Below are 72,089 nucleotides of genomic sequence, written 5' to 3' on the forward strand. Positions count from 1 at the left end.
TATATGTAAAACTCAACTCATTAACTAGTTTCATGACCGAGATTTATGGCACTGAAAAATGAGAGAATGAATAGTCTTTCTTTGATATAACCGGAAGTTGGAGATTCAACTTCCGGTGGGGTCAACATTTTTTGAGAATTAGAACGAGATATAGTAAACCAAAGTAGGTTTCAATTTGAAAGAAAAAAGTTTGAAATTGATGATTTATTTGATCACTTCCGGTGACGACCGGAAGTGACGGCGACAAAAAATATTACGTGCATGCACAATAGAGAAGACAGATCTATCATCCCTGAAAGTTTCATTCGATTATCTTTAGTGGTTTTCAAGTTTACCCCCGGACAAAGTTTCTTTCAAAAACCGGAAAATCGGACGTATCTGACGAACGGAAGTGAATTTTGAAAAAATGAAAAAAATGCCTCGAGGTACCATCGTTCCCTATAACCTGTGAAAGTTTCAGGAAAATCCATCCAACGGTCTCGGAGACGAAAGGGAAAAAAAAAAAATAAATAATAATAATAACTAGACACGATCTCGTTGCGAGCAACGAGTAGGTCTTCCGTCCGATTTGTTGATGCACTCGGAGTTATAAAAAAAAAAAAAAAAAAAGACAAATGAGTCCCAATTTAGTTTCCGACTTTAAGACACTTTAGATATAATCAATTTTTCATATCATAAGCTTCTGAAGCAAAGTTGCGGTGAAATTCGTTTGAAATTCGACTCTCCAGGCGAGCCATAAGGCCCGCGGGCCTATTTCTTGATGTCATTTGTTAGCCCTCTATAGACTCAACAACTTTAGTTCTATATGTCTTTACAAAATATTTACCTGTAAAAAGTTATTGAGATCGACCGATATCGACAAAAAATCGACTCTACAGGCGAGCCATTAGGACCATAGGCCTATTTCTTGATATCAATCGATAGATCTCGATAAAGTGAACAACTTTTGTTCAATATGTCCTTACAAAATATTTACCAGTTACAAGTTTTTGAAATCGACTGATATCGACAAAAATCGACTCTACAGGCGAGCCATGAGGCCCACAGACCCATTTTTTGATATTGATCGATAGGTTAGGACACATTGAACAACTTTTGTTCAATAATGCTTTTCAAAAAATATGTCGTTTTAAAGATATGAGGCGTCAAATATTTACGATTTTGGCCCTTAAAATCTCTAATTACGTAACATATGACGTACTTTTTGATTTGATAAGATCAAGCTCGTTGAGATGAACATTTCCGCTTCTACAACTTATTATAAAATATTAATAGTTTCTGAGATATTCTCAAAAACATTTGGACCCTTCTGAACCCCTAATTTAAAGGGCCAGCCCGTTTTGCTTGATATCGTAAGAAAGGCCTTGTCATTTGAAACATTTTTTGCTCAACAAGTATTTAGAAATTCTTTACCGTTCTCGAGTTATCTCTACAAGAAATATTTAGGGGCCAAACTGTAGCTCCCTAACGGGGCCACATAGGGAAAAAACGAAATGTACATATTGTTTAGATTATCATTCTGAACAACTTTTGTTCAATAATGCTTTTCAAAATATTTGTCGTTTTCAAGATATGAGGCGTCAATTATTTATGATTTTGGCCCTTAAAATCCCTTATTACGTAACATATGACCTACTTTTTGATTTGATAAGAACAAGCTCGTTTAGATGAACATTTCCGCTTCAATGACTTATTGCAAAATATTAATAGTTTCTGAGATATTCTCATCAACCTTTGGACCCTTCTGGGCCCCTAATTTAAAGGGTCAGCCCCTTTTGCTTGATATCGTAAGAAAGGTCATGACATTTCAAACATTTTTTGTTCAACAAGTATTTAGAAATTCTTTACCGTTCTCGAGTTATTTCTAGAAGTAATTTTTAGGGGCCAAACTGTAGCTCCCTAACGGGGCCACATAGGGTAAAAACGAAATATGCATATTGTTCAGATCATCATTCTGAACAACTTTTGTTCTTTATTGCTTTTCAAAATATTTGTCGTTTTCGAGATACAAGGGGTAAAAAAATTATGGTTTTGGCCCTTAAAATCCCTTATTACGTAACATATGACCTAAATTTTTATATGAATAGATTTGGATTGTTGAGATGAACATTTTTTGTTCTTTGACTTATACCAAAATATTAACGATTTTTGAGATATTTGATGTAGACTTTGAGCCCTTCTAGATCCCTAATTGAAGGGGCTAGCCCCTAAATCTTGATATTTTCGAAAAGATCTCGTAAATGTGCACAACTTTTGTTCTACATGTCTTAACAAAATATTTGCAAGAAAAAAGATATTGGAGATCAAAGGTCAAAAATCGCCGAAATCGGCGAACAATTTTGGCATCCAGTTTTTCAGGTCCAGGCGAGCGTTTAGGCAAATCGCCTCCGGTAAAATCGAATCCCCCACAAATCTTCTAAAATGTTTACTCTATCTTGTGTAGAAATTTCAAGACTCTAGCTTCAAAACTAACGGAGGAGATGCGTGGACAACAAGGCCCTTCAAAAAGTTACTAAAAGAGAGATAACTCCTGACCGGAAGTGACGTCAACCACTAAATTTTGCAAGCAAAGTCTCGTCACCAAAAGACATCTTTCCTGAAAATTTCGTGAAAATCGATCGAGAAATGGCTGAGAAAAACGCGTGTACTACCAAGGAAAATAATAATAATAATAATGATAATAATAATAATAATAATAATGAAGAAGAACGCGAACAATAATAGTAAGGTCTTCCGCAGGAGACGGAAGACCTTAATAAACAGTAGAATCACTAGAAGGTCTTCCGTTGGAAACGGAAGACCTTAATAATAATAATAAACAGTAGAATCACTAGAAGGTCTTCCGTTGGAAACGGAAGACCTTAATAACAACTAGACACGATCTCGTTGCGAGCAACGAGTAGGTCTTCTGTCCGATTTGTTGATGCACTCGGAGTTAAAAAAAAAAAAAAAAAGACAAATGAGTCCCAATTTAGTTTCCGACTTTAAGACACTTTAGATATAATCAATTTTTCATATCATAAGCTTCTGAAGCAAAGTTGCGGTGAAATTCGTTTGAAATTCGACTCTCCAGGCGAGCCATAAGGCCCGCGGGTCTATTTCTTGATGTCATTTGTTAGCCCTCTATAGACTCAACAACTTTAGTTCTATATGTCTTTACAAAATATTTACCTGTAAAAAGTTATTGAGATCGACCGATATCGACAAAAAATCGACTCTACAGGCGAGCCATTAGGACCATAGGCCTATTTCTTGATATCAATCGATAGATCTCGATAAAGTGAACAACTTTTGTTCAATATGTCCTTACAAAATATTTACCAGTTACAAGTTTTTGAAATCGACTGATATCGACAAAAATCGACTCTACAGGCGAGCCATGAGGCCCACAGACCCATTTTTTGATATTGATCGATAGGTTAGGACACATTGAACAACTTTTGTTCAATAATGCTTTTCAAAAAATATGTCGTTTTAAAGATATGAGGCGTCAAATATTTACGATTTTGGCCCTTAAAATCTCTAATTACGTAACATGTGACGTACTTTTTGATTTGATAAGATCAAGCTCGTTGAGATGAACATTTCCGCTTCTACAACTTATTATAAAATATTAATAGTTTCTGAGATATTCTCAAAAACATTTGGACCCTTCTGAACCCCTAATTTAAAGGGCCAGCCCGTTTTGCTTGATATCGTAAGAAAGGCCTTGTCATTTGAAACATTTTTTGCTCAACAAGTATTTAGAAATTCTTTACCGTTCTCGAGTTATCTCTACAAGAAATATTTAGGGGCCAAACTGTAGCTCCCTAACGGGGCCACATAGGGAAAAAACGAAATGTACATATTGTTTAGATTATCATTCTGAACAACTTTTGTTCAATAATGCTTTTCAAAATATTTGTCGTTTTCAAGATATGAGGCGTCAATTATTTATGATTTTGGCCCTTAAAATCCCTTATTACGTAACATATGACCTACTTTTTGATTTGATAAGAACAAGCTCGTTTAGATGAACATTTCCGCTTCAATGACTTATTACAAAATATTAATAGTTTCTGAGATATTCTCATAAACCTTTGGACCCTTCTGGGCCCCTAATTTAAAGGGTCAACCCGTTTTGCTTGATATCGTAAGAAAGGTCATGTCATTTTAAACATTTTTTGCTCAACAAGTATTTAGAATTTTTTTACCGTTCTCGAGTTATCTCTACAAGAAATATTTAGGGGCCAAACTGTAGCTCCCTAACGGGGCCACATAGGGAAAAAACGAAATGTACATATTGTTTAGATTATCATTCTGAACAACTTTTGTTCAATAATGCTTTTCAAAATATTTGTCGTTTTCAAGATATGAGGCGTCAATTATTTATGATTTTGGCCCTTAAAATCCCTTATTACGTAACATATGAACTACTTTTTGATTTGATAAGAACAAGCTCGTTTAGATGAACATTTCCGCTTCAATGACTTATTACAAAATATTAATAGTTTCTGAGATATTCTCATAAACCTTTGGACCCTTCTGGGCCCCTAATTTAAAGGGTCAGCCCCTTTTGCTTGATATCGTAAGAAAGGTCATGACATTTCAAACATTTTTTGTTCAACAAGTATTTAGAAATTCTTTACCGTTCTCGAGTTATTTCTAGAAGTAATTTTTAGGGGCCAAACTGTAGCTCCCTAACGGGGCCACATAGGGTAAAAACGAAATATGCATATTGTTCAGATCATCATTCTGAACAACTTTTGTTCTTTATTGCTTTTCAAAATATTTGTCGTTTTCGAGATACAAGGGGTAAAAAGTTTATGGTTTTGGCCCTTAAAATCCCTTATTACGTAACATATGACCTAAATTTTTATATGAATAGATTTGGATTGTTGAGATGAACATTTTTTGTTCTTTGACTTATACCAAAATATTAACGATTTTTGAGATATTTGATGTAGACTTTGAGCCCTTCTAGATCCCTAATTGAAGGGGCTAGCCCCTAAATCTTGATATTTTCGAAAAGATCTCGTAAATGTGCACAACTTTTGTTCTACATGTCTTAACAAAATATTTGCAAGAAAAAAGATATTGGAGATCAAAGGTCAAAAATCGCCGAAATCGGCGAACAATTTTGGCATCCAGTTTTTCAGGTCCAGGCGAGCGTTTAGGCAAATCGCCTCCGGTAAAATCGAATCCCCCACAAATCTTCTAAAATGTTTACTCTATCTTGTGTAGAAATTTCAAGACTCTAGCTTCAAAACTAACGGAGGAGATGTGTGGACAACAAGGCCCTTCAAAAAGTCACTGAAAGAGAGATAACTCCTGACCGGAAGTGACGTCAAGCTCGAAATTCTGCAAGCAAAGTCTCGTCACCAAAAGACATCTTTCCTGAAACTTTCGTGAAAATCGATCGAGAAATGGCTGAGAAAAACGCGTGTACTACCAAGGAAAATAATAATAATAATGAAGAAGAAGAACGCGAACAATAATAGTAAGGTCTTCCGCAGGAGACGGAAGACCTTAATAATAATAATGAAGAAGAAGAACGCGAACAATAATAGTAAGGTCTTCCGCAGGAGACGGAAGACCTTAATAATAATAAGAAACAGAGTAAAAACAATATGTTCCCAAACTTTGTTTGGGGAACATAATAAGAAACAGAGTAAAAACAATATGTTCCCAAACTTTGTTTGGGGAACATAATAATAATAAGAAACAGAGTAAAAACAATATGTTCCCAAACTTTGTTTGGGGAACATAATAATAATAAGAAACAGAGTAAAAACAATATGTTCCCAAACTTTGTTTGGGGAACATAATAATATTTTGTTGTTAATAAATTTTTGAACCAATTCTCGAATTCTACACAAACACCATTAAAACAGACAGAACATATTAATCTTGCACTCGTATACGGTCATTTGTAGATCTATTTGTATTATTTTTACACTGTAAAAAATATTAGGACACAGCTCCTAATCCTTAAATCATTAAATGTAGCATAAAAATACTATTAAAAAACAAAATTAAATGCTGGTGTTTTGTTTTGGCTTTTTTTAAGAATAAAAAAATTGGGAGGTGTATTAAATATGCTAAATCCTAAGTATATCTGGTTTTAGTAGGTCCCTGATTTTATTTTTCATTTTTTTCTAAAATGATTTATTTAATATACCGGTATGTAATGCGAGATAGCTGTCCATCAGCAAGCCGTACTCATTTTTTGCCGACGAATGAAATAGCTATCGTACAGTTAGTTTGTCCTAACAGGTAAATAACGGTACTTCACACCGCGGCGGTGTAAATCTGCCCCGCGATGAAATTCCGCTGAGGGATAGTGCGGGAAGGATTAACATACCGCGGTCTAATACGGGATCCGCGATGGCCGTACTGTTTATGTATATATATATATATTTCAATGTACAACGTTATTTGAACAAACTTGAATCTTCATTATATAAGAAAGTTTCTATGGCAATTCTGGCCCAGTGGTTAATAGCGAGAGGACTTTAAACATCCCACTCAAGCTACTTTTAATTTCTTGATCATCTCCCCTTGGAAGAGGCTTAATCCTTTATTTTGACAAACTTGAAGCATTTTTATGATGCTTTGTGCTGTGCTTGGTTGGTCAAATTCTGTAGAAGTTGGAAATTTGTAAAGTTGACAGGTGAGGAACATACTTAAATTAGATTAGCTAAACAAGGCCCATGGGTCACATCGCTCACCCAAATGACAGCACTTTCCCCATGTAAAACAGTCCCTCTCTGGAGACCCCACTTTAAACCAAGGGATAATGGTGTGAAGAGTTTTAATTTAACTGTAACCTGATGGTTCTGGAGAAGATTATCTTGCTATGTAAAGCTTTATACGTGACTTGCAATCCCGCCCTGACCTCCGGAGTCGTGATATGAACAAACTTGAATTTACATTAAATGAAGATGCTTACTTGATTTACAATACATAATTCCCACGTAAAATATTAAGCCCCTATTGTGGCTCCAAGGATATTAACTGGTATTACACTTAATGAAGATGTATGCTTTTTAATTTTTGATATATTCCCACATAAAACAACCCCTATTATGGCTTAGTGGTCATGGTGTGGGAAATCTTCACTATCATCCTGAGGTCATGATGTAAGAAAACTTTACCATCTGGAGTCATGATGCGAGAAAACTATACTACCATCCGGAGTTGTTGTGTGTTAAAACTTTATACTACCATCCGGAGTCGTTGTGTGTTAAAACTTTATACTACCATCCGGAGTCGTTGTGTGTTAAAACTTTATACTACCATTCGGAGTCGTGGTGGGAGCCAGTTAAGTCTACACTCACTAAAATAAGGATACTTGCTTATAAATTTTTAGATTGTGATTCTTAGGAGAAAGAACATTTTTACAGAACTTTGGTGGGTATTCATATATATGAAACATCAAAAACCATGGAGAGTTTAACAAACTCACTGAATCTCGTCTGTATATTGTTTTAGAAAAACAGAAGTTGACAGTAATGAACACTTTTGCCAACATCCAGTTCTCGGCGTTTGTATAAAGGGTTCTCTCACTGCACCACCAGTAATTTTCAATATCTAAAATTAAAGATTTTCCTTATATATTCGCATGTAAAACTTCGATCCCTATTGTGGCCCCAACCTACCCCCAGGGGCCATGATTTGCACAAACTTGAATCTGCACTATGTCGGGAAGCTTTCATGTAAATCTAAACTTCAGCTTTGGTCCAATGGTTCTTGAGAAGAAGCTGATCTTTAAACATTTTCCCTAATATATATTTGTATGCAAAACTTAGATCCCCTATTGTGGCCCCTGGGTCATGGTTTTAACAAACTTGAATCTGCACTATGTCGGGGGAAACTTTCATGTAAATTTCAGCTCTTCTGGTCCAGTTGTTCTTGAGAAGATTTTTAAATGACCCCACCCTATTTTTATACGCCCGTCTTTAGACCGGACGTATTATGGTACAGCGATGTCGGTACGTCCATCCGTCCGTCCGTTCGGGGTTTTCTCTTTATAATTTCATTTCCCTTTCACATATCATGCTGAAACTTGCTGTGTAGCTTCTTTGTGGGTCACTCTAGATCATACTCCAATTTTGATCCATTTCGACCTTTTTTCCAGGAGTTTTACCCCTTTATTTGGAAATAATTATTATATGGAGGGTACATATTTTGTCCGCCCTACTCCTCCCACAGTTTTCAAGTGAGAGCCTTCTTATTTTGTGGAGTGTTTGTATAGGTATTGAAGATGTGCATGTGGGATGGATTTTGATTTTCTACCATTTTTGAGAAAATTACATGTTGTTGAACTTAGTCTATTTGGAAATTAATATTCTATGGAGGGTACATAATTTGTCTGCCCAACTCCTCCCACAGTTTTCAAGTGAGGACCTTCTTATTTTGTGGAGTATTTGTGTAGATACTGAAGATGTGCATGTGGGATGGATTTTGATTTTCTACCATTTTTGAGAAAATTACAGGTTGTTGAACTTAGTCTATTTGGAAATTAATATTCTATGGAGGGTACATAATTTGTCCGCCCTACTCCTCCCACAGTTTTCAAGTGAGGATCATCTTATTTTGTGAAGTGTTTGTATGGGTATTGAAGATGTGCATCTGAGGAAGGATTTTGATTTTCTTCCATTTTTGAAAAAATTACAGGTTGTTGAACTTGGTCCATTTTGAGGAAATCTCAATTTTTAAGCCAAGACCCTTTGTTCATATGAAAGTTTGTCACAGCCTCATGATGGCTGATACTACCTGAAGTAAAGTTATACAAATTATAGCACAAGAAAAACACCCTATGTATTAGCATTTCACGGGCATATTATGTACCGTTTGCCGTACTCTTGTTGTGATTATCTCTCCTTTGAGGGGGACATGGCCTTTCATTTGAACACAAACTTAAAACCCCTTCATCCAAGGATGCTTTTTGCCAAGTTAGGTTGAAATTGGCCGGTAGTTCTGGAGAAGAAGTCAAAAATATAAGTTTACGGACAGACGACGGACAACAGGTGATCAGAAAAGCTCACTTGAATTTTCAGCTCAGGTGAGAGAAGAAACCCTTTCAAGAAATCCAGACAAGTTCTGGCCAATATACACTAGTTATTAATATTACTACAATATAAATTAACCTCTTGAGAAATCATACCAGAACTTTACATATTGAGGAGATGAAAAAGGGGCAGAAATGATGTCGTTATACAGTAGCCCCAGGGTCAGATGGAGATTACATACGGAATCTTTTAAAATCCTGCAGATGTAGCAGACAAACTGGGGGCATAGTTATACCGGTGTTATGATCAAGGTGATCGACCGCTAGTGAACTTGTGACCCCGATATCTTCAATTGAAATTCAAAGAGATCTTCAAATCATAAATATACTGAACTCCAGTTAAATGCAATGTTGTGTGCATCAATTCCACAACATTAATGCACACATGCATCAATTATTGCTCTCATCAATGGAGTAATTACTTTGATGTGTACATCAATTCAAGATATCTTCAACTATTTAAGCTTATGTTAATTTGGTGCTCCATACACTTTTGATCCCAGTCTTGCCCGTTTTAAAAAAGCACAATAATAATTATCACTATAAAGGGACCTCGTCTTTGGTGTTATGACCCCTGGGTCTGAATTTCTAGAGGACAACTAAATCACTGGAGGGACATTAGAAATTCATACATGTACTAATGGCATAAAGATTGTATGTGACCAGGCAATGATGTACGGCCATGCAAGGACCCAAGTTTGAATTATTTGTCTCAAACTTAACTTTGCAATGACATCTAAAGGCATTGAACATGACCTTGAACCAAGGTCAGTGAAAAAAATTATAATTACAGGTGTTTACCCATTTAATGTAATGACCTCGACTTTTGACCACAAAAACCAACACTATACAGTTCACTCCGATTGAATATATCACGTTCATGTCCGTATCTGCCCCAAATTGTATCCAACTTCCAGGAATGGAATCTGGGTTAATTCCTTTTTCGTTTTCCAAGGAAATGTCAATGGAAGGGGGAATATAGTGTGGCTTTGCATTTGGCACCCAGCTTCAGCTACAGGAAGTTATTGTAAATATATGGCATGTGCGTGTATAAAAAAGGACATGCACATGCTATATATTTACATTAACTTCCAGTGCCCGTGGCTTCAGCAAATTATAATTCTATGATGTTTTCTCCAAGAGAATGTCCCAGGACCGTGATGAGAAGAGAGATAAAATCAACCTTGCAATTATCACCATTTCATAAGGACAGATGCTATGACTATAAATAATTCATAAAAGACTCCTGAAACATTTTTTGATTCTCAGACAATTTTGATATTTCAAAGAAAGATAGCTCAAGCTTAGGTTTTAGAAAATAAGCTTCTGAAATAAGGAAGTATGCTACACCAGAGAAATTTGATATGGATGAAAAGTGGAGGATATGTACAATAATAATTTGAAATTGAAAACTTTCAAATTTACTTTATTTATTCAAAATATGCAGTTTTAGTGGAAAGCAATCTGCAAAAAATTGAAAACCCCTGTTGGACTCCAACCCACAATCTACAGTTAAGTAGTCAACGTGCTTTACCTACTGAGTTACTCAGCTAGGCAATTAATTTTGGAATGAATAGGCAAATATTGCTGCTATTCATATTTTCATCTATGTTTTAAAGGAAGTTCGCCATTATGACGATGTAGAGTGCCTCCTTAATTTCTCTTGTGAACATAGGATGTTATCTTGTGTAATCGTACTGACTGCTAATGCACCTCCAAATGAGATACAAGTGCATCTGCCCTTAAAATATCCCTCTGTGGTGACCTTACGATATCTATCTCCCTGTGGTGATCTTATATCTCCCTGTTCTGACCTTAAGATATCTCCCTGTGGTGACCTCAAAATATCTCCCTGTGGTGACCTTAAGATATCTTCCTGCAGTGATCTTAAGATATCTCTCCCTGTGGTGATCTTAAGATATCTCCCAGTGGTGACCTTAAGTTATCTCCCTGTGGTGACCTTAAGATATCTCTCCCTGTGGTGATCTTAAGATATCTCCCTGTGGTGACCTTAAGATATCTTCCTGTGGTGATCTTAAGATATCTCTCCCTGTGGTGATCTTAAGATATCTCCCTGTGGTGACCTTAAGATATCTTCCTGTGGTGATCTTAAGATAGCTCTCCCTGTGGTGATCTTAAGATATCTCCCAGTGGTGACCTTAATTTATCTCCCTGTGGTGACCGTAAGATATCTCTCCCTGTGGTGACCTTAAGATATCTTTCTGTGGTGATCTTAAGATAACTCTTTGAGGTGATCTTGAGATTTTTCCCCGTGGAAATGGTCTTGTGTTTTTGGGATATTGATCTCGAGCATGAAGTGAAGAGGCACTAAAATGATGGACAAACTTAAATCAGAAAAGCTGAGTTGCCATAGAAAAAGGCAAGCAATCAATTTTTATAACCTGCATGGTAAAAGAGTTTGAAATGTAAAGCTTTATCGAAATAACTCAATGGCTGATGACGATTTTCGAAATGGTAAATACAAACAATAATCTTAGTTTGAACTTTAAACCAACCTACATTTTATTCATTACAATATCTATCTGCAGACAATTTGAGCAAATTATTTGTACAAAGTAACTTTTACTGAAACTTTATAGTATTAAAAAGTGATATTTTTGAAAACTTTGTAGAAATGTTCAGTCAGAAAGCACATCTCTGGAACTGGGTATAGTACATGTATTTACTTACATAACATCTTACACACAGTGTAGATCATAATCTGTAACTTGTGTGTATATTCACGATTCAAACATACACTCTAGCATGAAACAATACACATAATACTGGTATATCTAACAAATCACAATACACCGAAAGATTCGATTCAAACAAAAGTTTACAAGAAGGAAATCACGTCATAATCTCATATAAAACAGTGAGTGAGAAACAGTCATATATACATGTATATATATCACTCGTATGAAGGTCGCCGTACTATGTAAGGCCTGTTAAAGTGAATGAAAGAAGAAAATCTCAAATCCTCCAAAAATATATATGGCACCAGGGCTCTGGACTGAGCTGAAATTGGGACTAATCAAAACCTCTTGGTCAAGTAATCTTGTACATCATCAGATGAATTGATATCACATGATCTGGTCTGTTCACCGTTAATTGTCAAAAAAACCCAAAAAACACCACGTCCTTACACATTGCATATCATCATTAACTTCTAAATATATGGACAGCTCTAACAACATTCTGTCGACAGATCGGACATTCCGCCAGGCGACGACCGCATTGTGTACAGGTAACCATGTGACCACACTCCAGAAGCACACAGTTAATGGCTGCATCCATACAAATCTTACACAGCTCGTCCTCCGACGTTGTGGTGACACCAGCAGGTGCATCTATGTTATAAATATAAATACACACTGTGTTATAAATATCAATACACACGGTGTTATAAATATCAATACACACGGTGTTATAAATATAAATACACACTGTGTTATAAAATCAATACACACTGTGTTATAAATATCAATACACACTGTGTTATAAATATAAATACACACGGTGTTATAAATATAAATACACACTGTGTTATAAATATAAATACACACGGTGTTATAAATATAAATACACACTGTGTTATAAATATAAATACACACGGTGTTATAAATATCAATACACACGGTGTTATAAATATAAATACACACTGTGTTATAAATATAAATACACACTGTGTTATAAATGGATATGTACATTGTGGTAAAAGTAGATATAAATTGATATATAAAAAATATCAGTATATATTTTTTGTATTATTATACTTTCATGTAAAATACTCAAATATGATTGGTCAAGAAGCATTTGAAAAAAACATTGTTACCCTCTGAGAACAGAAAGCACGCGCTCCAGGGTGATAGTATCTAGCAATGGGTAACAGTACTTGACAACGGGTGATATTATAAAAAATTATCACATGCGTCACATTTATGCGTAAATGGTTTACTGTAGATTGTTAGACAAGGTCGTTTGAGTGTTTGTAATAAATGCGAATACCCGCATCGATATACGAAATATCGCATGACATTGATCAAATGCCAACAGACTGCTTTGCTGTTTATATAACATTCAGTATAATAAAACAAATATTGTATGTAGTTGAAGGTAGCATTGAAAATTTTTACCCCTCGAGAAACCATTGTCAACCTCGGCTATGCCTCAGTTAACAATGGTTTTCTCAAGGTGAAAATTTTCAATGTTATCCTTAACTACATGCAATATTTATATAATATAAAATAGTTTATATACACATACATCTATGTTATAAATATATACACGTACACACTTGTTTTGCTTTAAAATTATTTTCAAAAAACCCCAATAAATTCTAAATACATGTATACCATAAAAAGTATCTATATTCACAAGTTTATGCCAAATACAGAAATGGTCAGCATTATAATACATGACATCGATTCAAAATTTAAAATAGACTTTGTACAGCATGCCAAAAATGTCAAACGGACCATGTATGTCAAATGGACTTTTTTTGTCTGTATCGCTTAATGAATTAGATATGTACTTACTTTCTGATGCACTGATAATTTCTTCTGCTGCAATGGATAGAAAAAGATATCTTAATATGTGTAAAGACACAATTGTCAACATTCAAACCAACATATCCATGTTAAGACATTACAATAAGTCTTTTTAAAAACTTCGCACAAGAATGCATCTAATTTATCTCTTTGGTGATAAAAATGATTCTTGAAAGATTTGACCTTTTTCTTCATAATGACGCCTACCATGATTTACATGGAACCACCTTTGGATGCCTTCAAGACTCTTCACTTTCTGCATTTTTAGTATAAGATCCATTTAACTCCAACCTTGAGTCTGAACCTATGACCCCAGTAGTACAGATAAGTTTATTCCAATTTTGGGCCAAGAGGGCATAACAGCAAGACAACTTATAAAGAAGGAAATTTCCACAAAAAAAAAAAAGTTTACAACATTAACTACAGATTACATGAACTGCAAACTACATGTGGATGTAGCAGGTGGGGGAAACGAGTACATACATATATGAATTGCAAATCGGGTGTATACACAAGTAAATGGACAATATCAATATTATACCAACATATGAATAATCATCTTCGCAAGCCAAGTGTCCGATTCGCTTACTCTCATCTACCGGTAGATGAGAGTAAGCGAATCGGACACTTGGCTTGCGAAGATGATGAATAATAAACTATAATGGTTTTTGCAGTTTTAAAGCATCACTTCTTTTTCTGAAAGTTTTAACTAAATATTCACTCAATTTGTCACAATTACTGGTTTGTCTTTATGAATTGCACAAATCTGGTAGAGGCCCTAAAGGTCTATGATAACCCGGCAGACGTTTTGTCTGTTATTAATGTATAGCATCAATAGAGAAGACTTGTCTTTAAGGGAATTAATGAAAATTTTACTCTTGTGGTTTCATATTTTCATTGAACTCCTAATTTTGTGGTTGTGCCAGACCACGAAATCAAATGTCTAATTTCTGCAAATAATGCTTTAGCTTAGTAGAAGATAAAGTAGCTTGATTGAAATTGTATATCAACAAAATCAATAAATTTTTTACGACAACTTATAAAATGTAAAATGAGTGACTTAGCTGTCTGTAGAGACTGAGCTACCAGTCCCACTGTATAAGCTGAGCCCCCCCCCCCCCACCCACCCACCCACCCCAAGTCCCACTGTAGAAGCTGACCCCCCCCCCCCCCCCCCCCCCCCAGTCTCGCTGTCGAAGCTGAATCCCCACCAGTCTCACTGTATGGACTGAGCCCCTACCAGTCCCACTGTAGAAGCTGAGCCCCACCCCCCAAGTCTAGCTGTATGGACTGAGCCCCTACCAGTCCCACTGTAGAAGCTGAGCCACATCCCCCAAGTTTCGCTGTATGGACTAAGCCCCCACCAGTTCCACTGTAGAAGCTGAGCCCAACCCCCCAAGTTTCGCTGTATGGACTGGACCTCAACCAGTCCCACTGTAGAAGCTGAGCTCCTCCCCCAAGGTAGAAACTGAGCCCCTACCAGTCTAACTGTTGAGACTGAGTACCCCCCCCCCCCCCCCCCCCCCCCCCGCGAGTTCTGCTGTAGGGAATGAGCCTAAGATAAATCTGTGTCAGACTTACTTACTTTTTTGTTTGTTATTCTCAGACAGACTTACTTTTTTGCTTGTTATTCTCAGACAGACTTACTTTTTTGCTTGTTATTTTGGTGCTCTTTCCATAAACGAACGACCCTCTGTTGAAGTTCTGTTTTTTCCACACAGCCTTTATAATCTACAAAATTGTTGACCAATACTTCCTTCATCTGCCTAACGCTCAGGGTCTCGATGTCATCCACCGATTTAATGTCGTCCAGAGTGTATCGTTTTGTCCTCTCTTGTTGGACTTGATGCTGTGGGGGTGAAAAATTAAAAGTAGGTCGACATGTAACATATAACTTTACGTTCCCAAACTAACTGTATTCCAATGTACTAAAGTTACACAGAAAAACTTTTGTAATCCTGCTCGTTATGATAAACATTGACTGGATGCCGTGTAGACGTCTGATACCTCGTTCTCGAGCCGCCTCATCTCCTCCATCAGCCTTTGTGCTGTCCTCAGTTCCTCTTGCTGCCGCTGGCGTAACCGTTCTGCTCGTGCGACTTCGGATTCATTTTGCTGGAGGGAGTGCGATCGCTGTGGCTCCTCCTAAAATAAGGTAAATTTTTATAGATATAGCTAGGTGAGTTTAATTCTGAGTTACTGATAGGTGAGTTTAATTCCGAGATACTGACAGGTTAATTTAATTCTAAGATACTGTTACGTTTCAAAAACTTCGCTTATAAGATAAACTGCTTTATTACCTATATGATATTTGGCTTCTTTGTTATCAATTAACTTTTTAATAATCTTAATCATTAAAATCCATATTGTTAGGTGCAATTCATTCAGACTCACTGCATATAATGGAATATTATCACTGCATGAACTCTGAACCCGATGTTTAAAACTACTTCAGCATTTGTAAACAAATTATGAACAATAAAAATGAACTATAATTGATGTTATAGAACTTGATTTTGTTTGCATATTATTATGAAAAATGTTATGTTTCTCATGTTTTATATTGGTAAAACTTTTTCAAGTAACATTTAGGAGTTAAATGTGCTAATCTAAACAAACTTATATGATGTTATCAGTACGAGATGTGTCTAATTCATCAAAACAACCTCTGTAAGTAAAAGACAGCTGTTTTGAGACTAGAAGGCAGTTGATAGCAGGGAGGGACTCAGCATACTTTGGATATAGGACAGTGGTATGTACTAAACACTACCAAGTCCAAGTTATGTGTATCTATTAAAAAACCAAGAGATGTTTGTAAAACATAATGCCCCACATGGTGCAAAATTGAAAATGGTTACACACATGCATAATTTGATTGATAGTAGTATCACCAATTTTGGAATATTGAGCAGACAATATCTTCCAATGTCAGGAGTGGATTGACCAAGTGACCTAAAAATCAATAGGGGTCATCTACTCCTTATGCTGTACCAGTGTACCAGGTTTGGTGTCAATCAAGCAAATACATCTTAAAATATAGGAGACAATATATTATGATGTCCAGTTTAACCATTGATCTTCGACCATGTCACCTCAAAATCAATAGGGGTCAATCTCCTCTTGAAGATGTATCAGTGTACCAAATCTGATGTCTGTCAAGCAAAGGGTTCTCAAGATATTGAGTGGACAGTATATTCCTATGTCCAGTTTGACCCTTGACCTTTGACCATGTGATCTCAAGATCAATAGGGGTCATCTTCTCCTGAAGATGTACTAGTGTACCAAGTTTGATGTCTGTCAAGCAAAGGGTTCTCAAGATATTGAGTGGACAGTATATTCCTACGTCCAGTTTGACCCTTGACCTTTGACCATGTGATCTCAATATCAATAGGGGTCATCTTCTCCTGAATATGTACTAGTGTACCAAGTTTGATGTCTGTCAAGCAAAGGGTTCTCAAGATATTAAGTGGAAAGTATATTCCTATGTCCAGTTTGACCCTTGATCTTTGACCATGTGACCTCAAAATCAATAGGAGTCATCTTCTGAAGATGTACCAGTGTACTAAGTTTGATGTCTGTCAAGAAAAGGGTTCTCAAGATATTGAGTGGACAGTATATTCCTATGTCCAGTTTCACCTTTGACCATGTGACCTCAAAATCAATAGGGGTCATCTACTCCTTGGGATATACCAGTGTACCAAGTTTGATGTCTTTCAAGCAAAGGGTTCTCACGATATTGAGCGGACAAGGTCTTCCTATGTCCAGAGTAGATTGACCCTTAACATTTTGACCTGAAAACAAAAGGGGTCCTCTTCTACTTATAACCAACCCACATATGAAATATCATTATATCAAGTGATTGGATTGAGCGGACAACAAATATGTCTCTCTTCTTCGAAGGGGGCATAATAATGTGACATGAAGTTTTTTATAGTCATTTACAAACCATTTAGTAGGAACGTCCTGGATTGGTTCATCACTATATTCCTAACCAATTAACGTTGTACCAACCAAATGACGAGTTAGTACCATATTTTATGTATATATGTAATTTGACCAATAAATATCCTAATCTTTATACAAAATATCATTCTTATAACCATCAAGTGAAAGTTCGATTTAAAAGTGGACTAACAATTGGTCGTACTTCATGATATAAACTGCGGCCAATGAATGTAACCATTTCAACCATGACAAATTACCTGAAAATAAACAGCGGCCCAGGATTATGTAATTACCCATACCCTCAGTTTTGTTACAATACTAATAGGTTACGGTAGTTTAATTCTGAGATATTGACAAGTGAGTTTAATTCTGAGATATTGACAAGCGAGTTTAATTCTGAGATATTGACAAGCGAGTTTAATTCTGAGATATTGAAAAGCGAGTTTAATTCTGAGATAGTGAAATGTGAGTTTAATTCTAAGATATTGACAGATGAGTTTAATTCTGAGATACTCACAGACAACTTTAACTGAGATACTCGTAGACGAGTTTAATTCTGAGATACACACAGACGAGTTTAATTCTGAGATACTCACAGATGAGTTTAATTCTGAGATACTAACAGACGAGTTGGATTCTGAGATACTGACAGACGAGTTTAATTCTGAGATACTGACAGACGAGTTTAATTCTGAGATACTGACAGATGAGTTTAATTCTGAGATACTGACAGACGAGTTGGATTCTGAGACACTCACAGACAAGTTTAATTTTGAGATACTAACATCTGCACAAAAACAAAGAATTGCTCTTGCAATATTTTTGCCTTTGATAACTTTACAAATTATAATGGTAGGCATATTCTCGTGAATGCATTGCAGTTGTAAACAATGCGTTTATGAATAGAAGTAGAATATAAATATAAGAAATAAATTTCATTTTTTGAAAATACATGTGGGTATGCAATGCAACGCTTTACAGTACTGACATAGTTTTCATGAAACGTTACCAGACGTCATGAAGTATTTGGCGTGAAGCGTTGCAGTTCAAACCCCGATGTATTTCAAACAAGAGTACCGCAAACGGTACAATATACACCCGTCGGACAGTGAAAATCAAGCTGGAAGCATATTGTGTACTCTGAATTGATACAACACACATTCTGAATAGAAAAGCCTTAAAGTGGGTCATAGTGCACCGATCCATCTGAGAACAATATTAAATAATATTAAATTAATAAATCTAATTTATATTATATAATAATAATTTATATCATATAATAATAATTTATATTATATAATGATAATTTATAATATAAATAAATAATATACATGTAATTAATTAATAATTAATATTTCTCTGAGAGCGAGGTTGTGACAAAATGTCAGTGCAATATCTTATTAATCTATGATGATAAAAAGTCCAGGAAAACATTCGATCTACTTTTAGCCCTAAAGTAGGTCATGATGCACCAATTAAGTTGAAATGTTTGAAATGTGAACTGATAATGTATTTCTCTGAGAGGGAGGTTGTGACTAAATTTCAGAGCAATATCTGTGACCATACCCAAAAAAATCTGGAAAACTGTTTGACCTACTGCTACCCCTAAAGTACTGTAGGTCAGAGTGCAACAATCCAGCTGAAATGCTAACTGTATTTGTCTACCTCCAAGATGAAGCCTTTGACTAAATATCAGGGCAATATCTGTATCCATAATGTAAAAAAGCCCGGAACACTGTTTGACCTATTTTTTTCCAAAAAGTATGTCAAGGATGGACCAATCCTGTTGAAATGCAAACTGAACTTGTATTCCTCCAAGAGGAAACCTGTGACTGAATTTTAGCACATCTGTATTCGTAATGAAAAAAAACCTTGGAAAACTGCTTGACCTATTTTTAGCCCAAAACTATGTCAAGGATCGACCAATCCAGCAGAAATTCAAACTGAATTTGTAATCCTCCAAGAGGAAGCCTGTGACTAAATTTCAGGACAATATCTGTATCCATAATGAAAAAAAGCTTAGAAAACTGTTTGACCTACTTTTAGTCCTAATGTAGGTCACAGACGGATGGATCAATCCAGCTAAAATGCAAACTGAACTTGTATTCCTCTGAGAGGAAGCTTATGTGTAAATTTCAGGGCAATACCTGTATCTGTAATGAAAAAAGTCTGGAAAACTGTTTGACCTACTTATAGCCCTAAAGTAGGTCAACGATGGGCCAATCCAGCTGAAATGCAAACTCACTCTTACAATTCTTGAGGGAGAAATGGTGACCAAATTTCAAAATTGTACATGCATCCTTTACGGAAAAAAGTTCGGAAGACATGAACCCAGACGGATGGACAGCCAGCCAGCCATACGGTCAGCGCCATAACATAATATGTCCCGTCTAATGACTGGCGTATAAAATTGAAATTCATTTCTTAGATAATTTTATCTTCAGGTCTAGGTCATATGATATACCAAGATGGAGTGTGACTTGCCCTCTTATGATAATGCATCAATATGAAAAAAATTGTAAGATAAAATACAAACACATAGTAAGCCCTTCTCAGAAGATCACAAACTGTAGGCCCTTCTCAAAAAATCATAAACTGTAAGCCCTTCTCAAAGATCACAAACTGTAAGCCCTTCTCAAAGATAAAAAATTGTAAGCCTTATACCACCTTTACACTCACGGATTTTTCTTACGAGTCCTTACGGATCTCCGACTCGTAGTCAATCACAACCATTCGTAAATTACTCGTCAGTATCCGTTAATAACTCTTTACATCTCGCACACACTCGTAAGGATCCGTGAAAGTAGTGGCAAATCTTTTTAACTGTCAAAATTTTTTTCACAATTGTCCAAGGATTTCATTTTTCATAAATAACCCGTAAATAACTTGTTCCAATCTGTAAGTATCATAAACTGGTCGCAAGAACACGTAAACTGCTCGTAAGAATCCGTAAAACACTTGTAAAAAGTTTTGGTTTTTTTTTTATGAATCTTTGTGGTTAGCTTACGATATCTTAGGGATAGTTTACTATTTGTTTACCGATTATTACGAATGCCTAAGTGATATTTACGATTTCATTCATGTCCGGTTACAATTGCTTTACGGATAGTTCAGAGTCATTAGAAGCGCTTTACATATAGATGCGATTACTTTACGAGTACATACTTAAATTTTATGATTCAGGAAAGGCATAAAAGACGCAAAATCTGACAGTTTCTTTCAGTTGTTATCAAGACATCAAAGAAGTTACACATTAATGTAAGTTGTTAAATGATGATACAAAGCCAATTGCGAACACATTTGAGTCAAAAACGCAAACAATCGTAACTAACTCCTAACTGTTCGTAACAGCACATTATCAACACGTTAACAGGTTGTGATTTACACGTAAAAGCTAAGCTAAATCGTAAATTTTCGTAATATATTCATAACAATCCCTAAAAAGCTTGTAAAATGTCGTAAATTGCTCATATTTATCTGTGTTCACTCGGAACAAATCGTAAATGTTTGCTGTAAATGCATCGAAAGAACTCGTAATAAACCGTAAATGGCCAGTAAATACTCTTAAAATGCTCTTAAATAGCTCTTTAAAGTGTCTAAATCATAACAATCCGTGTACTTTTACGGATTTGTGGAATACATAAGGATTCGTAAGAAAAATCCGTGAGTGTGAAGGTACCATTACTGAAAAGACAAAAAATTGTAAGCCCTATTTAAAAATAAGAGAGTTTAAAATAAACGGATGAAAATTGACAATCTTCTCTTAGTAATGCATTCACATACCAAATACCTAAATTCAATCATTAATTTGACCTCAAAGGAAAAGGTAATAGGTACTGGTAGGTCATAATGATATGTGTCGTTTGATTTGATGATAATTACTAATTAATAAGTTTATTTACGAAGCACGATGTACGATTGAAATGAATCGCAAAAGGTCACCGAGCGAGAGGGATTCTACTTGATTACCAGACTTCTGGTCTGTTGTGATTTTAAATAATTACCACATGTGGTGCTTGTGGTTCCTGAAGAGACTGAGATCGCTGTTGATTGTTGACACTGGTTGATGGTGGGACGGAATTTGCCGAAGTCTGGGATGCCGATGGGACATTCTGCTGTGAACCGGACCTTGAGGATCTCTCATCATTGTTTGATGACATTGATCCATGTTCCTGCAAGTTGCCACGGTTTCCTTGTATCTTAACCTGGAACAAGCAACAAACATGATAAAAATTTTGTGAACTCTCTACAGAGGTAAACATTCATTAACTGGTCTCACCGTAGTGAGCTCTCTACAGAGGTAAACATTCATTAACTGGTCTCACCGTAGTGAACTCTCTACAGAGGTAAACATTCATTTACTGGTCTCACCGTAGTGAACTCTCTACAGAGGTAAACATTCATTAACTGGTCTTACCATAGTGAGCTCTCTACAGAGGTAAACATTCATTAACTGGTCTTACCGTAGTGAGCTCTCTACAGAGGTAAACATTCATTAACTGGTCTTACCATAGTGAGCTCTCTACAAAGGTAAACATTCATTAACTGGTCTTACCATAGTGAGCTCTCTACAGAGGTAAACAATGATTAAGTGGTCTTACCATGGTGAACTTTCCACAGAGGTAAACTATTCATTAACTGGTCTTACAGAAGTTTGGGCTGATTAACTGGTCTTACAGAAGTTTGGGCTGATTAACTGGTCTTACCGAGGTTTGGGCTGATTAACTGGTCTTACCGAGGTTTGGGCTGATTAACTGGTCTTACCGAGGTTTGGGCTGATTAACTGGTCTTACCGAGGTTTGGGCTGGTTAACTGGTCTTACCGAGGTTTGGGCTGATTAACTGGTCTTACCGAGGTTTGGGCTGATTAACTGGTCTTACCGAGGTTTGGGCTGATTAACTGGTCTTACCAAGGTTTGGGCTGATTAACTGGTCTTACCGAGGTTTGGGCTGAACTGGAAGACCTTTCCCCTGAGTGACTCTGATTAACCACACCAAATGTAATGACCAAAAGGTCAATCAGGTCATGTTTCTCTGTACATGCTTCAGTGGAAATGTTTCGCTTGTCCAGCAGTGACCGCAGGTCTTTTACTTTCCATTTCTGGAGGTCTTGTCGAGTGAAGTTCCCTGAGGTCAAGATGTTGCACTTTTTGCACTGTCTGTGAGATCTTTTGACACTATCTTGTAGATGCATCACACAGTTTGCACAAAAGTGGCGTCCACAATCTTTGCATAATTTCTACAAGAACAGAATTGCATTAGTTACAATAGTGTTAAATGTCATCAGTATAACAGTAGTACAATATTGGTATTTGTCGTCAATATTTAGTATAGTCATTGCATATCAATTAAAGCTGATTCTAGCATATACCTTATATACTCGACTATAAGTCAGATTTTTTGGAGTTAAATTTTGATCCAAAACTCTATGTCCGACTTATATGAGTGTCCTAAGAAGATTAGTATTTTTCTGGACAGCGTAATGTATAGCGAAGTATTTTTAAACAACAAAAACATGAACAAAATAAACAAAATAGTAACTGTTTAATTTGTTGAGAATAAAAAGTGAAATATTGATGTCATATCCCAAAATATCATTGGAACACAGATAAATACATAAGAGTATTGATACGAAATTGATTTCTTGGGAAAAATATCAAATGTCGGTGCGTTTCTCAGCATACTATTTGAAACACAGGTGAAAACATTAAAGCATCGATTTGAAATTGTCATCCGATTCTTGAAAAAAGGTTAGACTGACTTATAATTGGTCAATGGCAATTCTCTCCAAAATAACCTAAAACTATACAACCGACTTATAGACGAACCACCTTATAGGCGAGTATATACGGTAGATAAAAAGCTCTATCTACAAATTTGTATCAAAATTCAATATAGTAACAGGATGAAATTGAAATCTCCCAACATCTTTGTAAGAAAAATATAATGAAATCGATATATTTTATGTATACATGTATATCTAGAATGGTTTACAATAAAAACTCATGATGGAAATTTTTTATTTCTTTCCTCTTCTGAAATCTTAGTATATATCCACTGCCCTTAAATCAATTTTATTTTACACACAAGAAAAATGAAGTCAGCAAAGACCATGTGAAAACGTAGCCTTTAACAACCCCCCCCCTACATGTATATAATATAATATAACAAAGCCTTAATTTATCCAGGATTACATATTTAGCTAATTTTCAATATGGTCTTGTATCATGTAATTTATTATTGCACAAATTATTCATTATATTTTATACCATTAATATTAACTCATCATCATCATATTGTCAAATTATCAACCAACACAAATGTTCACTTTGTATTCACTTATTGGTATTTACCTGAATATGAAAAAATGAATACAAACCATGAAGAATTTGTTGCATTATTATTTGTTGCAGACATATGATGTGCCATGTTCGCGATCTTTATTATATTGATTCACTTTTACTGATGATGATAATTAAGCGACTATATACTGATTGATCATGTCGAGCGACTGTTGATTTGTTCAAAGGTGACTCTGAATATTACAACTAAAAGAATTTCTCAGCTTTAATTGCGAGATATAATTCTAAATCACATATTTCTTGAGTTCTGTTTGTAATAACAATGGCTATGTAGAAACAATTAGTATGAATAACTTTATTTAATAACAATAACTTGTTTTTCAATTTACAATACACAAAAATTTATAGTTGGCACACAGGCATAATCCACAGGACTCAAGTTAATAATAAACATCAATTTTGATGACTGCGAAGATTTCCCCTTGATGATATTTATTTCTATTTATGTCTATGGTCAGACATAAATAACAATTGACTCCAAAGTCATGTAATTAAAATTATTCAAATAAAACAAACACACCCCGATTTACTAACAACGCATTTGTGACTGCATGCATGCAGTAATTATCAAAGAAATCTCACTCAGATTAATCACAGGCTCCTACAGATTGCATAAAAATTCAATAATTATTCATTCCACATCCTGTTTTTTATTCCCAACATTTTGGATGTATTGGCCACAAGAAATGTTTTTATAAAGAAAACCAGTTTGCTTCTAACTGAATAATTTAATAAATCAACAACAAAAATTTCAATGTAAACAACAACCTCTTCTCACACTTCCCAGTTATTTCCTTGTAGGAAGAAAACGGAGGACAGGAAGTCGACAAAGTGTTTATGTCATTTTTTTAAAACAGTCGTATGTTACCAGCTAGATTACTACTTGTGAATACAGAATGCTGGTTTTTAAATGGAGTGACATTAACATTTTTTCCAATCAAGATTGATATACAGATTAATATATAAAGTTGTCAATTTCTAGCAGCTGATATTTATTTAGTTATATATATACCTCTGGAATCTTACACGTCTCGATCGTTATAAAGAACATATGCAAGGCCATATTTACCTATAGTTTAGAATAAGTGATCGAGAGTTAGAGAATTCCCTCATTTGAAATTGCAGGGATCAATACAAATGATTTCTGATATATTGTGCTAAATACCTCACACTGCATGTATATTAATTAATTATGAATCAATGTCAAAGTATTATTGGATTTCCCATAATTTTAAGAGAGTTAATTAATTGTCTGTGTTTACACACTAGGGTACATCTCAAAACACCCCCTACAGTCTGAAACATTTTTCACTGTTCAAAGTAGAAACTGAGAAATGCATGTCCAACAGTTTTATCTAACTCTAAATGTCACTTCCTGTTTTGAAATTTTGTTAAAAAACAAAAATCCCTAGTAAACATTTTGTATAGAACACAGACCTTTCTGTTGAAGATGTTGAAGCTGGCATTACACGACTCACACACCATTTCTGGAGATGTTGGCCTGCCCCGATTAGTTAGGTTGGAGTTCCTCTGTGATGTTGTGTAAACGTGAGTGGTGTGAATGTCATTACGTATCAGACTGGCTCCCTGTCCCATTCAGACAGTTGTTACCTGAGTAATATAGAAAATGTTACCTGTGTAATTTGTAAATAAGTCGAGTGATTACACAGATAAAGGCTAGCTGGTATAAAGATACATTTGAGGTCAGTCAATTAAAAACAACACTAGATTATATCAGAGCACAGAAACTGGTAATTTTGTCTGTCATACTGTAGGGGTCTATAACATACCACCCGGGTCCACCCCTATTTTTATTAGGGGGTACTGTGGTAAATAGACCCATACTATTAATTATTACAGACAATTTACCAGCTCCTGTAATCAGAGGTGGTTTTCACAATTTGATCAATCAGAGATACATAAAATATTATATCATAAAATTTACTGGGAAGTCTTTTTTCCATATGAATAAAAGTTTTTCAAATCTATCAAGAGATTTCAAAAGAGATATTATGAAGATCCAGCTTACAATCAATAACAAAATAGAACATTCTCAATAGATTACTGTATACATGTACATTTCAGCAATGCACATTGTATTAAAACCTGTATGCATAAATAATTTCAATAATATATAACATATCAACTTATAAATACATATACCCCTAACCCACACTATCGTTGTGAAGAAAATGCAATCAACAATAAATTAAATAAATTACCTATCGCATTCACCTTGAAATAAAACCAGTGTTAAAAACTCCACAGGGAACACTAATTAATGGTGTCATCTTAATGATTTTCATGACTCCTTTACCTGTGTAAAAAGTTGTATAAATTCTGTCAGGTCTCTTGTTACAAAATGAAACACTGCATTAAAAACACTTGTACACAATATCGAATGATGCATGCATTGCATTTCCTGGAAATCCTTCTTAAAAATTTAAATTTATACTGTTGTTGATATCTAGATAGGTATATATGCAACAATGAACAGCTGTTTGTGACATCTTATAAATGTTACCATGACAACTATCCTTATAAAGTGTTCAATGCATCTGTCTTACAGACTCCTTTATCAAATTAAGTCACGTTAAATTGCTAGTGCATTAACACCCTCCCTCCTCTTCCTGACTGACTTACACAATACGGTGGATTTGTAACTGGATGTAGGCAGTGCATGTTAGCAGAACATTTGCTGATGTCTAACAGTCTAATTACATATAGTTTTCTGTCACATTCAGCTGATATTGGCTGCTTCATCAAATTTTATGATGGCTATACTGTATAAGTAGAATTTTTAGCGAGACACAAATTTTAGCAATTTTTCCATAAAACTGAGTATACATTTTTAGTGAATCTTATAATTGCAGGAAAGATGACTATAACCTTCGATATGAATGAATTGTAAGCGATATTCAATTTCGACGATTTCATCACTCTCACTTATAATGCCAAAATTAAATCCTCGCTAAAATATCTGCTTATATGGTGTGTGTGTATATATATATATATATATATATATATATATATATATATATATATATATATAAATATATTAATCTGTGTGTGTGTGTTTCAATTTTGTAGCACTCGAAATGTTGTCTATTCAATTTTCAAATTACAGTAAAACACATTTATAGTGAACCTCCAGGGCCAGCGAAAAACATCATTATAAAAAAAACTTCATTATTATACACATTCTACCATGGTTATTGCAAAGATCAAAGGAATGCCACAGACATTATTCTATGATATACCTTCATACGTAATAAATGATTATGAGAAAATTGATTCACATCTCAATTGTACTTTGTGTATTGCTAATACAATAAAGTCGATAACTGATAATTCAATTTCAAAATCATAAAAATTAATCAATACTGAAGTATATAGGTTGCAAAACAAATTTATAAAGGATTGAAATTTGTCATTTAATATAAATCAATCGTCTGCATTCTGAGATTGACACATGAAAACATGTTGATGCACAGTAAGTCAACCCGCCTCTTCCACGGAGGGCTGTGTATCAAAGCAGCTGGTTAGTTAATCCATCAACATCAGACTAATATTCAAAATAGATCTAGTATACCCAGGTACCATCTCATCTTTTTCGTCAGCAAAAAACACGCAGGCCTTGACTGTTTCGGAAACTGACATGACATCTTTTGAGAATATGATAAGCTAGTTGATCAGAGAAAACATTTGATTCATATAGCGGTTTGTTTGAACTACTCAAACTGTTATTCACAATGTCAGAGTAATTTAATGTCTGTGACATATCATACCTTAGTGACGTCAAAGTATGGTTGAAAACTCCAGTACATACATTTCATAACAACGTCTCAGTGACCTAATTTGTAGCGATTGGCTGTATATTTCTGAGTTGCATGCAATAGAATAGAAATAAAATTCTTTTTTTCGTGGATGATGCAGGATTACCTCCACAATTAATCTCAATATGTTGTTTGAAATATAAAACAACATTTCTCAACTTCGGAGGTTATCCTGCATCATACACAAAAATAATATGATCTTTATTTCCAGGGCCAGCAAAAAACAGTTCATTAAGTTATATTCAACAGAATTATTTTTTGATTATTTTCCTCTCATAGGGGAATAAATAAATGTCACTTCACAATAAGCATGAATTCATTATAAACATGTTTGATTGATTGTATCTTGTTTAACATCTCTCTCGAGAATTTTTCACTCAATATATGGAGACGTCACCAAGATCGGTGAAGGGCTTAATTCAAATTCAGGCCTTTGCTAGGTGCTTATGGCCATTGAGCAGTGAGGTTTCTTTAGCGTGCCACACCTACTGTGACACGGGACATCCGTTTTAAGATAATCTCAGAGGACCCATAACATTCACACCTGATGCCGAGCGTTTGGCGATGGAACTGTCACTACCTGTTTTAACGACTTAGGTCTGTCACAGCCGGGATTCGAACACAAGCCTTCCTCATGCAGTGCGAACGCTCTAACCCCTAGACCACCACCGCGGCGGTCCTTAGACCGCCATGGCGGTCATAACCATGTTTGTTATAAACGCGTTTTACAGTATATTTAACAATAACGTCATTGTATAGAATTACTATAACTACTAAGGCTGAATGTAAAATATTCCTCCTGTCATTCTAAATTGCACCATGTACTTATTAATAAGTACTATAATTATTATGGCTGGTCTGAAGGCACTGACATCAAAGTCAAAAAAAATATTCACAATCTGCAATTCTGTTTGGAGCAGTCAACAGAGTACATTGTATACATGTATTGGTATATCTATAGTAACACAGATTATTCATTTCATAGTTAAATCATAGCTGTCTCATAATGTGCCTCTTTTTCATGTAAATAAGATCCAGCAGCTTGAAACTAACACTATTCAGGGAAAATATGTGTTAAAATTCACCACTCAATTCTGTAGAGTATTCACACATGTATGTGTCATTGCACGAGAAAACAAGCCCCCTGTCCACAGGCACTTGATGTTTTAAATATCTATAATAAAAAAATTGTCTTCCTATAAACATTTTTTATAATAGATATCTAAAATGTCAAGTGCCTGCATGCTGCGCCCGGGCCTGTCTCCTCATTCAATGTCCTAGTCTCTTGAGTTATTTAATGACAAAGTTCTCGATTTTCCACACACAAAAATATAACATTATACTATACATGAACCAATAAAATAAGCACCATTCTAGCACTATACACCCCTTGAATCAAAAGCCATCTCTTATCATTTCTGTCAATGATTTTTGTTTAGATGCTAAATGATGTCTATATAACTATAGGAGTCAAGAAGAAGATTTTAAAAGAAATAATGCATTTTCACAATGTGAACCCTAAAGCCTGCCCTGCTACCAGAAACTGGGACCCAGAGGCCATGAATTTTACAATTTTAGCTAAGACATTCTTAGCTCATCAATGTTCCTGAGTAAAGAAGATTTTAAAAGATTGCATGCATCTTTCTAGTTTTAGCTGCCTTAGGCTGAGGGACAGGGGGCAGCATGCAATACCACTCCCTGTGATTATTACATAATATATCAACATTGTCAATGTTTTTGTTACCTTTGACATCTTTACCAATTGAAATGATAGCCATTTCCCCATGAATGTAAACACTGTGTGTATGAATCGTGATAAATATATATAGTACAACCATTTTAATGGCTGGAAATAAATTTCCTTTTTGAATTTTGAAAATACATGGTGGCATAAACTTGATGAACAGCAACACTTAATACGCAAGATCGTAAATACCGAGTTAGCGGAACTCTCTTGTAAAGAAGTCCGGAAAAGCGTGTCGATCTTGGGCAGATTTTGTTTATTCAAAACATGGGATCGGAAGACGATTTAACATCCATGTGTTTTCTGCAATTAAAAGCATTTTTAAATGAAAGGTGTGTAAAAACGTCTGGATACAGGAAAAATGAACTTCTGAATTTAGCTCGCGAAGCTATATATTTTGACGCAAGCTCTTCTCAGCTTTGGGAATTTTCTGGCTGACAGCAGTGGGGAAAAAATCCACCACATTTCCATTATTTAATCTATCATTTGTGGATATCTCTGCGTATTTTGTTTCTTTCTTGAATCATTACTACAGTTTAATGCAATCCAATGATAGTGCACCATTGTTAAAATCGGGTGAATCGATCACGACAAAAGTTGCAGATCGATACCATTATTTACTAACATGCCCAAATTCTTGCATACTCTGAGTCTCGCGAGACTTTGAAAGGGGAAAGTAAAAATTAAAACCAAGACGGAAAAAGTAGTCGCGATCTTGCGTATTCATGCCATCATACAATTCATGAAGTTAATATAACTAAATGGCATTATGCACTTCTGAATCAATTCAAAATGAAATTTATAATGCACTCAGTTTCTCCTTGATAAAATTACTTACTTCTGACACTGTGATATTGAAAAGACATAGATAGCACATGAGATCAAAACCAGAGACAATTTTTTTTAATCCCGTAAATAGTACTGTAATCATAAAAATCTTCTTCCTGATGAGTGCTTAACAGAAATTTTTTTAATATTGCGATAAAATCACTCTTTTCCACTATATATCAAGCACTAATGACAGAAAATCCAAGCACTTTGAATAAGAATATTAAAGCAATTTTTTGGGACTTCTGTTAATTTATTTCAAATTCAAACACTTTTCTAGGACATTCTATATTTCAAATTTAAGAACTTTTCATTCACACATGCCTTAAATCTATATATATATAGGTTTATCACTCCCTTTTACATGATTGAAAGTAAAGTTTGTTAATATTTGGTAAACATCAGCACAGGAAATTTCTGTATCGTTTTAAACTTTTTAATGCTACAGTACAACTGAATTTATATGATTAGTACACAACAGAAACAAGATGTTTTGTGTGGAGATATATGGTTGTATTTAAAATATTTACATTTGCTTTTAAAGCAGATCGAGTTCTTGAAAAGTGTCGGTATAATGTTGGATTTTCTGATAATAGTAGTAAAAGTTGCTTAATTGTCGGTCCTGGTGGCCGTTATGTTCATGCAGCTATTTGAAGATGGGTCTAATTTATGAAAAATAAGTTAAAAATTGAATATTACAAAACATGCAATATTTCAACAGGACATGTATTGTACTGTGCCTATAGATACAGAATTTCTGACACTATTTGTAAGCAGTATCGCTGGGAGGAATGGAACAAACAGCTAAATTTTTATTTGGCAACATAAATAAAAACAATAAATCAATCATCAGAACCAACTGCAGTTGTACTGATTATAAACAACAATTGTCACTTCAACAACTTATTCAATCTCAAACATTGAAACGAAAGTAATTGGTAATGTACTGCAACAATTAATGTATATTTTCATATTGGTGAAATGAGCCATCGTCTTTGACAAAGTCATGGTTAAAAAGACAGTAAATTCAATATTGATGATTAATTATTCAAATTGTTGCGTTCCTGGCACTCTGCAATATCAGAGTCAATGCACAAAATATTCTTTTGACAATTTGTTTATAAACATACATATATTCAGTGATATTGAAGAAATGGTTTTCAATTTTGAAAATACATGAGGGTATGAACTGCGATGCTTCACTGCCAGCATACTTCATGAAGCGAGTTAGCGTTATTTCTTAATTCACATTCCACTTTCATTTTCGTCGGAATTCCCAGTCATAAAAATAGAATTATCTATGGTTACCAACATTCATTGTTCACAAATGTATCACATTCATGAGGAAATGACTATCACAATTTGTAATGATATCACATGCAAAATCACTGTAAATATATATATACATGTATGTATATGGTTCTCTCAATACCATTAGTGATAACAAAGAAACAGAAAGCAAAAATATATTGATATATATATAGCACTAGAATGACCAACGACATATATATATATATATATTGATCCAGAACTAATGATTAAGAATTCACGATGTCGACAATGATCAATGTAGAGTACTTCAATATATCTGTTATGAAAACAAGGCATCAATTAAGATATATATATATTTCAATATATTTGTTATTTCAAAATGACTGACCTTTTCTGACAAAGAAAAAAAAGTACCCCGGGTACAAAGCTGTCACCTAAATATTGAGTCCTGATTTTCAGACTACATAGCTACACAACGACAGTGTGTTTCACTCTGACCCGTCTAATGAAGTAATGATATATCGGATTGCACTACCTTAGAGAAGAAAGACCTATAGAAAGTACTATAGGCCTAGAGCTTATAACTGTCACATGATCTAGTCTTCCAAACCAATTGTTCACATACTTACATTCAAACGTTTTAAACAGATATTACACTTGTCAACTTCACTCCACGTCAATCAACATTTCAAGTTCTCAAATTGGTGTTAAATGTCCGTTCTTCCTTAATCAGTCAATGCACCATCTCTAATGCCTCAAAATTACGTCACAAAAATCTGAATCGGTAAGACGTTTCATGAACAGGTTTAAAATGGAAGAAAAATATATTGAAAAAATTCAAGACAACTTAGGGACGGAGGAATGTAGTGGTACTTTGGGCTATGTGGGACATCGACCTGGAAAGCTCAGTGGTCAGAGCACCTGAGGAGTAATGCAGGGGTCCCGGGTTCGATTCTCGGACGCGTCCAGCCATTTCTCATTACACTGATGATACTTTCATTGTGCAATGTTATTATAATTATCAAAGAATCTTGAAAAAAAAATAACTGTAAAACAAATCTTTAAAAACACTCTTGTCCTGAAAAAAAAAATCATATAAGGCTATTTGTTGCCAAATTTCCAATTCATTCCGCTTACTTATATTTACCGTCATTTGTATCACGTGATGTAAACAAATTCGCTCAATAACAAACGTGGTTTTTCTCAACAGCCTTGAATCGGACAAATTAGAATTACATTTGCTATTGATTTTCCGTGTCACTTTGAGACTACAGGAGCAAAGGCAAGCCATGGAGGTAATTATCCCCTAGAGATTTTTTTCTTATTTTGGGTTAGGACTAATGAAATTTTGATGTTCATTTTAAATATTTTAAAGAAACAGAAATTATGGGGAGGACGGTTTACAGGTGCTACGGATCCTGTCATGGAGAAGTTCAATGCCTCTATTCAATGCGACAAGAGAATGTGGAGGGAGGACCTACAGGCAAGTAACATGAGAGACAGAGAGAGAGACAGAGAGAGAGAGGGGGGTACATGTACATAGGTGGTTTGGGTGTAAATAATTTGTTGCTGAATTAAATTTCAGGGAAGCAAGGCTTATGTTAAAGCTATTCACAAAGTGGGTTTGGTGACAGAGGAAGAATGCCAATCAATTATAACAGGACTAGATAAGGTAATTAATTAATCTAACTTTGCAGATGATGATTAATTGACATTAATTATCATTGTGTGCACTATAGATCTAGCTGCAGAACTGTAGCTCTCTGAAAATATATTGTGACTGTTCCGTCACAATGTTTTTTCAGAGAGCTACAGTGATCTGCAGCTATGTGCACTAGATACATTCTCACCTCCTTTTGTCTTTCTTCCTCTATGCTCCCCTTTTCTTCTTCTTCCTTTCCATTTTCACCTTCATTTTTATCTTCCATCTCTTATTCTGTCCCCCCCCCCCCCCCATTTATCCTGTATGACATCCTCTACTAATGCAACAATTTTGATGTTCTCTTATTGCCAAACAATAATGTGCTTCCTTTAAGGTTGGTGAAGAATGGGAGTGTGGTGTGTTTGATATTAAGGACTCTGATGAAGACATCCATACTGCCAATGAAAGAAGACTCAAGGTACGTGAAAATTCATGTCTTTTTTAAAAAAAAACATCTTTGATAATATGTCTACAGTAAAATGGTAATTTGACATTCTGGGTAAAGGCAGAGAGACTTTCTATAATTCGGTCTCGTTAACCACAGAGACAAAGTAACTGGGAGAACTGCTGGGGAAAAGTATTGGAAATAAATAGCAGGAGAATCTTCTAGTAATTATGCTAGGTGTGCTATTGATCTGCATGGGAATTAAGGTAATATTTCCTAGAGGAAGAGCTTATCAAACACTGGGATTCAATATTTTCTCCAGAGCAAATAAGACTTGTTGATATTGAACATTTCCAATCCATTAATTGTGAACATGGACAAGTTTCAGATTTAAGGCCACAGGCAACATACATAGAATACTTAATATTCTTTCCCTGAATATTCTCAGAATTTTGCCTTTGTAACATTTCTTCAGATTTGATAACTGAGGTACATTAATTACCAGCATTCTTTGGAAGAAACCAAAAAGATTTTGTTTATTTCAATAGGAAATTTTTTTTGCCCCCGAGATCAAAGATCGGGGGCATATTGTTTTTGTCCTGTCTGTCATTCTGTCTGAAACTTTAACCTTGCTAATAACTTTTGAGCAGTAAGTGGTAGAGCTTTGATATTTCACATGAGTATTCCTTGTGACAAGACCTTTCCATGGGTACCAACATTTTTTACCATTGACTTTGGAGTTTGACCTACTTTTTGAAAACTTTAACCTTGCTAATAACTTTTGAACAGTAAGTGCTAAAGCTTTGATATTTCACATGAGTATTCCTTGTGACAAGACTTTTCCATGGGTACCAAAATTGTTGACCTTATACTTGCACTGTACTGGAACGGCATGCAGGCGGTAATTTCCAATAATCATGGTAAAGATTCATAGAGTATTGACTCATGACATTTATATTGTATCAGTTTACAATTCTCCACATTACCTGAATTCACCACATCCGCTCCTGCAACAGACTACCTCCCTGTTATCAATTATTTCCCCCTGACCCTTGTTGGTTGTTGGGGATTTCAATGAAGAGACATTGAAGGAGAAAGGACCCATTACAACAGTTTTACAGTCCATGGGATTTAACTATCTCATTTCATCGTCAACACAAGGACCATGCTTGGACAACATCTACATCAGGGGTGCATTTTACAAAAGAACTTACAACAAACTTTATATATTGGAATTCTCCCACTTATTGTAAGACAATTAATTCACTCCAAAATAGTGAAGAAATAATGTTGAAATTAAGTTTCAGAAACGTTTTAATTCCTTCTTTTCAACTAATAACTGTGTAATACAATTTAATACTTGCGACTTTTTCGTAAGTTCTTTTGTAAAACGGGCCCCAGATTTATAAAGTCAGCAGATTCAAATGTTTCACCAAATCATTACAGTGATCACTTTTGGGTGTCCTCCATACTTCATATGAAGGTAATTCAATTTTACGTCATCATCAAATTCATATCAAACACAAAGTGTTTTCGTCTTATTCCAGAACCTCATCAATGAAAGTTTTAATAGACAGAACTTGTCATTTTTTAACATAGAAGACCTTAACCATAACATACCAGAGTTTTCATATTTCACATGAATATTCCTTGTGATAAGACCTTTCTGTTGGTACTAAACCTTTTGGCCTTGGCATTTGACCTACTTTTAAAAAATTTGACATTGGTCATAAGTTCTAAATGGTAAATATTAGAGCTTTTATATTGCACATGAGCATTTCTTGTGACAAGATTTTTCTACTGGTACCAAGATATTTGTCCTTGTGACCTTGGCCATCTTTGGAATTGAACCTTATCGGGGGCATTTGTGTTTCATTCATTCATTCATTTTATTCATTCAAACCACAATGGAAATGGTACATGAGGTACAATACAGAAATTTCATGTATCAATACAGAGGAATGTACAAACATCCAACTTATTTTTTAAAAAGACATATAAAGATAAATAAATATGTAGTACAGCTTCAGAAAATGGTATTATAAAAATATCAATGGGTATTTCTAGGTTTTCAACTTTGTTTTGGGGGAAATTGTATTTTTCAATATACAAAGTTCTCAAATTATTTCTCCTAAAAAAAGGAAGTCCAGCATGCGTTAATATACATGTATGTTGTTTACAGTTTCATACTCCTATAATAATATTGGCCTTCAGGAGACTGCATAGTATTAACAATGTATCCCCCCCCCCCCCCCCAAATGTTCTCTGCAAAACTTTATGCATGATTTATGACTGCTGCATGGATAAAAGTTCATGAACAGAGATTGAAACATATTCCTTGTTGCCTGGTTCAGATCACTGTAATTTCACACACAAAAGTTTGAAATAAGTCGTATTTGTAATTCAGTTGAATTTTCACACAAAGTTTGAAATCTTCGTGTCTATTATTTGAATTTTCACACTAAGTTTGAAATCTTAATGTATCAGCAATTCTGTTGAATTTTGGACTGAAACTCTTCAGGTGAGAAGGCTGGTAAATTACCTTTGTCATTAATTGATAAATGCTTTAATTACAAACTTAAATACTTGATATAGGTTTTTCTTGTATGGTATGTATGTTTTGAAATTTGAAGTAATTTCCTCTAACATTGCACTTCTATAATTGTGTTGGCTACTAACAATTTGTTGAGTCCTTACACTGTAAATATATCAATGATCAGATTACAACGGACATCTTTATTTCTGTATATTAACACTGACACATACAAAGAATTAAAATCTTGATCAGTTTTACGCATTGTTTTCAGCAAGTGAGTAGATCCTAAAGTTTAGATTTGTTTTCATTGGACAAAGTTACATATATCTACTAAATCAACTTTGTATTATAAGACCATGCAGTCACAAAATGTACCATTATGATATTCATTTTTTAAACAATTTAATGCCTTATGTGTCAATTTAAGTGACTTTAGTTCACTTTGTGGATTTTGATTCTCCGAGTCTTTTTAAGTTCACTTTAATGAATTAGTGAATTGTTTATGTTAAAGTGAAGTGTTTTAATTAATTCACAATCTGTAATATTGTATAGGAGTTGATTGGTGGTGCAGCTAGCAAACTACACACAGGTCGCAGTCGTAACGACCAGGTCAGCACAGACATGAGGCTATGGATGAAAAATGCCCTCCCTGTACTAGGATCTGAACTTAGGAAATTCTTGAGTGTTTTCATCAACAGGGCCAAACAGTAAATAACATTCACACATGCTCTCAGAAAGATCAGAATTTATAAACTTTTCAGAATACAGATGATACACTGAAATTAATTTAAGAAAAAGTGGCAGTGAATAATTACCACACGTACAACCCTGTGTTTTAGCTACTTTAATTTTTTTCTGTAGGGAAATAGACGTTTTAATGCCAGGTTACACCCACCTTCAGAGAGCTCAACCAATCAGATGGAGCCACTGGCTGCTCAGGTAAACTGGGCCCATAACTAGGATTTTTCACAGGGGGGGGGGGGGGGGGGGTGCAAAAACCTAGGATTTTCAAAAAGAATGTAAATTGTTGGACTGTGGGTGTTTTGATCTGAACAAATGATAAACTGAGTTTATGAAAGATATTGGGGTTAAAAGTAAGGATGTTCCAAAATAGCTGTTCTTGAAAATTAAGGGGTTAAGTACTGTTTTCATGTAAATTTTTGGCTTTGATAGTGCTCAACACTTCAAAAGGCTGTGGGCGCAAACATATCATTTACACACATCCCCCTGATTATGAACCTGAAAATGGTAAATTTGATGCATTATGGGAAGTTTTGTTACTTTTTAGATATTGTGAATGATAACCTTAGGCAATTTTATTTATATACAATTGAAACAGAGGATAGAGTTTTGTATATTTGCGGGAATTGTATTATATGGACGATATGATATAAAATAACTAGCTCTGTTATTAACAATCAATGCATATATTTATAGTAAACAAATGAAGTCTCTAAATTTAATGGGTTTACTAACAGTTATGGATGGATGCTGAAACGTGATCTTGAACGTCTGCAGGGTTTACAGAGTCGAGTCAGCTCACTGACTCTTGGAAGGTAAGCATTTACCCATTACGTCTGCAGGGTTTACAGACTCGAGTCAGCTCACTGACTCTTGGAAGGTAAGCATTTACCCATTACGTCTGCAGGGTTTACAGAGTCGAGTCAGCTCACTGACTCTTGGAAGGTAAGCATTTACCCATTACGTCTGCAGGGTTTACAGAGTCGAGTCAGCTCACTGACTCTTGGAAGGTAAGCATTTACCCATTACGGGGGTAGGGTTTACAGACTCGAGTCAGCTCACTGACTCTTGGAAGGTAAGCATTTACCCATTACGTCTGCAGGGTTTACAGAGTCGAGTCAGCTCACTGACTCTTGGAAGGTAAGCATTTACCCATTACGTCTGCAGGGTTTACAGAGTCGAGTAAGCTCACTGACTCGTGGAAGGTAAGAATTTACCCATTACAGAAGACCTGATTTGGGGAAGGTAAGAATTTTGCCAGATACTAACAGGCTTTGCGGACTCGAGGTAACTCACTGCAGGACTCTGGAAAAGTTAATCATTTCCCGCTTTACCTGAATGTTTGATTTGCTTGACAGAAAAGGGATCTTTTTGATGAGATCGTAAGCATGTTTTGTCAAGGTCATTTTTGTTCCATGGTAATGGTATTTTGGTCCTGTTGACTATTAAAAATTGTTTCTGTAAAGAAAACATGTGCTGCACTGCAGTGAAACCTATTTAATCCACCATGCTCTAGGAGACAAATTCTTGTCAGAATACACTGTGCATTGGAATAAACTATGTAAAAAACCAATGAAAATATGAAATTGAGACTGAAAATAAGGGTCAGAATGCTCAGTGAAACAGATTACACTGGTGTCGGATTAGGCAGGTTTCACTGTATCTGTTAATATATATGAAGAATTACTTTCTTTATATTTTCTGATAAAACTTTATTTTCCAGTGGTGCGTTGGCAGGAAATCCCTTCCCTATAGACAGAAAAACGCTAGCTTCAGGTAGGAAACAAATCATTTATGTAGTACATGGAATTTTGACCTCATTTTAAAAATCTTCTGAATTGAGAACCACTGGGCCAACTTCGGCCCATTGAAATTAAATGACACACACAGTCCTGTAGGTAAAGGGCTTTCAAGTTTGTTCAAATGTAGGGCCAAGTTCATTTTCAAGGGGAGATAATCAGACAATAGTAAAAATTAGGTGGATCTAGTTAAAAATCTTAGAATGAGGTCACAAAGGGGAAGGGCTGAAACTTTTATTGGAATATGTACAGAAACTACTGTAAAATCTTCTCTAGAACCAATCGGATCACGCTCGTCTTTTTCTGTAACCAGAAAGAAGACTTTAGAAGTTTTAACTTCATCCACATGTGTGCTTCCAGCAAATGAATGCATCGATTTGATGCAATCTTTGTGCCAATCCATGTCTGGTTATAAAAGGCTAGAGCCGAATCCCTATAGATTGTGTTATTCAAGTGAAAGATTAATTTTCACCACATATTCAGTTTTGATAGCATTAATGTCTTATTCACTCTAGACTAATGCATAAGCATTCAAGTAGAATTTGATAGTGGTAGAATACCTTAGATATGTAATGATATCTTAGATGCATTTGTTTTAGCCCTAAAGCTTGTTTCATATTGTAACATATGTCTGTTACGTACTTAAGTGTCATAGTAACAGACTCTGATGGTGTCGATTTACATACAAGGTTTATTCAAAGTTACGCAAATAGCCGAGTAGTTATGATTGCTCTGGAACAGCAAAAGAAAATGAAATCATCCTCATGTAGATTTAGTTTAACTCAAATTGTTTCCCTGTGTGTTTGCAAATGTAATGGACCAGACCGGGATTCAACCAGAATCTCTGGTCAGGTACTCTACCAACTGAGCTATCTGGCCACCATCGATCAAACCTGAATGACCGCTACATTTCTCCGTCCTTAAATGTCATCACACTTGAAGACATCAACTAAAGGATCTTAATCCCCTGGCATTTTTACCTGTCAGTTCCAGGGACTGGTCTACGGCACCAAATGTAACAGGAAGGGAGAAAATGTAACGGACCAGACCAGGATTTGAACCCGGGCTCCCTGAATTCTCAAGTCAGGTGCTCTACCAATTGTGCTATCTGGTCACCGGCGATCAAACCCGGCTGACCCCTACACAATGATGCTCTATTATGCAAGTTTGAACCATGCCAGGATAAAGTGTTTCTTGAAATGGACCATGTGTGACCTTCACTATGGTGAAGATTATAGGGATATCTCTGCAAACAGAAACCCTCATTGCCTTCTTTATGTATAAAGAGATTTAAAAAATTATCAGTTGAAAAACTTTTTAAGGGATTCAAATGATATCTAATTTTGATGTAGAGTTAAAGTCCTGACTTACCACTGGTTTTTAGGACCAATATTAGGTGAGCATTGTGGCCCATTGGCCTCTTGTTTTTAGTGTAGTGACCCTTACCAAGGTGGGATCGTTTAAACTGACCGTGATTGAGGCCATTTGTGATTAACAACACATACTTATTGTTTAATGAGTATGTCTGCGTGTGGAAATTTTTGTGATTTGACTCTTGTAGCTGGAATTTCCAATTTCTGCAGTTGCATTCTACCGTTATATGCCAATATATATCTTTATATGTATGTGCGTGTGTATTGCAAGTGAAATTTTGGGGGATTTTTCTTATCTATAAAAATGGACAACCACAAAAAATACTTGTTATGCAGTGCTACAAGTATATAGTTTTTCATTCATTACGCTGTACTGAGAATCGGATATTGTATTTATATACATGTATATAGTTTTTCTTTCATTATGCTTTACTGAGAATTGGATGTTGTATTTATATACGTGTATATAGCTTTTCATTCATTACGCCGTACTGAGAATCGGATGTTGTATTTATATACATGTATATAGTTTTTCATTCATTACGCCGTACTGAGAATCGGATGTTGTATTTATATACATGTATATAGTTTTTCATTCATTACGCCGTACTGAGAATCGGATGTTGTATTTATATACATGTTTATAGTTTTTCATTCATTACGCCGTACTGAGAATCAGATATTGTATATATATACATGTATATAGTTTTTATACGCCCGTCTTAAGACGGGATGTATTATGGTATGGCGTTCATGTCCGTCCGTCTGTCCGTCCGTCTGTTAGCTTTTTCGTGTCCGACCCGTAACTTAAATACTACAAGGCATAGAATCATCAAACTTTGTCTGTAGATACATCTTGGGTAGAAGGTGTGTCGCACATTAAAACCAGGTCACTGTGACTTTTCATTAAGAAGATATCCGTCTGTCCGTCCGTCTGTTAGCTTTTTCGTGTCCGACCCGTAACTTAAATACTACAAGGCCTAGAATCATCAAACTTTGTCTGTAGATACATCTTGGGTAGAAGGTGTGTCGCACATTAAAATCAGGTCACTGTGACTTTTCATTAAGAAGATATGGCCATATATGGCAAAAACTTGTCTGGCTTATAACTTGAAAACTATTAGACCTAGAATCACCAAAATTGGTCAACTAATGCATCTTAGGTAGAAGGTGTGTTTCATCCTACTTTAAGGTCACTGTGACATTTAATTAAGTTGATATAAAAAAAAATGTTTTAATGGGTACAATCTATACTGTTAACAATATGTGACGGGCGTATCATGTGCCGTGGCGGTGCACTTTATTCATTCATTTCGCTGTACTGAGAATCGGATATTGTATATATATACATGTTTATAGTTTTTCATTCATTACGCCGTACTGAGAATCAGATATTGTATATATATACATGTATATAGTTTTTCATTCATTTCGCTGTACTGAGAATCGGATATTGTATATATATACATGTATATAGTTTTTCATTCATTTTGCTGTACTGAGAATCGGATATTGTATATATATATACATGTATATAGTTTTTCATTCATTTCGCTGTACTGAGAATCGGATATTGTATATACCTGGTACTAACACGACCTTGGATTTTGTATTTACTAACAGACCTTGGATTCATGGATGTTTCTGGAAACAGCTTGGATGCTGTGAGTGATCGAGACTTTGTAGGTAGGTTTCCTTGGTAACAGTGTGTTGTTTTTTATCTGTAAATTCATACATGTATTTCACTGCCACCTATTACATCCTGCTGGATACTCCATGCTTGTTTTTTATCCGTGAGTTTGTATTGCATCTTGCTGGATACTCAATGCTTGTTTTTTATCCGTGAGTTTGTATTGCATCTTGCTGGATACTCAATGCTTGTTTTTTATCCGTGAGTTTGTATTGCATCTTGCTGGATACTCAATGCTTGTTTTTTATCCGTGAGTTTGTATTACATCCTATTGGATACTCAATGCTTTGTCTCTGGTTTGTATTGTTTGCATATATAGGCTGTGTGTGTGTAAGTGTGTAAGGGCTAAAAAGTAACTTTCCATCTATATTGTATACTAAAATGAAAAATTGTCCTTTTACATACATAACTTGCAGTGAAACATTTTGCTATCCATATTTTTATACCCCTGGATAATGATCGAAGTGTGGAGATATATTACTTTTGTCTGTCTGTGTATTTCTGCAACTTTAACCTTGATCATCTGCAGACATTAGAATCGTCCTCTCTCGGCTTGTCACAAATGTATCTTGTTTTTCTAAATGCTTTCTCAGTATAATAATCGAAGTTATAATAGCTAGCTATAGTAGAGTACTAGATAGTCAAAATCTGAATATAACCGTAATATAAATAGTGGAACTGTAATTAGAAGCACCAAAAAAAAAACCACTGCTAGAATCCTGCAATCCAAAAAATCTCTCTTTTTTCATTCTACGTAGCGGAGTTTTTGTTTTGGGCCTCTTTGGTGGGGACACACCTGAGTCGATGGGCCGAGGACCTCATCTTATACAGCTCTAAGGAGTTTGGCTTTGTGACTCTGGCTGATGCCTATAGGTACGAAACTAGTGTTAATTTCAATATATACGTGACGTGTTTCGTATTGCATATCATACACTAGTGTTAATTTCAATATATACGTGACGTGTTTCGTATTGCATATCATACACTAGTGTTAATTTCAATATATACGTGACGTGTTTCGTATTGCATATCATACACTAGTGTTAATTTCAATATATACGTGACGTGTTTCGTATTGCATATCATACACTAGTGTTAATTTCAATATATACGTGACGTGTTTCGTATTGCATATCATACACTAGTGTTAATTTCAATATATACGTGACGTGTTTCGTATTGCATATCATACACTAGTGTTAATTTCAATATATACGTGACATGTTTCGTATTGCATATCATACACTAGTGTTAATTTCAATATATACGTGACGTGTTTCGTATTGCATATCATACACTACAAAAAGCTTAAAATGGGGATCTATGGTGTGTATGTTTGATTAAATCAGAAGAATCAGTCTTTTATAAGATACATAGACTAAGGTGCTGCTTAGCATCATTTTCTGAAGTCTCAATTCTCTATTCCGAGATACATGTGCATTGATATGGTAAAATATTCAAATGTTGTGTGATGTTTTTGATATTTATACCTCTAGTACAGGCAGTAGTCTTATGCCTCAAAAGAAGAATGCAGACAGTTTGGAGCTGATCAGGGGCAAATCTGGCAGGATGTTTGGTCAGGTTAGCACACCATTAGATTACTAGATCAATGCACTGGGAAATGTATATAAGTCAAATATTGAAAGAAAACACAGTGTTTTTTACGCAGGCCCTATTCCATGCAGTGTATTGCAACATCACATAGGCATGTCTGTACCAAAGGTTTGGCCAAATAAGAATTTCACAGTTTCTATTACAAAATATAGGCAACAGAATTTTATATACTATTACTTATTTGGTTTATTACTGACTGTCTACAGAAATTTGTCGGGTTGTTGAAGTCCATAGAAGGCATGGTAAATATGTCTTGAATAAAGCTTGATCTGTGTTTTAAGTAAGTTAGATATATGCCAAGTATACTCTCTCAACTTAAATCAAAATAATTCCAATGTTATCTATTACGATTGTTTTGATTGGATAAAAATAAAGCTGAACAAGAGTTTACACATCAATAAATCCTAAATGCAATGTATTCATATGCACCTGTAAACAAATAACGTAGTGCGGGGAAACTATTCAAATTTTTGGAATTGTTGATACAGTGAATAACTTGGAATTATAAGAATTCTGTGAATCATGCTAGCGATTCACAGAGAATTTGCCTCAAATCCAAATACGTTCATATTGACCATGAAGAGCTTAAAAGTGCTGTTTATTTCTTATATTCATATTCATTTACTAAATCACCATTTGTTTACATTGCTTGTATAAGTCAGAAAATATTTTGTTGCATAAAACGAACTCCTAAGATGCACCTATGTCATAGTTGTATCTTGACGTACGTCAAAACATAGACATGACGTCACACTTTACACTGCCCTTTATCAACATTGCACGGTGCACTGTATTTCGGAGCTAGGAGACCACAAGATTGGGATGATAATCCACGTAAGTTCACAATCTTAATCTGGGGTGTGACTTTGCGAGATCTTTGTAACACATATTGTATTTTTTCAAATCATTACGCTCTCTCAGTTGCGTGCTTTAAGTTAGTTCATAATCCGTTCATAGTCAATATGAACAGATTATGTCGAGTGCTGAAATTGGTTGGTTCATAGAGGAAAATGCGATTTGTAATATGAATATTATGTAATGAATAAGACCTTTTCCTGCCTTTATAAAAAAAACTTGATAACTGTTCATCCAGATTATTGCTTAGAAAAAGATATGCTAACAATTGAGCAAACTGAAATTAATATATATTGCGTATTGTTAGAAGATAAAACATGTATTTGAATATGAATATGCTCGAAGCATGGGCTGTATGTTTTCTGAAAGAAAACCCCCCTGAATTTATGAATTTTTTCATTAATTTTGGCATTTTTGGTAATTTTATGTCAACTTCACGCTCCTGACACAGTCCTGTAATACAACAGAAAACAATTTTGGATCAAATTAAATGTAGTTTGGGTTTGCTTATACATTCCTTATTTGAATGCCAGATTTTGGGACTGTTACTGTAATAATCCATTTTTGGGGCCAGAAGACCTGCTTCTTTCTGTAGACAGTCGGTAATAAACCTAGCTAGTAAGTGTTTTGTTTTGTTGAGGACCAATATGTTTTGTAAATATGTACATATGAAAGAAATGCAGTTAAAAAGACATTCCAGATGCCTTGTTGCCGTCAAATTTTTGCTACTCACCATTTAAAGAAATTTAGATGACAATCACGTGAAACATTTTACCCAGTAACAGAGCATCAGTCCAAGGGAAAAGAAATAAGTATATTAGTAATAGGTATGATTTTTGTTTTTTATTTGATAGTGTTCTGGGTTTCTCATGACATTGAAGGGGATACCCAGTACTTATAACAAAGATTTACAGGTAAGATGAGATAGAAATGTACATATCTTCCTTAAAGGTGAACTGATATTGACCTTTCAGTATACTAACATTGAATTTCTAAGCTGGAATATATGTGAATTCTACGACAGATCATGTTCCATTGCATACTGTAATAGCGGTCATTTACGCTGAGGGTTAAGTGCGCATTTTCCATGTTTACAATATTTATGGTTCGTTTTAATTCTCTTGGACTACAGGAAGACAAGGAGTCCATGTTTGATGTATATGACACTTTACTGGGTGTTGTCAAGGTGGCCACAGGTGTTCTCTCTACCTTAAAGGTAAGTATCACCCTCAGAAAATCTCTCTACCTTACAGGTAAGTATCACCCTCAGAAAATCTCTCTACCTTAAAGGTAAGTATCACCCACAGAAAATCTCTCTACCTTAAAGGTAAGTATCACCCACAGAAAATCTCCCAACCTTACAGGTAGCTATCACCCTCTCCCAAGTATCACCCTTAGAAAATCTCCCAACCTTACAGGTAAGTATCACTCTCAGAAAATCTCCCAACCTTACAGGTAACTATCACCCTCTCCCAAGTATCACCCTCAGAAAATCTCCCAACCTTACAGGTAAGTATCACTCTCAGAAAATCTCCCAACCTTACAGGTAACTATCACCCTCTCCCAAGTATCACCCTCAGAAAATCTCCCAACCTTACAGGTAAGTATCACCCTCAGAAAATCTCCCAACCTTACAGGTAAGTATCACCCTCAGAAAATCTCTCTACCTTAAAGGTAAGTATCACCCTCAGAAAATCTCTCTACCTTAAAGGTAAGTATCACCCACAGAAAATTTCTCTACCTTACAGGTAAGTATCACCCTCAGAAAATCTCTCTACCTTAAAGGTAAGTATCACCCTCAGAAAATCTCTCTACCTTAAAGGTAAGTATCACCCACAGAAAATCTCCCAACCTTACAGGTAAGTATCACTCTCAGAAAATCTCCCAACCTTACAGGTAGCTATCACCCTCTCCCAAATCTCCCAAGTATCACCCTTAGAAAATCTCCCAACCTTACAGGTAAGTATCACTCTCAGAAAATCTCCCAACCTTACAGGTAACTATCACCCTCTCCCAAGTATCACCCTCAGAAAATCTCCCAACCTTACAGGTAAGTATCACTCTCAGAAAATCTCCCAACCTTACAGGTAACTATCACCCTCTCCCAAGTATCACCCTCAGAAAATCTCCCAACCTTACAGGTAAGTATCACTCTCAGAAAATTTCCCAACCTTACAGGTAGCTATCACCCTCTCCCAAGTATCACCCTCAGAAAATCTCCCAACCTTGCAGGTAAGTATCACCCTCAGAAAATCTCCCAACCTTACAGGTAACTATCACCCTCAGAAAACCTCCCAACCTTGCAGGTAACTATAACCCTCAGAAAAATTTCTCCACCTTACAGGTAAGTACAAGGGCTGTTTGATATGTAATGTGTAATTGTACCACTGCGCGATAACGCTTTGCACAATTTTGTGGATGATGATACTCTTCAATAGCTCTATTCAGTACCTTTCCAATGGTATAAACACGAGCCTTCAGCTCCACATCGTTATAAACTTATAGTCATTTCAATAGAGCCAGTCGTTGACCACTATTGTAAAAATGGTTGGGAAAAGGGTTGAGAATATTGAAGAAAGTTCACACAAAACTCAGTCATTCGGTAATGCAGATTTTTACTGAATTGGGGGAAGTTTATGGGTCTGATAAGGTATCTTAATTATGAGACAGTTCGTAGGTGGAGAAAGAAATTTTTGACTGGCACAGAGTCCGTCAAAGATGCAGCAAAATCTGGCCGACTGTTGGCATATCGCTATCACGGGTGCATTTCATTTTGAAAGTACGAAAGATTACTGCCAGATGGATACCACATATATTGACAGTTGACCAAAAACGGGTACGAGTACAAGCTGCTAAGCAATTGCTCAAAATGTTTCCCAAATTTAATCAAAGACAATTTGCAAACATTGTTACTGGTGACAAAACATGGGTTCACTATTTCGAACCAGTAAGAAAAATTGGAAACAAAATATGGCTAACTAAACACGGTAGAAGGCCTTTAGTTGCCAAAAGAACCATAAGCACAAAGAAGGTTCTTTATTGCATATTCTTCTCATGTGATGGTATAGCCGTACATATTCCGGTGTCGAAGGGCAAAAATGTTACAGGTCAGTATTACCAAGATGTTATAATACTAAAAAAGCTCAAGAAATATTATCATAAACGACGCCCTGTGTCAGGATTTAGGCATGTTCATCTACTTCACGATAATGCTCCATCACATACATCTGAGCCTGTGAAGCAATTTTTCAAGTCGGAGAAGGTTACTGTCTTGCCACACCCACCATACTCTCCAGATCTAGCCCCATGCAACTTTTTCCTTTTTCCAAAACTTAAAAAGTTCTTATCTGGTCGTCGTTACAAGTCCCGACAAGCCCTTGGCTCAGCCATCAGTCATTGACTCAGAGATCTACCTAAATCAGCGTACCGTGACACATTTCAGAAATGGATTCAGAGATTGAAATTACATGTATGTATTTCAAACCGCGAAGAATACTTTAAGGGATGTAATGTTCATTTCACTATTTGAGTCGAATGCTTTTCAGATATCGTACAATACACATTACACATCGAACAGCCCTCGTATCACCCTCAGAAAATATCATCATTATGCATCCTGCCTATATATACTGTCTGTTCCACTTGATATAGAATCTCACTCATAGACATTCTTTATATATCTAGATAGATGCAGAGAGAATGAGGCAGGCCTTGAGCCCAGAAATGCTGGCCACAGATATAGCATATTACTTAGTGAGGAAAGGGGTAAGCTATATTACTTAGTGAGGAATGGGGTAAGCTATATTACTTAGTGAGGAATGAGGTAAGCTATATTACTTAGTAAGGAATGGGATAAGCTATATTACTTAGTGAGGAATGGGGTAAGCTATATTACTTAGTGAGGAATGGGGTATTACTTAGTGAGGAATGGGGTATTACTTAGTGAGGAATGGGGTAAGCTGTATTACTTAGTGAGGAATGGGGTAAGCTGTATTACTTAGTAAGGAATGGGGTAAGCTATATTACTTAGTGAGGAATGGGGTAAGCTATATTACTTAGTAAGGAATGAGGTAAGCTGTATTACTTAGTGAGGAATGGGGTAAGCTATATTACTTAGTGAGGAATGGGGTAAGCTATATTACTTAGTGAGGAAAGGGGTAAGCTGTATTACTTAATGAGGAATGGGGTAAGCTATATTACTTAGTGAGGAATGGGGTAAGCTGTATTAGTGAGGAATGGGGTAAGCTGTATTACTTAGTAAGGAATGGGGTAAGCTATATTACTTAGTGAGGAATGGGGTAAGCTATATTACTTAGTGAGGAATGGGGTAAGCTATATTACTTAGTGAGGAAAGGGGTAAGCTGTATTACTTAATGAGGAATGGGGTAAGCTATATTACTTAGTGAGGAATGGGGTAAGCTGTATTAGTGAGGAAAGGGGTAAGCTGTATTACTTAGTGAGGAATGGGGTAAGCTGTATTACTTAGTGAGGAATGGGGTATTACTTAGTGAGGAATGGGGTAAGCTATATTACTTAGTGAGGAATGGGGTAAGCTGTATTAGTGAGGAATGGGGTAAGCTGTATTACTTAGTGAGGAATGGGGTAAGCTATATTACTTAGTGAGGAATGGGGTAAGCTATATTACTTAGTGAGGAAAGGGGTAAGCTGTATTACTTAATGAGGAATGGGGTAAGCTATATTACTTAGTGAGGAATGGGGTAAGCTGTATTAGTGAGGAAAGGGGTAAGCTGTATTACTTAGTGAGGAATGGGGTAAGCTGTATTACTTAGTGAGGAATGGGGTAAGCTATATTACTTAGTGAGGAATGGGGTAAGCTGTATTAGTGAGGAATGGGGTAAGCTGTATTACTTAGTAAGGAATGGGGTAAGCTATATTACTTAGTGAGGAATGGGGTAAGCTATATTACTTAGTGAGGAATGGGGTAAGCTATATTACTTAGTGAGGAATGGGGTATTACTTAGTGAGGAATGGGGTATTACTTAGTGAGGAATGGGGTAAGCTGTATTACTTAATGAGGAATGGGGTAAGCTGTATTACTTAGTAAGGAATGGGGTAAGCTATATTACTTAGTGAGGAATGGGGTAAGCTATATTACTTAGTGAGGAATGGGGTAAGCTATATTACTTAGTGAGGAATGGGGTAAGCTATATTACTTAGTGAGGAAAGGGGTAAGCTGTATTACTTAATGAGGAATGGGGTAAACTATATTACTTAGTGAGGAATGGGGTAAGCTGTATTAGTGAGGAATGGGGTAAGCTGTATTACTTAGTAAGGAATGGGGTAAGCTATATTACTTAGTGAGGAATGGGGTAAGCTATATTACTTAGTGAGGAATGGGGTAAGCTGTATTACTTAGTGAGGAAAGGGGTAAGCTGTATTACTTAGTGAGGAATGGGGTAAGCTATATTACTTAGTGAGGAATGGGGTAAGCTATATTACTTAGTAAGGAATGGGGTAAGCTATATTACTTAGTGAGGAATGGGGTAAGCTATATTTGTGTGTAGAAATAATGCATTGGTAATTTTTTCATGATACAGCAGAATATGGTTACAGTGAATATGCTTATAATGAATTCAAACTTACAGCGAAGTGATTTTCATTCCCTGTAGTTTTAATACACATTATGACCTTATTTGATACAATGAATCACTTTATAACAAATCAAAATTGGTTGTCCCCCAGCACATCACCATAAGCATGTTTTACTGTATTCAAATTTTAACAGCTTTATTGACAGATAGAAGTGAGAGTCTTAGTACATGTACATGTATCAGGATGTATCACATTCCCTATATCTGGTCTATTGTTGACCTCTTTCATTTCCTGTAGACCCCGTTCCGCGAGGCTCATGGTTTATCAGGCATGTGTGTAGCCCTGGCAGAGAAGAACCAGTGCTCTCTATCAGATCTGACACTGAAAGACTTCAAATCTGTCAGGTAATTAAATAATTGAATGATATTTACACTAATATTTTTATTTATAAAAAGAGTGTATTGATAGCATGCACAACGAATGGCCCAGGACCGCTCACATAATGAGCTCTAAAGATTGTGGAAGGAAAAAAATTCAAGTTACATATTATAAATTGTAAAGACTTTTCAGAGTAACAAAATCCTCCCTTCCTAGCTGTCTTCCTTTTTTATCTCACAAAGAAACAGTGCGTTGAATTGAGATTATAAACTTACGTTGATTACCTCAATCTGCAATTTCATCCCAGTCTGATGATCCGCCGTGCATTGGATATAAGTAGACCTGTGTATAGATGTATATGAAATGTGATATCGATCATAGCTGGGGAATAAGTAGGCCTGTATATAGATGTATATGAAATGTGATATCAATCATAGCTGGGGAATAAGTAGGCCTGTGTATAGATGTATATGAAATGTAATATCAATCATAGCTGGGGAATAAGTAGGCCTGTTTATAGATGTATATGAAATGTAATATCGATCATAGCTGGGGAATAAGTAGGCCTGTATATAGATGTATATGAAATGTGATATCAATCATAGCTGGGGAAAGAATATAGATGTGAGGACCCGGATTTTGTTTGGTATCATCATACAACAGAGGAAGTGGTGGATATAATTTGTGCAACAGAAAATACAGATCTCTGTTGTTGTTTTCCTTTTATTAGCTCACCTAAGCCAAAGGCTTAAGTGAGCTTTTCTGATCAAAATTTGTCCGTTGTCTTTCGTAGTCGTCAGCGTAAACTCTTCACATTTTCATCTTCTTCTCCAGAACCACCAGGCCAATTTCAACCAAACTTGGCACAAAGCATCCCCGGGTGAAGGGGATTCAAGTTTGTTCAAATGAAAGGCCATATCTTTTTCAAAGGGGAGATAATCACAAAAATGCAAAAATAGGGTGGGGTCATTAAAAAATCTTCTCAAGAATCACTGGGTCAGAGAAGCTGAAATTGTCATGAAAGCTTCCTGACATTGTGCAGATTCAAGTTTGTGAAAATCATGACTCCTGGGAGTAGGATTGGCCACAATAGGGGATCAAAGTTTTACACACTAATATATAGAAACATCTTTAAAAAATTTCTTATAAAGAATCATTGGGCCAAAGAAGTTTACATTTACATAAAAGCTTCCTGACATAGTGCAGATTCAAGTTTTTAAAAATCATAGCCCCTGGGGGTAGGTTGGGGCCACAATAGGGATCAAAGCTTTACATGTGAATATACATGAAAAATCTTAAGATATTGACCAAGGTGACTTGATTGAGCGAGTAGGAAAATAGGAACTGCTCATGTTCAGTTTCCAGTTTAAACTCTGGTGATACTAAACATGGTTACACCCACCCACCCCTCCTTATAGGTATACTGTTAGTTTATCTTGCACACACATACAATATGAAAATCAACCAAACCGGATAATTATGCCGATGTCAAGCATTGCAGTTCATACTTTCATGTATTTTCAAAACTGAAATTATTTTTTATATTTACATTCTACTTTCATTTCTGTCAGAATTTCAATCATTAAATAGAGGTACTTATGCGCATAACTATATCACATTAATAAGAAAATGGCTATTATTATATTTGTAAAGATATCAAAGCAAAAAACATTAATTGGATAAAGTAAATATTTGAGCAATTTCCATGCAACAACAACCAAAAAAAAAAAAAAAAAACAAGATCAGAAATGAAACCGCCTTCCACCAATGTTGTTGCGTTGAACTCGGTATGTTCTATGGTCATTATAACAATAAAGTTCGTCAATACAACCTATCATAGGGTCAAATGCTGTCTGACATGTTTCATACCGATTGTTAGGCCGTTCTTGGCACACTGATTTTGACTACGAATAACTCCATTTACCTGATCAGGATATAGGGCTCACGGCGGGTGTGACCGGTCGACAGGGGATGCTTACTCCTCCTAAGCACCTGATCCCACCTCTGGTGTGTCCAGGGGTCCGTGTTTGCCCAACTATCTATTTTGGATTGCTTATAGGAGTTATGGGATTGATCACTGTTCGTTATCTTCACCTTTGATATGTGCATATGAGAATTAGTATATATTTATTGAGGATGATCAATGCCTTATTTTATTATCTCATCATGCTATGATTGCACTACAGGTTTTCCCTGTTTTCTTTAAATTAGATTTAAAATTCTATTGCCGAGGCAATATCAGGCGTGTTTATAGGAGATCGATGGATTAAAGGTTCAACTCAACCCCCCCCCCCCCCCCCCCCCCTTGAGCTTGATAGACAATGAATTTACATATTTGTCCTTTTTTATGCGCTCCCAGTTGTACATGTAAAATACTAAATGACCCCATAAAAATGCAAGGGATGTAATCCACTCCCTGGGGGGAAAATCTGGGCATACATGCTGTATATACATGTACCTATGCTCACTATAACGGTAGCACCATCAACTTGATTTTTTCCCCCTTTTTTTTGGACAATTAGGAAACAATTTACTCAAATTTAAAACCCAAGAAAAATGACGATATATTACTCTTGAACAGTAAAAATTCATATCACATGACAAATTTGGGTATGCTAGTTACTCTTCTGCGGCTTTGATGCTTAGAAGTTAATCTGACTTTAGTTTTGATGATTAAACTTTCTCTCTTACAGTGACCAGTTCACGGAGGACATCTTGTGTATCTGGGACTACGAGAAATCTGTCGATCAATACAACGTGTACGGAGGAACAGGGAAAGGAAGTGTGATGTCACAAATAGAGAACTTACAAACCTGGCTAAACCAATAAAGACAAAGCGTGACGTCACAAATAGAGAACTTACAAACCTGGCTAAACCAATAAAGACAAAGTGTGACGTCACAAATAGAAAACTTACAAACCAGGATAAATCATGATCAATAATATTTTTAAAAGTGTGACGTCACAAACAGAGAACTTACAAAGCCGGCTAAATCGATCAAAGCATGTGTGGCATCACAAATGGATAACTTACAAACCTGGATAAATCAATAAAAAAAATACGTGTGACGTCAAAAAATACAGACCTTACAAACCTGGCTAAATCAATAAAAACGTGTGGCATCACAAATACAGAATTTACAAACCTGGCTAGATCAATAAAGACAAACTGTGGCATCACAAATACAGAATTTACAAACCTGGCTAATAAAATAAAGAGAAATTGTTGCATTACAGTCAGAGGACTATAGACCTGGCTAATAAAATAAAAAGAAATTGTTGCATTACAATCAGAGGACTATAGACCTGGCTAATAAAATAAAGAGTCAGATAAGGGTCATGTCAAAAGGTATTTTATTGATCATGAAGAGGGACATATTAATTAAACTTTGAGTCATGGCCATATCAAATCTTGTAAATAAAAAAGAAAAAGATCCAGAAAGTACGCATCATGCACAATGTACGACAACGTGTTCTCACCCCACAAATATACATGTACAACATGTTGTGGAGTCGTCAGTTTCCGACACCTCACTTGTACCAGGGAAATTCCTTAAGTCGATTCAGAATGAAATTCTAAACTCTAATCTGGGGAATATAACTCAGGGAAATTCCTTAAGTCGATTCAGAATGAAATTCTAAACTCTAATCTGGGGAATATAACTCAGGGAAATTCCTTAAGTCGATTCAGAATGAAATTCTAAACTCTAATCTGGGGAATATAACTCAGGGAAATTCCTTAAGTCGATTCAGAATGAAATTCTAAACTCTAATCTGGGGAATATAACTCAGGGAAATTCCTTAAGTCAATTCAGAATGAAATTCTAAACTCTATTATGGGGAATATAACTCTTTGATACATTTTATCCTCGGTAACAAACGCACTGATTCATCCAATATATAGCATTTACCCAACAGTACAAAATGTTGTTAATAGAAATTTTCTTCAACAAGAAACAATTGGACACCAAATCACTTTGTGGTTTGTTTCCCTATTTCACCCACTGAATTGGATAAAATAAAGGAGCCAGTCCATAAAATCAAAGCTTTGCATTGATTCAGATGATACTCCGGGAATTTCTATTGACTTGCAGAAGGCGGGTCTTCAATCGGCTGACAATACAACAAAACATGATCAAGATGGAAAATCTTCTGACGATCATTCGGATTTTCATGATCTTTGTAAAATTGTAACATGCGCATTTTTAAAAGTTGAACACAATGTCATCAGCTAAAAAGATTCATTATACTCAGAACCAACCTCTACCAGAAAACGTCACAAGTTACAAACAGGTCGTGCTCAGACAAATAATACGGGTGAACAAAAAATATTTTATCTTTTCAGTCCTCTTGGTGAATCAGTTTTCATGTCTGAGCTTCAGCACACTGTTGAATGGCAGTCTTTGTTTTACCTCAGTTTGATGTCCAACATCAAATACGCAATCTTTTACTGATTAGAAGAAAGCCCTTGAGGAAACATCTATCCTTTTAATAATATTAAAATTCAGAATACGTGTAAAAGAGTGAATTCTGGCCATGTTCAAACTATATGAATGATGAGCAGTTCTGCTCTTATTTACAGACAGTAAACAACAATGCCTTATCTATCAGCAAACGCATTCAGAATGAGTTAACCAAATCACAGGGAATCGCATCACAGCTAAAATATTGAAGGGTTTGCAAGGGAGGAGTTTTTAATCCATCATAGCTGATGAGATAGCTGACAAGAATGCAAACAAATAAGTTTTAGACGTGTCTTAAATTTCTAGACAGTGGAGAACACCTTACCATCATTGAGGAGGAATTCCTTGACTTTGCAAACATAGGTATAAGTACTGGGGAAGCGATTGCAAATCAACCTTTTTTATATATCCCAGTGAACTCGAAATAAAAGACACTACATGTGTTGTCTCTTATTTCGAGGTCACTAGGATATATGTAAGACACGCCAAAGTCCGATGGTCACGCTAAAGTGCGATGGTCTGCGTCAAAGTGCGATGGTCTGCGCCAAAGTGCGATGGTTTGTTAATGTTACGGACGCCAAATTGCTCTGGACACGCCAAAGTCCGATGGTGAGGAGTTCAGTAACGTTTATGAAGTCATATCATTGTGACGTCATTCTTAACGTCTTTCAAAATAAAACCGAAGAAATGTTACACGGACGACAGCAATGGCAAGATTCTACACTGTTGAGGATAGTGAGAACGGCAAAGCACATTTGTTGCCGAACTATCGTCTTTACCCAAACATTCTTTAGTTCATGCTCATTTATTACTATGACGTACACATATTAAATTCCTGGGGGTGTGCTATAATATAAAACATTTTATACGATTTCGCGTTGGAAAATAACATGACAACTAAATGGTAATGAAATAAGTTTTTAATATCATTGCTATTTTGCATTGGTATTTTGGTGAAACAACACACGGTTGGTATAGTTTGTACCAAAACACTGTCCATTCAGTTTTGCAAACCAACGAACTTTGGCGTGTCACACCATCGCACTTTGGCGCATTCGTCTCGCACCATCGCACTTTGGCGTGCCACACCATCGGGGTATAGCGAAGACCATCGCACTTTGGCGTGCCACACCATCGGGGTATAGCGCAGACCATCGCACTATGGCGTACCACACCATCGGGGTATAGCGCAGACCATCGCACTATGGCGTGCCACACCATCGGGGTATAGCGCAGACCATCGCACTTTGGGGTCCCATCACACTTTTGAATCCTACATTATGGCTACATATATGAATAAGTTTATTGCAGTCTTCCCCCCTGTTTCATACTTGAGATATTCTATTGAACATATCGACATTATGACAAACGGGATGACTTTGGCTTATGAAAGGCGAAGATAACGAACAGTGACCAATCTCATAAATCCTATAAGCAATACAAAAGAGATAGTTGGGCAAACACGGACCCCTGGACACACCAGGGATGGGATTAGGTGCCTAGGAGGAGTAAGCATCCCCTGTCGACTGATCACACTCGCCGTGAGCCCTGTATCCTGATCAAGTAAACGGAGTTATCCGTAGTCAAAATCATTGTGCCAAGAACGGCCTAACAATCGGTATGAAACACGTCAGACAGCATTTGACCCAATGACAGGTTGTATTGACGAACTAGATCGTTATAACGACCATAGAACTTGCGAAATGCCGACTTCAATCGAGACTGTTGACACCCCTGTACTATCAACTTGTTTGTCAGTAGCTTGCCTCGATTTAAAAACTGACAATACGCAGAACAAGCTCCTGTGTATCGAATCAGTTGAGAGATATAAACACCATAGGCAGGTGATAATGGAATATTGCTACATAAATATGGGAAGTTAGCGATGTAGAAGCTGAAATCATTCCGTTTGTCATATAGTTGAGTTGTCAGTTTGCCATTAATGTCTACTTTCAATCAAATATCTAAGTATGAAGCAGAAGTGGACGACTCTGTGGTGTCTTTTATTTCGATCTCATAGGGATATATCGAATCGACATATGAATGAAAGTTATTATTGTTAATAGACAAAACGTCGTCGATATATCTAAATGTCGAATTGAATGCCACAGCAAGAGATTTTTTCTTCTCGCGTAGAAGTTTTTGAATAAATTTTGCTTCATATGAATATAGAAACAAGTCAGCTAACAAAGGAACACAATTCGTGCCCATGGGAATTTCAACAAACTGTTTAAAAACCTAATCACCAAAGACCACGGATATATTGGCAATGAGGAACTCGAGCATATTTTTAATTTCAAGTTCAGAGTACTTGTGCGTGGAATCAGAGTGGTGTTGAATAAAGCAAGATCACTAGATATGAATATTTCCTTTTTTTCATTTATCCATAGTCAACTTCCCATATTTGTGTGGCAATATTCCATTATTACCTTCATACGATGTTTATGTCTCTCAACTGATTTGATACGCAAGAGCCTGTTCTGCGTATGATCAGTTTTTAAATCGAGGCAGGATACTGGCAAATAATTTGATGTTGCAAGAGTTTCAACAGTCTCGATTAAAGTCAACTTTGCAAATTTTATGGTCGTTATAGTGATCTAATTTACCATTACAACATGACATTGAGTAAAATGGTGTCTGACATGTTTCATATGAATTGAAGCCGTTCTTTACACACTGATTTTGACCAGCCCACGGTTTACTCGATCGATAGTTAGGGCTTACAGCGGGTGTGACAGGTCGCGAGGTGCATGATGCTTACTCCTCCTAGGCACTTGATTCCACCTCTGGTATGTCCAGAGGTCCGCATTTGCCCTACTTTTTATTTTGTATTGAGTTATGAGATTGATTACTCTTCGTTATATTTTCCTTTTCATTAAAATCCTCCGCTTGCTTGCAATTCCGATATAGAACCTGGAAGGGCATCATACGATGGAGCATTAGCGCATCAGAAAAACGAGGGAGCATTAGCGCATCAGAAAAACGAGGGTGTTGGGGACGAATTGAGCACGTAAACCAACTGACTTTGTACACTGACTGTATGTGCCATGTACTGAATCTGACCATTGCTTCAGCATGCAATTTACAGGGGTGTGATTTTTCCTCTTTTCAGAGGAAATCCTCTGATTTGCTCAATTTTCGAAAAAATGAAACACTCTGGATTTGATCTAAAGTGGCAGAAAATTATATTTTTCCAGGTAGGGTGAGGTGTTTTCCTCCCTTTTTGACTAGCTTTCCTCTGATTTCTGAGGAATTCAATCACATCCCTGAAATTACCTCTTGTGAAAAATATGATAAATGTCCTTAATTCAGTGTTCAATTTCCTCGGCAGTTCCCCTAAACGGCAAGAGTTTCTTGTTGCTATTGTAGAAAATGATGAGTAGAATTTTCCTGAAGAAACTAGTTGGATTTCGTAAGACTAGGTGGGTGGAGCGTCACACACGCTTTGATGTATTTTACAGGATATACAAGTACGTCGTCAAATGTCTGCAGCACATACTCAATCAACACATCAGTCATGACTGGTCTTGGGACAAGTAAACTAAAGGGACTGCGCAGGGGCATATGTGTTTCGATGACGTCATTTTCTATGTGGATAACATTTGGGCTTGTAGGTTATATCCTCGACACAATAAAGCCTCTGACTGTCCAACTAATGACATCTCCACTGTACGCAATGAGGAACACTTGGACACGATCAAAGAAATTCGAATTGGAGTCGTTCTTTGATAATGCAAACAAGTTGCAGACGACCTTGATATAGCGATTAAAATGCCAAGGGTCTGCTCCAAGCAGCAACACGGAAAATGTCTCCACAGATAATCCAAAATATTATTTATCGATCGGTTGTGGTCATTCCATTTCTGGACTTTTCCTCAAGGAACTGATCACTGTTCGTTAGCTTCACTTTTCATACAAAGTTTCAGAAAGAGGATTAGGCGGCATGCATGTATTCGATATCATCTTTGTTACCTGTCAATGTAAGAAATCTTTCATAGGAAATGTTGTCCAAACTGGCCTCCGATCTACAATTTTGGGACCATGACCTGCCTTGTCTCTCTGTAAAGGACTTGGAGAAAGATTTCAAAGACTGGAGACGGTATTATTTAAACATGAACAAAGAAACTTCAGACAAGCGACGCGTTCTCCTCAATATCTCTACTATGTTGATGGGGACATTTGTAACCCGAACCTGAAAATTATTCTTTACATTGTGTTTTACCAATCATAACATATGAGGCAGAAAGCTAAGACCCATCAAGAGTTATATGCGCAGTACTTTGCACTGATGCATCTGCACTATTCATTAGGAATTGACCCGCAAAGAAATTGTACAATCATTCATCAGGCAGGAAAACTGACGCTTTTTTTTTAAAAAGTCAATTCCCTTTGGTTAAATAACACGTCATCTCAAACCAGAAAACATCAAAACAAGACGAAAAGGTCGCCCGCGTGGAGCAGTAGTGAAGAGCGTTTCGTTCTAGAGTCGCAAACTTATTTCCCGGATTCATATCCCACAGCGGGACGTGAAGACCGTCCAATATAAACCGAAATCTCCTGAATACTGGCACGAAAAAGACATCTCACTGCTCAATGGCCATAAATGCTGAGAGTAGGTCCCAGTCCTCCATCGACAACTGGTGACGTTCTAGCATAAGCGATTGATTGATTGATTGTTTTACGTCCCGTCGAGAATTTTTCACTCATATTGAGACATCACCAGCTGTAGGTGAAGCACCACTTTATGTTTGTTTGCTATGTCCGCGTCAAACTTAAAGCGTAAACAGCCTGTAGTGATTGGTAGTTTAAGTACCCTCACTGCTACGGCCCTGAGCGTTAAACAAAAGGTCTAAATATTTGGTACTTCACCTACAGCTGGCGACGTCTCAATATGAGTGAAAAATTCTTAACGGGATGTACACCGAACATAACCCCGACCAATCCACTGCAAGGCTTGATAATGGAACCTTTAAAGCATTCTGCTTAGAGGAAAAAATGATTGCTTGTTTTTACTTGTATTTGCTGCCGTTACCAACGTCTCATGAGACCCGAGTATTGACAATAAAACATTTGTACTTTATAATCAAGGGGCTGCTTTTCTTTGACACATTAGTTTCTTTAATTTAAATTCACTCTCACCACCATTGTACATTTATGCAGGGGCCATATTAAAGAAAACATAAAAAGTTGCATTTTAATGAATAAAACGTTGCAAACTGTTCAGTTGGCTATAGCAATATGGAGATGATTTTTTTTTAAATGCTGTAGAACACGAGTTAAGTATTCTCAAGAACTTCCGGCAAAACAAATTATTTTACATTCATGAAAGAACTGAAAATGTTGTGCATCTTCACTCGACACATACATTAAGAATATTAAAATATCGGTATTTTAAGATCCAGGATGTGCACGCATGCGTATACCTAGATACAAGTCATATGAACAAATATGTTTTGTAGGGGTACAGTAGGCTTGCATTCTTTGTGTGTCGTGTAGAATAGAAGTAAGGCAGATTAGTGTAGAGACTGTCCGGAGCGTAAATGGCTAACAAGGTAAGAGCTACGAACGACCTTTTGTTTTACAATTTCTGAGAATACCTTCATACCAAAAGTCTCTACAAGGAAATAAAATATGATTAATAATCAATTGCTGTTTGAGTCGCAAATTTATACACTATCAGGTGATCTTAAGAGGTGACATTTAATCTTGGTCTCGTGATCAGGACGCATATTGCATAATTTAAAAGGATTTTTTGGGTTTGCTCTTAGACATAGTGTATTGTTAACGAAGAATATTTTAGAATTGGAATTTTTTTCATTCCATTTAGGTAACCTCATAACATTTATGGACATGCTATATTAGATTTCTTTTTACCTCTTTTATAAGCAATATAAAATGAAACATGTGAAAGTTCAAACCAATATGTTTATACATAATTATGCACTCCTTGTAAACATGATATGTTGACTTAGTACCAATGCACCGTCCCGTGGTATCTTTTGCATTACATTCAATCATATGTACTTATACTACGTGCCTATTACTATTATTATGTCTCATTGCATATATTGTTATTATTTTTTTCCTGTGTGCATTTCTGACTGTTTTGCATTAGGATACACGGTGGTACTTACATATATTACATCAAGTAATGTCTCATGTTATGTACATTGCCTAAGCTCATACTACTAGTATTACTGTATATTATGTGTGAACCATATGAAACCATATTGCACATATGCACTCATTATAAACATGACATGTTGATCTAGTACCAATGCACCGTCCCGTGGTATCTTTTGCATTACAGTGGAGTTAATCATATGTACTTATACTACCTTTACTATTATTACATGTAGAGTTGTTATGTACATATATATATATATATATTATTTTTTTTTCTCCCTATATGTATTTCTGACTGTTTTGCATTAGGATACACGGTGGTACTTACATATAATACAAATAAGTATTATCATGTTCAAATGTCTCATGTATGAACATTGCTCATACTAATAGTGCATATTTTACTCTTGTTTTTTTTTTTTTTTTATCGTCATTGCACATTGAAATGTTAACAATCATGTATGCTGTATGCCCGAGAGTATGGAGCGCCAAATTAACATAAACTCAAATAATTGAAGATATCTTCAATTATTTGAAGATATCATCAATTCAATTATTGCTCTCTTTAATTGAATTAATGCCGGCATTAAATCAATTATTGCTCTCATCAAATGAATTAATACGCGCTTCAATTCAATTATTGCTCTCATCAATTGATTTAATGCGCGCATCAATTGAATTAATGAGAGCAATAATTGATTTAATGCGCACATTAATTAAATTATTGCTCTCCTCAATTCAATTGATGCGCGCATTAATTCAATTAATGAGAGCAATAATAGATTTGATGCGCACATTAATTCAATTATTGCTCTCTTCAATTCAATTGATGAGAGCATTAATTTTGTAGAAATATTGCTCGCAATAATTGATTTAGAGCTCGGTATAAATAATTTGATGATCTCCTTAATTCAATTGAAGATATCTTTAATTATTTACAATGCTTTTGTATAAGGAATTAATGCGCGCATCAATTCTTTTAAAGAGACCAACAATTCAATTAAAGATATTATTAATTCAATTGTGGATATGTTGAATTGAAGATATCTTTAATTATTTAGTTGCTCTCTCTCTAAAAGAATTATTGCTCTCTTCAAATGAATTAAAGATATCATTAATTCAATTGAAGAGAGCAATAATTGAATTAATGCGCGCATTAAATCCATTATTGCTCTCATCAAATGAATTAATGCGCGCATCAATTCAATTATTGCTCTAATCATTTGATTTAATGCGCGCATTATATCAATTATTGCTCTCTTCAATTGAATTGTAGCGCGCATCGATTCAATTGTTGATATCATTAATTCATTTGAAGAGATCATTAATTCAATTAAAGCGCGCATCAATTCAGCAGAAGAATTAATGCTATCATCAATTCATTTAATGCGCGCAATAATTCAGAATTGAAGATATCATTAATTATTTGAAGAGATCTTTAATTAAATTGTTGCGCGCATCAAATGAATTGATGATATCTTCAAATAATTGAAGATATCTTCAATTATTTGAGTTTATGTTAATTTGGCGCTCCATACGAGAGGGCCCTAATTTGGAAATAAATCATATTCTATTCTATTCTATAGATCTATGAAAAGAAAGTGATTTTCACCTCATTCCATTTCCGGAAAGAAGTTTCTATAAAACTACGTAGACATGCGAACCACGTGTGGACCCCTTTACATGTAACAGATAGGAAGACCCGATCTTTGATTCTGTGTTTATTTCTCGAAGACGGAAGTGAATTTCCAAGTGCTCTCAAGTTGACTGTGCCGTTGTCCTCCGACCTCTCCTCCGACGTCAATGACTACACATGCGAAGCATTATTTCAAGGTCTTTATAAGTTTCTATTCGTCATCAGTTACAAACTCTGATAAGGTAGAAAAGATCATTGATTTTTAAATAACCGATTAGTTCAATCCACCCTGAGCTAAATTTTTAATATCTTATTTTATTGTTTTTGTTTTGTTCAATCCACTGAGCTAAATCTCTCTCTCTCTCTCTCTCTCTCTCTCTCTCTCTCTCTCTCTATATATATATATATATCTGTGTGTGTGTGTGTTTTGGTTTATTTTTTATTAGTTTATTTTTCACAAAATTGAAAGAGTATGTTTCTCGCAAGTGATATAACTGAGAACAGTCAAAGTGATTTCGCAATTATTTTCGCTGATTTGTTTTAAAATTCTTTTCAAGCGCCTGGGAAGGCAAAACTTGCCTAAAGGCTATTATATATGAATGAATTTGACTTCTAGTGATATTTTGAAATATTCCAAAGAAAAATGATGCTGCAATGATCATACCGGTATTCTCCTGTAGTGTAAATTTTACATCAGGACCCCCCCCCCCCCTGGCCAGGGCAGGTTTAAAGGTGTTAATAAGAATAGATAGGAAGATTCTTTCCGGAAATATCCTCGAGAAAAAAAGAGTACAAAACATATAGATCAAGGACATATGCATGTATCCTAGTGTAGCGCAGTCTGCGCAGGGACAGTTTGCTCGGTTCATGACCTCAGCCGGTAGAGATTGTAAGTAAACGTTCGTTTGAAGAAATCTTTTTAAAAAACAAAACAAAACAAAAAACCCACAAATTTTTATTTATTTGTTGTTTGAAAACGTCCCATTTTTCACTCATGTAGAAATGCCAACAGCTTTAGACGAACGTCCGTAACATAGAGGGTTCTTTATCATGCCAACGTCTAGGTACCGTGACATGGGACCTCTAGTTTTAGGGTCGACTCCAAAGATTCATGACCTTCCTTTCTAGTGCCGGGCGCTTGCCGAGGGAACAGTCACTACCTATGTTAAATGTGTCAGTTGTGACGTGGCGCTGGGAGCGGGAATCGAACCCGGACTTTAAGGTAGCGAAAAGCAAGCACCGTAACCGCTAGGCTACCGCTTCCGGTCCAATAACCAAAAAGAGGTACAATTCGTCCAGAACAACAAGTCTCCTCATGTATTGTAGATTTAAATTAAATCATCATCAAGGGCCGGTGTAAAAATATCTAGGGTTTAAAGATTTATAGTAGGGTATTCTCAAGTAGTGTGTTTTTCTTTATTTACTATGATAGGCCAAGATGGAGCAACAAATGAGTTTAGATTTTACATGGGAATTTGAAAGAAAAATCTACAGTAACCCAGAAGAGTACGAAATATGTCATATCCCTAGAGTATGTTTTCATCGTGACTACCGGGAAAATTCCGTATCGGGGTTTGATGTGGGAGAAAATTAAAATTTTCCTAGATTAGTGGTTTAGCTTGTGAGCACCTTGTATTCTATGAATTATTCAAGCACAATCTAATTAAAATTAGATGTTAGATCCGCTCACATACTCGCTACGTTTGTGTAGCGAGTATGTGAGCGGATCTAACATCTAATTTTAATTAGATTGATTCAAGCGAGGCTTAATCTAATATTGACATATTCGGCACATATAATACAGGCATGACTTAGGAGATGTGATTTAAGTGTATATTTAAAACTGTTTTCAGATTGCAGAGATGGTAATGAGATCATCAAATCGGCGAAACAAAATTCAGATGTGGTAATTTTATTTGTTAAATTTTCTGTTTTCTTGTCATAAAACGGCAGACTTAAGGAAGGTTAATGTACATGTTCATGTGTTAATGTCTGTTTAAATGATGTGTGTCCCAGCTCTCTCTCTCTCTCTCTCTCTCTCTCTCTCTCTCTCTGAAGGTGTGTCATGATACAGATTCAAAGTCAATTGCTAAAGTTCAAAGTCATTGGGTAAAAATATTGGCCGAAGAATATACTGTAAATCACTCATTATTCGCGAGACTATTTCCGCGAAATAATGTTATAGTTTTCCCGCGAATCGTCAAAATGTTAGTATGGAAAATCCATTTAAGCACTTAAACAAATCATGAAAAATTTACTGACTACTTGTGTCATACTGTCTCGAGTGCATCGACGCCAGGCACACTTACCGAGCCCGGGAGTACCTACCCTACCTCAGACCGTGGGGCCCTATATGATTAGCGAAACCTTCGATTTTCATGAATATTCATGAAATGACACCATAAGTTCCTGACCGATTACAGCTTCGATAACAGATTTCGGTATTTTAATTGCTGTAGCTCACTGGTAAACATGTATCGTTTGTTTACAATTATACAACGGTCATTGCAAAGATCAGAGGAATGCCGCGGTCATTTTTCCGTGATATACCTTCATACGTAATATCTGATTATGAGAAAATTGATACTCATCTCGTTTGCCTCCCCAGGGGATCAAGGTTAGAATACGTCCTCAGTACCCCTTGCTTGTCGTAAGATGCAACTAAATGGGCGGTCCTTAGGGTGAGACCAAAAATAATCGAGCTCCCGTGTCACAGCAGGTGCAGTACGATAAAGACCCCCAACACTGCTTAAAGGCCATAAGCGCCGAGTATAGGCTTAAATTATGTAGCCCTTCACCGGCAATGGTGATGTCTCCATATGAGTGAAAGATTCTCGAGAGGGATTTTATACAATATAGTTATACAGTCAATCAATCAATACGCCAGTTTCGAGATACGTCCGAGTTATTTCCATTTGGAGAACTCTCGTACATAGTAAGGCGCAAAAGAATTTGTTTACACGCGGGAGTGGGACAGATATTCATCACAGCGTAAGTGAATGTACTCAGCAAGTTTCTCATTCGCTGTTTGATAACCCGAATTCGACTGATACACAAACTAAATAAGTGATAAGTATCAAGGGAGTAATCAAATACATAGAATTCTTATCCTATCACGTTATTTCGCTGGTCATAAGTACCATATCCAAGATATTTTTTGCAAATATGACATTGTTTGTATGTTTCCTCTTCGGTAAAACATTTCTTTCGATAGTATTTAGTATTTCCCACATTTACATATTTAAAGAGAAGCCGCTTTTAATACATTTCATCGTCTTCCTCGTTGGCTGTATATCCACTCCGTCCCACTTAGGCATTCAAAGTTCCACTAAATGCACCTCCTATACAAAAGAGTTCGTATCTCGAAACTGGCGTATTGTATGTTGCTAATGAAACAATAAAGTCGATGACTGATAATACTATTTTATAATCATAAAAATCGATCAATATATGTTGTAAAACAAATTCATGAATAACTGAAGAACATTTGTCATTCAGTATAAACCAATCATCTGCATTCCGAGAGCGATAGACATGTAAACATGGCGATGCACAGACAAGTTTTTCTTAATCCGTATATTCAAAGCAATCGATATACTTGAAATATTTTTTTCAAAAAAAATTTAGAATACCCCTAACATCTCACATTTTTCATCAGCAAAAAACAATGTAGGCCGTTTCAGAAACTGCCATGACGTCACATTGACCTAATTCGTAGTTATATGGGAAAACGATCGGCTGTATATTTCTGAGCCGTAGTAGTTCTTGTTTTCGTATATATTGCAGGAGAACATCCTTGGTCTCAAAATGTTGTTTGAAATAGAAAAGCCAAAGCTTTTATATATCGAAGCAACATTTCTCGACAACGGAGGTTACAACTTATACGAAAACACGATCATTATTTCTTAAATACATGTGCAGACAAAAAAGCTTACTCTTTTAGAAGTAAGTCAAGTATATAGCTATATATTAATTGAAATCCGCCTTAACAGGGGGTATGCTTGCAAATTCTGTATATCAATATGATGATCTCAGGGTGCTTTTTTACCCCCCCACCCCCCCCCCCCCCCCCAAATATAGAAGCTGATATATGAACATAAATATTCATGACGTCGATGGCTTTATTAATTAATCATGCAACCACGGTTATAACGACGAAAATTTGTATATAATGGAAAAATGGGATATGTTCTTCGAAACTAATGTTTATGTATTTTTATAGCTTAAATTTCGAAAGATATTTTTTTTTATCAAAAGTCTTTAAGGAGTGATGAAAAGGTGAAGATAGCGAACAGTGATCAATCTCATAACTCTTATAAAGGTGAAGATAACGAACAGTGATCAATATCATAACTCTTATAAAGGTGAAGATAACGAACAGTGATCAATCTCATAACTCTTATAAAGGTGAAGATAACGAACAGCGATCAATCTCATAACTCCTATAAAGGTGAAGATAACGAACAGTGATCAATATCATAACTCCTATAAAGGTGAAGATAACGAACAGTGGTCAATCTCATAACTCCTATAAAAGGTGAAGATAACGAACAGTGATCAATCTCATAACTCCTATAAAGGTGAAGATAACGAACAGTGATCAATCCCATAACTATCAAACACGGACTCCTGGATGTACCAGAGGTATACACACAGAACAAACTCTTGCTAACTGGGTAAATACTGTCTGACGTGTTTCATACCAATTGGAAGGCTGCTGTTTGCACACTGATTTTGATTACGGACTACTCCATTTACCTGATCAAGATATATGGCTTACAGCAAGTGTAATCGGTCGACAGGAGATGCTTACTCCTCCTAGGCACCTGATCCCACCTATGGTGTGCCCAAGGGTCCGTGTTTGTACTATTCTTAAAGATTTACTCTATGGGATTGATGAGGTTGTTATCTTCACTTTTCATGTAAGTAACTTTATTCTATCATTGAGAAGATTTTGTGTACATGTAGTTACGCGTCGATAAAGTTTCGCCAATAAACTGTGATTTACAGTATCATTTTCCTTACCCAAATTCATTCGCGTAATTCAAGGCGGCTGGGACAAAAATAAATAATAGCAACCAAAAAAAAAAAAAATGGATTTTATTCTCATCATTGACTCATGGTCGAATTCATGTGGATTTTTTTCTTATATTTTTGGTATTTCAAATCTGCCCTTCATATTTTCATTTGCGTATGCAGAGTACACTGCTTTGGAAAAGATTTCCGTACTAACTCTGAATCAAGTGTTAAGATCATTGCGACGAGTTTTGGCCAACATCATTACCAATGCCTGTATAATTTCAGAAGACATTTTCTATAGACGTTACTCACATACCCCCTTCGACATACACAGTGACGGATCTAAACCAATCGAATGTCGAGAAGAGGCCTACATCCAGTAAAGCTAGTCAGGCTTCTCCCCAACCCTACTCTTTATACCACATTGAAGAGGGTTTACGAAAATTAGATCTGTCATCAAGATCAACGACACAAGTTGAACGCGAGAAAACTTTACCCACAACAGCGTCATCTGATAGGCGTAAAACAGCATTGCCTTTATCCGTTTTACCGGACAACCACAGACGAAATAATACCCTGGAATGTTTAAGCCTCGTCTTTCTAAAGGACATCGAGACAGGGAGCATTTATTTATTTTCGACAACGAATTCACAGTTTACGATCCCTTTTCAGCTTCGTCCTATTTCTGTTTATGAATTGATGGCTTTTCAGGGATGTCAAATTCAGCAACACTGTTTCCTTATTTCGGCAGTGGCATTTTGCTCATTTACAACATGTAAGTACCCATGGAAACTGATGTGTAACGTGGTACTACATTTAATCTTGAGGTTATACAGGCTAAACTTTGTTAAAAATATAATTATTATAATATGGGTTTGTGTTATTGATACTAGTATGTAACTGTTTTTGACCATTGCATGTAACGAAAACTTTGTAGTATTCAGATCTTTAAAAGTTAAAACAGGTGACCGTAATGTATGCGCCTATGTGAGCACTGTTTGACTTTCAAAGTTTTCGATGATGAAAAACGGAATGATCTATATTTTGTTTTAGTAAAACGATTAAAAATAGTTTTCACATCTAATATGAAAAAATGAAGATAACAAACAGTCATCAATTTTATAAATTCCACAAAGAATTCATTAAGAGTAGCGCAAACATGGACCCCTGGACATACATCTACCAGAGGTGGGATCAGATGTTTAGGAGGAGTAAGTCTCCCATATTCACAAGTCACACCCGCCTTGAACCATATATCTTATTCAGGTAAACGGAGTAATCTGTTGTCAAAATCAGTATGTAAAGAACGGCCAAACAATTAATTGATATGAAATACATTAGAGAGCTAATAACTCAACTGTATGACAAACAATGATATCACCTTCTCCATCGTAAACTTCCCATATTCATATTGCAATATTCTATTGTCACCTACAGATGGTGTTTTATGCCTATCCACTGATTCAATACACAAGAGCATGTTTTGCGTATGAGCAGTTTTTAATCCGAGGTAGACTAGCTACAAATAAGTTGATGTTACCGAGGTTTCAACACAGATCATAGTCGTGCACTACCCGGTGTCTTAGGCGTCCCTGACCTTCCATAACAACCAGTTGTTCGATTGAAAACTGAGCTAAATGAGAATATAAATTATCATGCTGACACGGGAATATCGGGATGGGGGTGGGGTGTAACCCTAGGGTGTACCATGAATGGTAGATTATAAGAGGTAGATAATGTTGGATCCAATACAAACGTCAGAATAAATTTTGAGGGTGGGGGTGTGGGGGTAGAGTAATCATTGTCTCTTGAGTGAAGAAATTTGTACAAATTATGCCGTGTAAACTACAAATAATTAAAGCTTGAATCGCTGCTAATTTCTATTTGAAAAGTTGCACGGTGATTTTGACATTTTCTTTGGGGTGTGATATGATTGTGACTGATTTATTTCTAAAATTCAAGTAATTATCGACTCATAAATACAAAAGTATACTGCGATGTTATTTTTGTGGTACATATAAAAGGAGTAGATAACCTTTTAGTTAGTTGATATCAACACATTTGATATCAGATGTCCATTTGACACACTTGGCTGGATCTGTCAATGAGGGCCTGAGCTATTGTTTCTATTTTGATGGACAAGTGGTAAGCATTAGATCATTTATTTGTAAATTATATCATTATAGCGATCATAGAATTTGCGAAATGCAGACTTTAAAGACCCAATTTTAAGCTACCTCCCTTAAAATTGTTCAGTCGTTCTTCACATACTGAATTTAATTACGGATTACTCCGTTTACATGATCGAAATATAGGGCTCACGGCTGATGTGACCTGTCGACAGGGAAATCCTATCTCTGGTATATCCAGGGGCCGTTTGTGACCTGTCGAAAGGGAAATCCTATCTCTGGTATATCCAGGGGCCGTTTGTGACCTGTCGACAGGGAAATCCTATCTCTGGTATATCCAGGGGCCGTGTTTGTGACCTGTCGACAGGGAAATCCTATCTCTGGTATATCCAGGGGCCGTTTGTGCTGCTCTGTAGTTTGTATTTGTAAGATTATAAGATTGGTCACTGTTTGATATCTTCGTCTTTTTCATATATCGTATACATTTGGCACTTGAAATATTTAAGCTTGTCAACATGCATGTGATTGCTTTTTTGTTTACAGTTGTATTTATAAAGACATTATATATATTTTTAAAGGGACTGGTTCACGCTTTTATATTTTTTAAATATTTTTCAATTTTGTTAAACCTTAATTTTTTGACCTTCTGCATGTAATGATAAGAGCATTAGTTTAGCCTTAACTCTATGTTTTGTAACCAGTGAAACAAACAAACCCGTGAAATGTTAATTTTGTAATCTAAAGCATCTTAATTTTACACATGCAGTCTCAAATTAAACTTCTAGATGAAAACTTTTACCTAAAGAATACTTGAAATATGATAGATATAATGAATTTAGATCGAGATACAATTCTTTTGAAAACTTCGTAAACATCAGCATACCACAATCTTTGTTTACAAAACAAATAATAGACTCTCTAAAATGAGCCTCTGTGATAATACATTACATGTACCTTAATTGTTTCTGTGAAACCTTTTAAACACACCAGACAGTACATTTTGACCATAAAAAGCGAAAAGCAAAATTTGGGGAGAAATTGTGAGTCAGTCCCTTTAAAGAACAAACAGAAAGATATCTATTGATGTTCATTCATTATCTTTCGGAATTGTTTTTATGATTTACTTTTGTTTTGACAGATATGACTCAACATGAGGTCGCTTTGCTGTACAGAAAAGCCTGTACCTTTATGAGTCCCACGGGTATAGAACAGGCTATACCGTATGTTAAAGTGTCACACTTGTATCGCAACAAACCGATTTTACATTTTTTGAATATCTACAACAACATGGGGGGAATCATGTACAAATATCTAAAGAATTTTGGCGGGGATCCGTCCTCCACCCTGAACAGGAAACTTCACGGTCTGTTCTTTAGTGCCAATGTGGACCCTACCACGGGTCTCCCCCCGCCCATGTCTTTTTACGGAGACCATAGAATCCACATTCCTGTCAGTTACATGATAAACTCTGCAACAAACATGTATTTCGCGGACTTCTATTGCCACTACTCCAATCATCACGTGACTCTGGTTGTGACGTTACGAGGAAGTAATGCAGACTTGTTTTGCCAGAAAAGGCTGATTTCTCTCGATCCATATTTTAACGTGTTTTTGTTTCGTCGTCCTTACGATCTGAATGCAATGGTTAACACAAAAGTAACAGTAGAAGTGTTTTACACTGAGAGTATCAACATTGCCGCGCTGTTAAGGTCCCGTTGCGCTTTTGTAACATCCGTACCTCAGATGGGCAATGCCATATTGAAGACAATAGTGGGTCTTCCTAAACGAAAGGATTGTAAAATTTGTAATTTGAAAAATAATCCATAATTGTCGTTAATTATGTAATTGAAAGAGGACAGTTTGGTAAACGAGTTGGATCAGTGCTTGTGAATGTCTGCTGATGCATGTAACCGCATGCGGAATATTGCGGCGTGTTCCACGAACGTCTTCTCGCCCATATCAATATTTATCCTTTTACAAGAAATTCCTGAGAACGTTACCGTACTAAACTCAGGAGCAATATTTCAAACTTTTTGTGAAGATGACTATAGCACTGATAAGGAAGGAAAAATTTCGCTGATTCCGAAATTTCTAATATGAACAACGATACTCTGGCGCATGCCACACCCAATGTAGCGTAGCAGAAAGTGGGTCAGGCATGTGCCAGACTATGACTAAGAATGAAAAGTCCATGTACGAAGTCTCGTGAGCACACTGATGTCGTCCGTATTTATCATGGCATTCTTCATGACAAACATTGTTAGATGAAAAAGATAAGGACTGAGAATTTATGTTTTGTTATAAAGAGACAGATTTATCGTAAAAGTAATAGGTGCACGGTTATTAATGTCGCGTGCTGCTGGACTTCAGAAACATCACGGAAATATTGCTAGATCGGACTCCGAGTATTATCACTGTCACAATCTGTGACTCTGAGTATCATCACTGTCACAATCTGTGACTGAGTATTATCACTGTCACAATCAGTGACTCTGAGTA

At 35.9% G+C, this 72,089-nt stretch overlaps 3 protein-coding genes across 11 annotated transcripts in view; 2 read left to right on the top strand and 1 right to left on the bottom strand.

Moving 5' to 3' along the window:
* Positions 1 to 10,462: 10,462 nt before the first annotated feature.
* Positions 10,463 to 32,362, bottom strand: LOC125670283 (E3 ubiquitin-protein ligase rififylin-like). Of its 6 annotated transcripts, none has more exons than XM_048905387.2 (9): positions 32,221 to 32,362; positions 26,134 to 26,228; positions 25,349 to 25,522; positions 22,489 to 22,788; positions 21,555 to 21,755; positions 15,613 to 15,750; positions 15,253 to 15,454; positions 13,594 to 13,620; positions 10,463 to 12,405 (listed from the first exon to the last, which is right to left on the bottom strand). In XM_048905387.2, exons 3-9 carry the CDS (start codon positions 25,505 to 25,507, stop codon positions 12,218 to 12,220), a joined length of 1,215 nt encoding a protein of 404 aa, XP_048761344.1. In that variant the 5' UTR covers positions 25,508 to 25,522; positions 26,134 to 26,228; positions 32,221 to 32,362; the 3' UTR covers positions 10,463 to 12,217. The 6 variants fall into 6 exon arrangements, with proteins under 6 accessions (XP_048761344.1, XP_048761353.1, XP_048761331.1 ...); XM_048905396.2 differs by having other exon boundaries at positions 26,147 to 26,228; positions 32,221 to 32,351; XM_048905374.2 differs by lacking the exon at positions 26,134 to 26,228 and having other exon boundaries at positions 32,221 to 32,356.
* Positions 32,363 to 32,467: 105 nt separating this feature from the next.
* LOC125670270 (argininosuccinate lyase-like) lies at positions 32,468 to 53,653 on the top strand. 2 transcript variants are annotated; one of them, XM_056140802.1, is made up of 17 exons: positions 32,468 to 32,599; positions 32,802 to 32,886; positions 32,967 to 33,074; positions 33,177 to 33,263; positions 33,628 to 33,711; positions 36,767 to 36,921; positions 37,076 to 37,153; positions 37,693 to 37,770; positions 38,679 to 38,731; positions 41,751 to 41,813; positions 42,576 to 42,690; positions 43,314 to 43,398; positions 45,141 to 45,200; positions 45,419 to 45,502; positions 47,971 to 48,051; positions 50,137 to 50,243; positions 52,911 to 53,653. In XM_056140802.1, the coding sequence occupies exons 2-17, from the start codon at positions 32,881 to 32,883 to the stop codon at positions 53,044 to 53,046; spliced, it is 1,380 nt and encodes a 459-aa protein (XP_055996777.1). In that variant the 5' UTR covers positions 32,468 to 32,599; positions 32,802 to 32,880; the 3' UTR covers positions 53,047 to 53,653. The 2 variants fall into 2 exon arrangements, with proteins under 2 accessions (XP_055996777.1, XP_055996779.1); XM_056140804.1 differs by having other exon boundaries at positions 32,998 to 33,074.
* Positions 53,654 to 59,851: 6,198 nt separating this feature from the next.
* LOC125670244 (uncharacterized) overlaps positions 59,852 to 72,089 on the top strand; it is a 17,469-nt gene continuing 5,231 nt past the window's right edge. The window contains exons 1-5 of one of the 3 annotated variants that reach the window (XM_048905329.2): positions 59,852 to 60,232; positions 62,393 to 62,639; positions 64,296 to 64,348; positions 67,750 to 68,236; positions 70,729 to 72,089. The exon at positions 70,729 to 72,089 is cut by the window's right edge and continues 5,231 nt beyond it. In XM_048905329.2, the coding sequence (XP_048761286.2) occupies positions 60,221 to 60,232; positions 62,393 to 62,639; positions 64,296 to 64,348; positions 67,750 to 68,236; positions 70,729 to 71,417 (1,488 nt within the window). In that variant the 5' untranslated portion in view covers positions 59,852 to 60,220 and the 3' untranslated portion in view covers positions 71,418 to 72,089. Of the gene's footprint in view, positions 60,233 to 62,392; positions 62,640 to 64,295; positions 64,349 to 67,746; positions 68,237 to 70,728 lie in introns of those variants that run through there. The other 2 variants (XM_048905323.2, XM_048905339.2) reach the window with 2 other exon arrangements.

Source organism: Ostrea edulis, chromosome 1, assembly GCF_947568905.1.
Source record: "Ostrea edulis chromosome 1, xbOstEdul1.1, whole genome shotgun sequence".
Classification (NCBI taxonomy): Eukaryota; Metazoa; Mollusca; class Bivalvia; order Ostreida; family Ostreidae; genus Ostrea; species Ostrea edulis.

Bases quoted from the DNA above. Each gene is read 5' to 3' on its own strand.
- LOC125670283 (XM_048905387.2), bottom strand. From the start codon at position 25,507: ATGGGACAGGGAGCCAGTCTGATACGTAATGACATTCACACCACTCAC. The intron at 15,751-21,554 runs GTAATTATTTAA...ACCTTATTTTAG, and splicing joins AACCACAAGCACCACATGTG to GAGGAGCCACAGCGATCGCA. The intron at 13,621-15,252 runs GTAAGTCTGTCT...TATCCATTGCAG, and splicing joins CCAAAATAACAAGCAAAAAA to CAGAAGAAATTATCAGTGCA.
- LOC125670270 (XM_056140802.1), top strand. The intron at 33,264-33,627 runs GTAATTAATTAA...GCTTCCTTTAAG, and splicing joins TTATAACAGGACTAGATAAG to GTTGGTGAAGAATGGGAGTG. The intron at 45,201-45,418 runs GTAAGATGAGAT...CTTGGACTACAG, and splicing joins CTTATAACAAAGATTTACAG to GAAGACAAGGAGTCCATGTT.